The sequence below is a fragment of the Mustelus asterias genome, chromosome 25 (genome assembly GCF_964213995.1).
Source record: "Mustelus asterias chromosome 25, sMusAst1.hap1.1, whole genome shotgun sequence".
Lineage (NCBI taxonomy): Eukaryota > Metazoa > Chordata > Chondrichthyes > Carcharhiniformes > Triakidae > Mustelus > Mustelus asterias.
The window spans coordinates 30,964,832-31,036,920 of record NC_135825.1 but is presented as its reverse complement, the minus strand read 5'-3'; the positions used below and the strand labels follow the sequence as shown (position 1 = coordinate 31,036,920).

At 42.0% G+C, this 72,089-nt stretch overlaps 2 protein-coding genes across 2 annotated transcripts in view; both read left to right on the top strand.

The window, feature by feature from the left end:
- Nucleotides 1-22,326, top strand: part of LOC144511882 (peptidase inhibitor 16-like) — a 28,327-nt gene extending 6,001 nt beyond the window's left edge. The window contains exons 2-7 of the mRNA XM_078242311.1: nucleotides 11,795-12,013; nucleotides 13,914-14,023; nucleotides 14,690-14,778; nucleotides 18,356-18,422; nucleotides 18,675-18,931; nucleotides 20,823-22,326. Of these exons, the coding sequence (XP_078098437.1) occupies nucleotides 11,795-12,013; nucleotides 13,914-14,023; nucleotides 14,690-14,778; nucleotides 18,356-18,422; nucleotides 18,675-18,931; nucleotides 20,823-20,920 (840 nt within the window). The 3' untranslated portion in view covers nucleotides 20,921-22,326. The remainder of the gene's footprint in view (nucleotides 1-11,794; nucleotides 12,014-13,913; nucleotides 14,024-14,689; nucleotides 14,779-18,355; nucleotides 18,423-18,674; nucleotides 18,932-20,822) is intronic.
- A 4,912-nt stretch (nucleotides 22,327-27,238) lies between these two features.
- On the top strand, nucleotides 27,239-70,500 carry LOC144479208 (peptidase inhibitor 16-like). The gene is made up of 5 exons (XM_078197870.1): nucleotides 27,239-27,388; nucleotides 30,240-30,458; nucleotides 36,236-36,345; nucleotides 36,784-36,872; nucleotides 70,415-70,500. Exons 1-5 carry the CDS (start codon nucleotides 27,239-27,241, stop codon nucleotides 70,498-70,500), a joined length of 654 nt encoding a protein of 217 aa, XP_078053996.1.
- The last annotated feature ends 1,589 nt before the right edge of the window (nucleotides 70,501-72,089 follow it).

Genomic DNA, 72,089 nt, shown 5'->3' with positions numbered 1-72,089 from the left:
TTCTTTGTCTGTCTTGGGATTATTGAATTTAAAGACAGTTGGTGTGAGGAACTGGTGCTTTCTTTCAGGTGTTGCATTCAGTTAGTTTAAATAGGGAGTGCCTTGTTAAAATGGCTCTTTCAGAGGTTAAAGATTTCCTGGATGTGGAAGAGGTCACTCAGATTGGTTACAAAGGGTGGTTAAAACAAAGCTTTTGGATTTGGTGAACAAGTTGCAATTGCCTTCGCTCGAAAAGTTGAGGAAGGATGAGATAATGTCAGCGATAGTGCAGCATTTGTATTTGCCAAACACACAGTTTGAATCATTAGAATTGGCTAAAATTCAGTTACAAATGAAAAAGTTGCCATAGGACAAAGAAATGAGATAGCTTGAATCAGAGGCAAAGGCAAGAGAGAGATTGGCAAAGGAAAGAGAGGGAGTGGCAATGGCAGAACAAAAGGAAAGTGAGAGAGAGAGAGTGGCAATGGCAGAGGGAAATAAGAGAGCATTTTAACTTCAGAAACTTGAACTGCAAAGGGAATAGCAACTTATAATGGTGCAGACAGAGGCAAAGCAAAAGTTGAGAAAAGTTACGAGGGAAGTGATGGGGAAGGTGTAACCCCTCTTAGTCAAATGCCGAGTGGGGATATGTTTAAACATATTCAAGCACTGCCAAGGTTTCAGGAACAAAGAACAAAGAACAGTACAGCACAGGAAACAGGCCCTTCGGCCCTCCAAGCCTGTGCCGCTCCTTGGTCCAACTAGACCAATCGTTTGTATCCCTCCATTCCCAGGCTTCTCATGTGACTATCCAGGTAAGTCTTAAACGATGTCAGCGTGCGTGCCTCCACCACCCTACTTGGCAGCGCATTCCAGGCCCCCACCACCCTCTGTGTAAAAAACATCCCTCTAATATCTGAGTTATACTTCGCCCCTCTCACCTTGAGCCCGTGACCCCTCGTGAACGTCACTTCTGATCTGGGAAAAAGCTTCCCACCGTTCACCCTATCTATCCCCTTCATAATCTTGTACACCTCTATTAGATCTCCCCTCATTCTCCGTCTTTCCAGGGAGAACAACCCCAGTCTACCCAATCTCTCCTCATAGCTAAGACCCTCCATACCAGGCAACATCCTGGTAAACCTTCTCTGCACTCTCTCTAACGCCTCCACGTCCTTCTGGTAGTGCGGCGACCAGAACTGGACGCAGTACTCCAAATGTGGCCTAACCAGCGTTCTATACAGCTGCATCATCAGACTCCAGCTTTTATACTCTATACCCCGTCCTATAAAGGCAAGCATACCATATGCCTTCTTCACCACCTTCTCCACCTGTGTTGCCACCTTCAAGGATTTGTGGACTTGCACACCGAGGTCCCTCTGTGTTTCTATACTCCTGATGACTCTGCCATTTATTGTATAACTCCTCCCTACATTATTTCTTCCAAAATGCATCACTTCGCATTTATCCAGATTAAACTCCATCTGCCACCTCTCCGCCCAATTTTCCAGCCTATCTATATCCTGCTGTATTGCCCGACAATGCTCTTCGCTATCCGCAAGTCCAGCCATCTTCGTGTCATCCGCAAACTTGCTGATTACACCAGTTACACCTTCTTCCAAATCATTTATATATATCACAAATAGCAGAAATGAAAAAGGATATAGAAACTTATTTTATAACGAACACCCTGTTCAAATCAGTCATGATGTTTCCCAGTGGAGATAACAGGGATCTCTTCACAGGTGCTTGTAATGATGGACTTTAACATCAATCACACACACACCATAGGTCCTGGTGGCTGGAGTTTGAGAGGTTGGCAGCGAAGCGGTGACTGAGAAGGGCTGCCTTAATGAGATATTTGAGACCTATGATGTTACAGCATTGTTTCCATTGCCTTCGCTATTTGGGGGCCAGGCTGAAGGAGATGGTAGATTGACAATGATGGTCCAACAGTTACTAGTGCCTGTCATGGCATAGGTAATGTGGATATTTCCACAGTCCACTTTGTGAACAATGATGTAATTGAGCAAATACCAGTTGAGAAAATAGCTAAACAATTAAAATGGTCACAGACCATATGGTATTCTTCGTTCAAACAAAGTTGGTAGGTAGAGCGAATGAGGTGTTTGCATTACTATCAGAGGAGGTATCCAGGGATCATGATGAGGTGCGAAAAGCCATTAAGTGCATATGAACTAGTGTCAGAAGCCAGAAACAAAATAACTTTGATAGGTGAATAAGAGCATTGAAAATAGCCCACACCTATGACACCATTAGGGAAATGGTTATTATGGTAGAATTAAAAAATTTACTTCCCACAGTAGTGAGAACTCATGAGGAAGAACAAAGGAAGTGCAAGATTGGCAGATGATTTTGAATTAGTTCATAAATCAAGGTTTGGTTTTCAACTTAAATTTCAATCTGTGAAGGATAGAAACTGGGAAAAAGAGAAATCCATAGCTGGTCAAGAGAAAGGAGGTTTGTTTGGAGATAGTTAAGATAATTTGCCTCAAGTTATAAAGGAAACGTATGAGGTGGGAAGAGAGCTAGACAACATTAAATGTTTTCATTGTAATAAAGTTGGACACACAAAGTCGCAGTGTTGGTGGTTTAAGAAAAGTACTGGGAAGACATAAGTGTTAAAACAGGATAATCCAGTGTTGTTTGTTAAATTGGCAAAGGAAACCATGGTTGAAGCTGAAGAGGTACAGAAGAATGTACAGCTTGTTCAGCATTTGGTTGATAAACAAGTGTCAGATCTTTTTAAAGATTTCAGTTGTGTAGAAAAAGCTTATTCATGTGTACAAGGTGGAGTAGGTAACGAGGTTATCTTAAGGGATAGCGGAGCAAGTCGACCTTTAATGGTGGGAGATGAGGAGATATGTAGAATGGAAGGAGTATTGCCAGAAAAGCTGGTAATATGTGGAATTGTGGTGAAGGGAGTAGTGTTCCGTTACGTGAAGTAAGGTTGGAGATTCTGATGAAAAATAATGAGGCAGTGGTAGGAGCGATAGAAAAATTACTCCACTGACTGAACTTCTGAAAAAGCACAGAAAGTTTCTTTAAATGTCTGAATGTCAGGAGGCAGTTGACAATCTGAAAACTGTGTTAACCACCGCACCAGTTTTGGCAACACCGAATTATTTCAAGTAATTCGAGGTGGCCATTGATGCAAGGGCTCTGGACATTGTTCTATCTTCTTGTAACAGTGCAGCACCAAAGAACAGTACAGCACAGGAACAGGCCCTTCGGCCCACCAAGTCTGTGCCAACACAGATGCCTCTCAAATCTAATATTTTCTTGCCTCCATGTGGTCCATATCTCTCTATTCCCTGCCTATTCATGTATCTATCCAGATGCCTTTTGAATGTTATTATAGAATCTGTTTCCACCATCTCCTCCAGTAGCATGTTCCAGGCATTCACCACCCTCTGTGTGAAAAACATGCCCCCTACATCTCTTTTAAACTTTCCCCCTCTCACTCTCAACCTATGCTCCGGAGTAATTGACCCTATGACTCTGGGAAAAAGGTGGGCAAAAGGATAGAAAAATTGGTTGTTTTTCCAAAAAGCTAAATATTAATCAAAAGAAGTATTTGACCATCGAGAAGGAGACATTGAGTTTGGTATTTGACATCTAGGAGGGGAGGTCATAATCTTGGGATAAGGGATAGTAAATTTAAAAGACAGTTGAGGAGAAATTACTTCTCCCAAAGGGTTGTGGAATTCGCTACCCCATAGTGCGGTGGATGCTGGAACAGTGAGTAAATTTAAGGAGGAGTTAGATAGATTTTTAATTGGTAATGGGTTGAAGGGTTATGGGAGAAGGCAGGAAAATGGGGATGAGGAGCATACCAGCCATGATCAAATGACGGAGTGGACTCGATGGGCCGAATGGCCTAATTCTGCTCCTATATCTTGTGAACTTATTGGCATTGCATCATTTTAACATTTATGTTATCAGCAATACATCAGAGACAATTGTTTACACTAAACATAATCCATTGAAGTTTCTGGGGTAGATTAAAGATGAAAATGCAAGACTGTTTAGATGGAGCTTATTGTTACAACCATTTAATTTGAAGATTATACATGTGGTAGAAAGAGAGGATGTGATTGCAGATACTTCACATAAAAAGTTGGAACGTTCAATGTTGGAAAAGAAAGACTAAACTGGACTACACTACTGTTTACGTTTGCATACCGATATGTAATAAGATTTATACCTTATTGAGTACTAATAATGTGAAAAAACTAGATGCTTTAGAAAAATTAAGACATATTTTTATATTGTTCATTTTTTTTTAAGGGAGAGGTATGATAATAGTAGGTCGTTTGGTTAGATAAATATGTGTTGGGGTTATGTTTCTGTAGAATTTTTCAATTTTCAGCTTTATTCTATAGGCAGTCAGTGTGTCTGGTAAACACTTAGCTCAAGGGTTGTAAAAGCAAGTTAGTACTCATTTTAGTTATGAGTTTGTAACTTTGATAGAGCTAATGGACTTTTATTTGCACAAAAGATTCCCTGGGAAGTTGATTGACAGGGTCATGTGATAATGTGGTTAATGAGCAGAGCCTGGTCTGCAGCAGAGAGAAAGAAGCTTTCGTAGTTAGAGTTGGGGTTTTAGCTGGAAGCTGTTTGAAGACAGGCTTCTGCAAGCTACTCTGAAACACAAAATCTCTCCATAAAAGCTTTCAGACTGTTAGTACAATTTATAACAAATATGCCTGGGTATGCTAACTGTATTTATTTGAAAGTGGTTTTGATCTATGCATGAATGGGGCTTATTTGGAACTGGAAGTCATAAACTAGAAAGTAACATTGCTTCCTTTCATTTTTAAATATTGTTCAACTGTTTATGGTTAAGCTGCTTCATTTGTTAGAGTTAAATTTAAACTGTTATTAAATAAAATTTGTTTCACTACAAAATATCCCTAATTTGGTAATGGAAGCACCCCTGGAAAGAAATATCCTATCCCCACATTTATGTCAAGAAACAAATTGTTGGGGTCTAGCCTGGCTTCCTAATGTAACTTGGGTTCTGGTCCGGGTCCCGAACAAAGTGAAAAACTTTCACAGGCTAGAATCTTCACCACACCTCCTAAGAAAAGCAAAAGTCCTACAGGCAGTCGATGGCAGTGGTGGCAGATAGCAGAGAGCAGTGTCACATAAAAAACAAATGTTGGATAGAAAGAATGTGGGGGATATAACAACTCACAGACACCAAAGACATGCATGGTTTCTAGAGTGTTATCATGACCATCTTTGCCGCAGGCACTTAAGAACCCACTTTACTGAATGTCAAACATGGAGGAGAGCTCATCAAGGACTGGAAGGGAGTCAATGCTTACTGGAGTGAACATTTTGAAGAAGTACTCAACCCAGACTCTGTCAACATCCGCAACTCCATTCCTCAGTACCACATCCAGCTCAGTCCTGGCACTACCCTGATCTTGAGCGAAGTTTAAAAAGTAATTCAACAGCTGAAAAAGAACAAAGCCTCTGGAGATGATGAATCCCTGCTGAAATTCTGAAGATCTATTCCTGCCATGGCTGCACAACCGCATATCCCTTACTTACGAGAGAGTGAATGCCGGGGATCTCTGAAATGCTGTGATCATGACTATATTGGAAAAAGGAGACTAGTCTAATTGCAGTAAGTACAGAGGAGGTTTCCTACTCTCCGTCAAAGGGAAGATCATATGGGTGGCACAGTGATTAGCACTGCTGCCTCACAGCTTCAGGGACCTGGGTTCGATTCCCAGCTTGGGTCACTGCCTGTGTGGAGCTTAAACATTCTCCTCGTGTCTGCATGGATTTCCTCCCACATTCCAAAGATGTATGGGTTAGGTTGATTGGCCATGCTAAATTGCCCCTTAGTGTCCTGGGATGTGTAGGTTAGAGGGATTAGCAGGATAAATGTGTGGGGTTGTGGAGATAGGGCCTGGGGTGGGATTGTTGTCGGTGCAGATTCGATGGGCTGAATGGCCTTCTTCTGCACTATAGGGATTCTATCATTTCTATGATCATCAGAAAGATCTTCTTCAGTCACCTCCTCCTAGTGGTCAACGTGTCACAGTATAGTTTTCACCTACTGAGAGCTATCACAGACACAATCTTCACTGTGTGACAAATTCAAGAAAAGTGCAAGGAGCACCACCAACTACTGTACATGGCCGTTTGAGATCTCACAAAAGCCTTTGACTCTTGTCAGCCACAAAGGCTTATGGAGTATCCTCCTCAGATCAGAAAGGTATGAAGGACAAGACCTTGGAGGGATTTAAAAACAAAGATGAGAACTCTAAAGCTGAGGCATTGCTTATCTGGAAGCCTATGCAGGTCAGCAAGCATAGAGGTGATGGGCGAACTACATTTGATGCAGTTGAGGACATGGGCCTCAGTGTTTTGGAGACTTCAAGGTTATTGTGGGTAGTATGTGGGAGGCTGGATAAAATGTGTTGAACAGTCAAGTTTAGAACTAACAAAGCTATGGATAAGGATTTCAGCAGCAGATGAGCTGTGGGAGGGGGCTGAGTCAGGAAGTGTTGTGGAGGTGGAAATAGGTGATCTTACTGATGACATGGATTTGTGGCTGAAAGCTCATCTCGGCATCAAAAATAACACCAAGTTTGCGCAGTATGGCTCTGCCTCAGACAGTCACCAGAGAGATTAATTAATTAAAACAAACTCCAAGGTCAGAATTTTTAATTTCTAACACGAAGGTTCTCAGTTTTGTTTGAGCAACAAGCTACAAATAATTAGTATTCATGAACCAAATACAATTTATTAAGCAAGGTTTTACATATACTTAATGTCAAGCAGTGAAGACAACAGAAGTTTCTCATGCCTCAAGACCCCAAAAACTCTTGGTGTTGTCAGCACAATGTTCCTCTTCTTTCTCTTTGAAGTAATGTTGAACGGTGTCCAGAAGGGTCATACTCCAGAAGTCATGGTATCACTGTGCCAAGGAGAATTCAGATGTCTCAACTTTTACCTCCCTGTCTCCCACTTCTCCTTCCTTTCCTGGAGATAGTCCAAATTCACTCTTCCTATTGGCTACAGGATGCCAATCACCTCACCTTTGCAACAGGCCCTGCCTCGTCGGTCATAAACTCCAGAAATGTGCCTTCCATCACAAGAAAATGTATATTTCCTTCCAGATACAGAGAAGCCATAATTAAAATCACATTTTCTTGTTCCACATATCTGAGCCCAAGTTCCACACTAAAGCTATTAAAATCAACAGTTAAGATCACTTCTTATAATAATCGGAGAATAAAGGTTTTCTCTCTGGTACAGATTAATTAAAGTAATGCATGGTTTGTTTAAACATAAATGTTGCGGGGGGGGGGGGGGGGATGTTCCTGTCCCGCCCGCCATGAGAATCGTAGCTGGCAGGGGGACCATGCAAAGGTCCGTTGACCTCGGGCGGGATTTTCCGGTTTTGGGGCAAACACGGCTGCAAAATCCCGCCTAGGTGTCATTCTATGTTCACAATGCCTTAAATATTCCTTTAAACTGATTTAAAAACACCTAATCATATTTTGGCCATTAAGACAGCTTCAGCTTAAGATTCAAATGAGCTCCGTCATAAAACAATTTTCCTTCTACACAAACAACTGCTTTTCCCGTTTCCCCAATTACCTTCACTGTTAATTGCCGAACAAAAAGTCAAAACTGATCCATTTAATTTTAAACTGTGGCTACAGAATAAAATCCATAGATGTTACAGATTCAAAAATGAGTAAAATTCTCAAAATCTTACAAACAATCAAAAGGAGCATGAGGAGAGGGAGGAGAGAAACTAGTCTTCAGTGTGAGATCAGAACTAGGATTGGGGGAATTTTTAGAGGAAGTTGGTGGGCTCGGGCAAGCAAGGGAAGTGGCAGAGGCTGATGTTCGGATTGTCTTGATCTTTGTGACAGTGAAGTCCTTGAGCTCCTCGGGCTTGTATGTGAGAGTGGAGAGGATAAAGGGAAGGAGTTTTAGAAGACAGTTTGTAGTGGAGAAAATAATCCAATGGTTATGTATGCATCACAGAATAATCCTAGAATAATGAGTAGTGGTGGCAGACCAGGGCAAGGTTTTATATTGTTTTACATGGTTGAGTCAGATCCAGCAGTGTATAGCTAAACCATGGGTGGAATTTTCCAGCTACGCTCATCTCAAAACCGGAAAATCCTGCTCAAGGTCAACAGACCTTTGCATGGTACCGCCCTCCCCCCACCTGCTAGGATTCCCGTGGCAGGTGGGACGGGAAAAATCTCCCCCCGCCCTCCCCAATGGTGTCTGCAATAATCTGTCCAACTCCACATCTCTTGGATATGGTCAGAAAAATAATTAGAAAAATTGTAAAAAAGGTTTCTGCCAAAACTAATTTTTCTTTGTGATGATGTGATATCTGACATTATGCATCATGTATCAGCCCAAGATTAGTGCCAATACTCTTTCCATTTTGTCAGAAGAGGTTGTGAAGATCATTCCAGGGACTTGACTGCATAACGTAGACTGCTTTCGGTACTGGGCTGTCTGAGGCATTGTCTTTCTGATGAGATATGAAACCAAGACCCTTTCTGCCCTCTCTGGAAGGTGTTAAAAAATAGGGAGGGTACTATTTGAAAACAAATAGTGCAGTTTCCCTTGTGTTCTGCCTCATACATTAAAAAACCAATTATCTGATCATTTATTGTTTGCAAGACATTGTTGTTTGCAAATTTGTTGCCAGCTTTCTACACTTCAAAAGTACTTCCTTGGCTGTTGGTTCTGTCTCTCTATGTCACTCTCATCCATGAGTCATTTTATGAGCTTGTAACTTTATTTTAGAACTCTTATTTGTGTGCTGGAGTCCCAGACAACAGCACGAGTGGGAATTGTATCCATCTTTTACTTCAGATCAGAGGAAATAGGAGCAGGAGTAGGCCAATCGGTCCCTCAAACATGCTCCATCATTCAACTACATTATGGTTGATCTTCTACCTCAATGCCACCTTCACACACTATCCCTTGATATCTTTAATATCTAGAAATAATCTCTGTCTTGAATATGCTCAATAATTGAGCCTTCATAGCCCTCTGCAATAAAGAATTCCAAACATTGATCACCCTGTGAGTGAAGAAATTCTTCCTCATCTTAGTACTACTTCTTATGGCGAGACTTTGTATTGTACCCTGGTTCTAGATCAACTCCCCTGCCCCAGCTACCCCAGTCAGGAGAACATCCTTCCTGCATCTACACATTCGGGCTTTGTAAGAATTTTGTTTGCTTTAATTAGATCACCTCTAATTCTTCTAAACTATAGAGAATACAAGCCCAGTCTCCTCAATCTCTGCTCAGAGGACAATCCCGTCATCCCAGGGATCTGTCTGACGAACTGTTATTGCAATCCCTCTATGGCAAGTGTATCCCTCCTCAGCTTAAGAAACTAAAACTGTGCACAATACGACAGGTGTGATTCTTGCCAGCCACTTTTTTTTCTTTATTCTATTATGGGATTTGGGTGTTGTTGGCAAGACGAGCATTTATTGCTCATCTTGACTTGCCCTTGTGATTTCCGTTGCCATTTCAGAGGACATTTAAGAGTCAACCACATTGCTGAGAGTCTGGAATTACATGTAAGCCAGACCAGGCAAGGATGGAAGATTTCCTTCCCTAAGGGACATCAGTGAACCATATGGGTTTTATGATAATCAATGATAATTTTGTGGTCACCATTACTGAGACTAGAATCCCTACAATGCAGAAGAAGATCATTCAGCCCATTGAGCCTACACCACAATAATCCCACCCAGGCCCTATCCCCGTAACCCCACATATTTACCCTGCTAATTCCCCAATACTAAGGGTCAATTTAGCATGGCCAATCAACCTAACCCACATATCTTTGAAGTGTGGGAGGATACCGGAGCACCGGGGGGAAATCTACGGGAAGAATGTGCAAACTCCACAAAGACAATTACCCAAGGCCAGAATTGAACCCGGGTCCCTGGTGCTAACCACTATGTTTCTTTTTTTAAAAAATTTGTTCATCATATGTGGGCATCATCATTTCTTGCCCATCCCTAATTGTTGAGGTGTTTTCTTGGTCATTTCAGAGGGCAGTTAAAAGTCACATGTAGACCAAACCAAGAAAGAATGACAGATCTCCCTTCTCTAAAGGACATTAGTGAACCAAATGGGTTTTCAACACTTTTTTTATTGAGTTCAAATTTCAACATCTATCATATTGGGATTCGAACCCAGGTCCCCAGAGCATTACCCTGGGTGGCTGGATTACTAGGCCAGTAACAATATCACTATGCCATTGCCTTCCCAGATTTATGAGCTGAATTTAAAGTCCATTAGCAGTCCATAATTTTCTGCCATTCTTGGAGGCTTTTTTGTGTCTTCTGTGAAGACAGACACAATCTTGTTTAGTTTCTTGGCCAATTCCATATTCTCTCCATTATAAATTCTGTTTCTGTCTCTACTTTGTCTTTGCTAATTGTTTCCTTTGTAGTCAACGATAGAAACTTTTACAGTCCATTTTTATGTTTCTTGCTGGTTTGCTTTCACATTCTATTTTCTCTTTATCAGTTTCTTGACCCTCCTAATGTGTATACTCAACGGAATTGTCAGTAAGCAGAAGCAGCCTTTTGTTTCACAAAATATACAAAATGTTCGGTTCTCCGGAATGCTGTTTCATGTACCATGATGTGGAGATGCCGGCATTGGACTGGGGTAAACACAGTGAGGAGTCTCACAACACCTTACCACGGGCGGCACGGTAGCACAGTGGTTAGCACTGCTGCTCCACAGCTCCAGGGACCTGGGTTCAATTCCCGGCTTGGGTCACTGTCTGTGTGGAGTTTGCACATTCTCCTCGTGTCTGCGTGGGTTTCCTCCAGGTGCTCCGGTTTCCTCCCACAGTCCAAAGATGTGCGGGTTAGGTTGATTGGCTATGCTAAAAAAAAATTGCCCTTAGTGTTCTGAGATGTGTAGGTTAGAGGAATTAGTGGGTAAATATGTAGGGATATGGGGGTAGGGCCTGGGTGGGATTGTGGTCGGTGCAGACTCGATGGGCCGAATGGCCTCTTTCTGTACTGTAGGGTTTCTATGAACACCAGGTTAAAGTCCAACAGGTTTATTTGGTAGCAAACGCCACTAGCTTTCGGAACGCTGCTCCTTCGTCAGGTGAGTGGAAGATCTGCTCATAAACAGCAAACAGGGCATATAAAGACACAAACTCATAATTTATTCAGTATTCTGTAAATTGAGTTTGTGTCTTTATATGCCCTGTTTGCTGTTTATGAGCAGATCTTCCACTCACCTGACGAAGGAGCAGCGCTCCGAAAGCTAGTGGCGTTTGCTACCAAATGTTGGACTTTAACCTGGTGTTGTTAGACTCCTTACTGTGTTTCATGTACCATACAGGGACCAGAAGTAACGTGCACTTTCTACCCATGACCCAATGACAAATTAGAAATGTCTTAGTTGACACCAGGTGTTGCCAAAAATACATGGATTACCACATTATCCAACATTATAATTTACAACTGATTATGCCGCGTATCTATTGAATGAACATTGTTCCACATGGGTCCTGTATTATCTATTCCTTGCTCTGATTTCGCAAGTTTTGATGACAAATTTGTGCCAATGCATTTATCTCCTCCCAATGAGGGAGCCATCACTGGGACTTTTCCATTCCGATGGGGCAAATCTGAATTTTATTTAACTCTGAACTTGAGTGGACAATTTACAACCAATTGAGTCAATATTTTGTGGGAACTCATTGATACATGCTTGTTCATCAATAAATTCATTCATTTTTAGAATTGGGACAAAGACCTGGCAAAAATGGCTGCTGCATTTGCACAGGAATGTGTCTGGGAACACAATAATGAGAGAGGAAATACTGGAGAAAATTTATACATGATTACTAGTCCAATCGATCTGAAACAAGCAGTGGAGAAATGGTACTTAGAATTTACAGATTATACATATGAGACTATGGATTGTACGCCAAAAATGATGTGTGGTCACTACACGCAGGTAAGACTTTTAATTCAATTATCTGTATTAATAGATCTCCTTTACGGATTTGGTTACAGGGTATATTTAATGCTTTCCATTGTAACAAAGGTGCTTCTTAAGATTGCTCGAACCAAATTTAGGTATAATGTGAACAGCAATATGTGAATAATAAGAAACTGCAAAATTAGGAACATGGAATTTTAAACCTTTGGATATGTCATAGGTCTCAAAAATGAATCATTTCAAAATTAATCTTTTTCTATTCCCTTTAGTTTATATAGTTACTTCTCACTATTTTATTTAGTTTCTCTCTGTCTATGTTGCTCCTTAATGTAATCTCCCTAGAACCCCTGATAATATACAGGATAAATTGACTAGTTGGTTGGTCACTGACCAAAATGGGTAAACATAAATTCAGTAAGAAGTTTAACAACACCAGGTTAAAGTCCAACAGGTTTATTTGGTAGCAAAAGCCACACAAGCTTTCGGAGCTCCAAGCCCCTTCTTCAGGTGAGTGGGAACTCACCTGAAGAAGGGGCTTGGAGCTCCGAAAGCTTGTGTGGCTTTTGCTACCAAATAAACCTGTTGGACTTTAACCTGGTGTTGTGAAACTTCTTACTGTGTTTACCCCAGTCCAACGCCGGCATCTCCACAAACATAAATTCACACATGAAATCCAAGTAAATTGACTGAGAGCTCAGTACCAGAAAAAAATCTCATTTACTAATCACCAACTCACTGTATAACGAGTAAAGACACTGCCTGGTCAGCCACTGAGCCAATCGGTGGGACTGTGCTAAATTATATTTTTTGGTGTTATACCTGCTATTATCAACCTGGCTGAGGAAAGGTCTATTTCTGATTGATATCCAACAATTCCAATTTGAATATCAGTCGATGATTATTGAATGTGATCCCCCTACATGGCGAGTAATCTGCTGATACTCTGTGCATGGAGTACATATGAGGAATGGCCACATTGGAACAGTATCAGTTTACTTTGGGTGACACAGTGGTTGGCACTGCTGTCTCACAGCACCAGGGACTCGTGTTCAATTTTGACTTTGGGCGACTGTCAGTGTGAGTTTGCACTTCTTCCCCCGTGTCTGCGTGGGTTTCCTCCAGGTGCTCCGGTTTCCTCCCAACATCCAAAGATGTGCAGATTGGGTGAATTGGCTATGCTAAATTGCCCCTTACACATTACCTAACCCATGATGTGTAGGTTAGAGGCATTAGCCATGGTAAACGCACAGGTTTACACGGACAGGATGGGGTGGTGTGGTGAGATGCTCGCTTCAAGGGTCAGTGCAGACTCAATGGGACGAATGGTCTCCTTCTGCACTGTAGGAATTCTATGATTCTATTCTGCAGGTGTCCATGGAACCATACCCATATAACTCAGCACCCTTAAGAGAGGAGAGGAATCCGGTAGAAAAGTGTAAAGAAAATGTAATAAAGATATATAAATATTTACCAGCATACAAGAATGAAGGCTTGGTAAAGACCAGCTATCATGGTTTGATGGCCTGATTTCCCTCATTGCGAATCTTACCAATTGCCCTTTCGCAACCAGTCGTCAGAAAGGCAAAAAAAAAAGATCCTTTGGCCAATTTACAAAACATCTCATAAACATCTCTTGACTGTGCCCCCCAAAGATGACCATATGTTCATTATGACAAGGTATGTCATAGTGCGACTCGGTAGTGATGGGAACTGTTATCAAATCTGGGGCAATATACCACGAGTGATCAGCAAATTATTGTGGCTGTACCCACATTGGGGGAGGAAAACATCTTAATTTTGATCACTTAATTTTACAATTTCAAGTTTATTGTTAATAATTGCATTTGATGTTTGATGCCTTATAACTTTTCAAACTCACATTTATTTTAAACCTGTGATTATACGATGCTTGCAGCTCATCTGGGCAAATACTGACAAAGTGGGCTGTGGTACTCACCTTTGTGAAGAAGTGAAGGGCCTGATTTATAAAAACTTGTCTCTTCTAGTCTGCAACTATTTACCTCCGTAAGTACAAATTTTATTGAAATCTCTATAGATGGCTGTTCCCAGTCCTTCCAAGTTAAAATCTGACATATGAATGTTATTTTCGCATGGTTACAGTTATATTCTGCAAGGTAAACTCATTCTATGATACTGCAGTTTTTTTTTACATATTGTGTTAACACTGTAACTGGAAGTAGAATCCATAGAATTACTACAGTGCAGAAGTGGCCATTCAGCCCATCGGGTCTGCACCAACTCTCTGACAGAGTATCTTACCCAGGCCCTCTCCCCAGCCCCATCCCAGTAACCCCTCACATTTACCATGGCTAATCCATCTAACCTACACATCTTGGGACACTAAGGGGCAATTTAGCACCAATCCACTTAACCTGCACACCTTTGGACTATGGGAGGAAACCGGAGCACCTGGAGGAAACCCACATGGACACAGGGCGAATGTTCAAACTCACACGGTCACCCAAGGCTGGAATTGAACTTGGGTGCCTGGAGCTGTGAGACAGGAGTGCTAACCACTCTGCCACCATGCTGCCCTCTACTTCAGTACTTCTGTAAGGTGACTGTATCTGGTGTCTCACAACCCTGAAGTGGTAAAAGTCAGGTTTCTTTTTGCGTAGCATGTTTACCCAGGAATTTATGAGCCCACTCAAACATTATTTCTATTTCTAGAGGTAACGTATTGGGACAACATCCATATAAGAAAGGAACTCCCTGCAGTGAATGCCCAGATGGAACCAAGTGCATTGATAGTCTTTGTAGTGAGTATCCACATGTATAATTCAGTGTTTAAGTTAGTTAGATCCAAGGCTAAATTCTATAAAACCACTTGTCTGACAGAAAACCTTACCCACCATGATCGTGTTTCAGGAAAACAGGGATACGTACGTCCCACGATTTTCCATCTATTTCAGTTTTATTGGAATTATTTCTGGGTCTTTATCAGAATCTTGGACCAGCACTGAAGATACAACAAAAATGAAGGTCCACCGATTTACAGTCTGACCTTGAGCTAGAACCAGAAGCCAAGTTATTTTCTACAGTCTGGCCTTGTTTCTGAGACAGTAAATCCTGCTACCACTTTGCTCTCATGACATTCTCGGTTGTTTCCCTGGGTGTTATTCTTTACTGCCTCACTGAAGAATATTATGAATTATATCCCCTATTCATCCTGCAATTTCAGGAGCAGTCAAGGGAGTGTTCCTGGAAATTTTACATTCACTGACTTTAAACTCAGCCAGGTTTTCCTCTGCTGACTGACAGGGACTTAACATCATCGGCGCAGCAACAGCATTTTTAACTTTGGCATTCAGGAGTCCTGCAAGGGGCCAAGTCTAACATCTGTCCCATATAAGAACTCTATTTTACTTGGAAGTGATGCAGCTGTGTTCCCCTGGATACTTGAGCTTCCGCAACTCGAGCCCTGCCTCTATCCCCCGCTAATATAGTCAGCATCTGCTTGGCAACCCCTCCATTTATATCTATTTCATGCTGGAACATGGGTCCTGTCAGTGTCTGGCTCATATTCCAGGTTTCGGCCCTGTCTACGACCCTGGTGTCATTCCTGTTGGTACTGGGCACGAAACAGATATAAAAATGAGATCTGTCTATTGAAATTGGCCAGACATTGCTTCCTTCATGATGGCTTCTGGATGCATCACATCCCTGAGGCCCCCCACATATTGATCCTGCCATGGGTTAAAATTGATTCCTCTGTTCCCACTTATAATAGTTCCAATTTCCTCAACAATCAACAAAATACACATGAGGTGAATTCATCAACCTGACTACATCAAAGATCTTACCTCGATTGTAAGGTCAGAAGTTGGGACTTTCACTGATCATTGTAGTGTTCTGTAATAACTTGAGGTGATTCAATGTGGCAAATAACTAAAATGATGGCAAGTCCACATTTATTAACAAGAAGAACCATACACACAAAGTCAACAGCACAACCAATATAGGTCTACTCCTAACAATGTCTTAACTCTAAGTGAACCTCTCCAGCCTCAAGACTGCTAGGCCTGACTCCTGATAGGCCCAGGTTCATGCACTTGTGCTCCATTGGTTTTGCTTGGTCACATGGCCTGCAAAGGATCACCTCTTAAAGGGGCCATGCCACCACATGTTCTATTTGCAATTCCTCAGATAATGAAGCAGCCTGTGTCCGCATGCAGCAAAGTCTGGATGACATTCAAGCTTGGCCTTGGATGTGCGAAGTAACATTTGTACTCAAATTCCTGACAATGTTCACCCCCAAAAAAAGAGATTCCAACCATCTCCCTTTGGTATTTAATGGTATTACCATTGCTGAATCCCCACCATCAACTTCCTGAGGATCACCATTGACCACTAACTTCACTGAATCAGTCAATTAGACACTATAACAGCAAAAGCAGGTCAGTGATTCGGCTTTCTATGGCAAATGACTTACCTCCTGATTCCCCAAAGCCTTTCCAGCATAATAAACAGAAGTCAGGGGTGTGATGGAATACTCCCTCCAGTTTCCTGGATGAGGGAAGATTCAAAAACATTCAACCTCAACACCATCCAGGACAAAGCAACTCACTTGACTGATGCCACATCCACCACCTTAAACCTTCACTCTTTCCACCACTGACATACCATGGCTGCTGTATCATCAAAACAATGCTCTATAGTAACTTCCTAAGAATGACCAGGGCAACAGGCACATGAAAACACCATTAACTCTAGGTTTCCCTCCAAGTCACGCACCATCCAGACTTGGAAATATATCATCATTATTCATCATTACTGGGTCAAAATTCTGGAGCTCCACACTGATTAGGACTGAGAGTACCATCACCACACATACCTTCATCACATGGGCTGCAGTGGTTTAAGAAGGCAACGCCTCACTATCTCCTCAAGGACAATCAGGTATGGGATTAAAAGAAATATTAAAGACTTTCTGCCAGCTTCAAAATTCAATAGATTTCTTTATTTGTACATGATTGGATGATGATGGCAAATCCATATTTACTGAGAAGAAGAAAGATGGAAGTGGGCCTTCTCTTTGAACTCCTGGAGATGATGTTGTTTCCATGTCATTACTGCCCTTGTCATTCTTGGTGTCTGTAGGGGAGAGAGAGTGCAGTGTTTCCTGCAGATAAAACATACTGCACTTACAGTACAGTGGTGGATTAGGTGGGTATTGAGTGCAATGGCAGAGATAACAATCAAATGAGCTGCTACATTTTTGGATGATGTCCTATTTCTTGATACCATTGCATCTATTCACTCCTTGCCTAAGCCTCACAGATGCAAGATAGGATTTGAGGAGTCTGGAGATGATTGGAATACCCAGACTCTGTTCTGCTGTTGTTGCCACATTGTTAAATATAACTGATGCAGTTATAATTGGTTAATTTTATAGAATCCCTAATGTGCAGGAGGAGGCCATTTGACCCATCTAGTCTGCACTGACAACAATCCCACCCAGGCCCTATCCCCGTAATCCCACATATTTACTCCGCTAATCCCTCTAACCTATGCATCCCAGGACACCAAGGGGAAATTTAGCATGGCCTAACTCGCACATCTTTGGGCTGTGGGAGGAAACTGGAGCACCCAGAGGAAACCCACGCAGACACGGGGAGAACGTGCAAACTCCACACAGATATTGACCCAAGCCGGGAATCAAACCCAAGTCCCTGGCGCTGTGAGGCAGCACTGTGAGGCTAACCACTGCTCACTGTTAATGATGACCCCAAGATGCTGAAGAAAGGGGACTAGATGAAGGTGATTTAGTTGAAATTCTGGAGACAATGGCTGGTCTTTCTATAGTTCGAAATGGTGAATACTTGGCTCTTGTTCATCAAAACCTAGATGTCACTCAAGTTCTGTGTAGGTTGGCATACGTTGTTTCATGATTGGAGGAGTTGCAAATGAAGTGGAACATTGTGGATCATCAGGGAGCAACTCCAGTCCTGATTCTATTTGACAAGGTCGTTGATGAAGCATATGAAGTTTGGCTGAGGTAGTTTTTCTGAGGAACTCTTTCACTAATGATGTGGAACAATGATTACTTGCCACTGAAAACCAACACCAACTTCCTTTTTGGCAAGCATGGCTCCCAGTCACTGGATTAATTGGTCATTGACCACCACTGATTTCAAGTTTGCGAGCAATCCTCTATATAATGCACAGTCAAATGTTGTCTTGATGGGAATTGCAGGAACACACACCTACCGTGACATTCAGTTCTTTGCAGGGACAAAAACTTTACAAGTAAAAGCTCTAATAAGTGCATGAAAAGACACACAAGATAATGGTTTAACATCAACTTATACATAGCTCTTTTAATTTATTTTATAGCTTCTGAGCTCGAGCCTGAGGAAGAGCCAAAACTAGAGCCAACCGCAGAGCCAGAGACCAAACAGGAACCAATAGAGCCAGAGACCAAACAGGAGCCAATCGCAGAGCCAGAGACAAAACTGGAACCAATAGAGCCAGAGACCAAACAGGAACCAATCGCAGAGCCAGAGACAAAACTGGAACCAATAGAGCCAGAGACAAAACTGGAACCAATAGAGCCAGAGACCAAACAGGAGCCAATCGCAGAGCCAGAGACAAAACTGGAACCAATAGAGCCAGAGACAAAACTGGAACCAATAGAGCCAGAGACCAAACAGGAGCCAATCGCAGAGCCAGAGACAAAACTGGAGCCAATAGAGCCAGAGACTAAACTGGAACCGATGACAGAGCCAGAGACAAAACTGGAGCCAACCACAGAGCCAGAAACAGAACAAGAGGCATACATAGAGCTGAAAACAAAACCTGAACCAAAAATGGAACCAGAGACAACGTCAAAACCAACGCCAAAATTGGATCCTCAGATGAAGTCAAAACTGACTCAGGGAACAGACCACAAGCTGGAATCAGAGATAGAAAGTAAGAAATTGTCCTTTATCTAATGAAGATGCCAATTTCTTTAATTGTACCATGCTTCTCCTCACTCATTTGACTTCTCCCAGATTGCTAGTGTGTCCTGCCAATTGCCTGCTTTTATTCACCTGAATAAATGTCGAGTCTCCCCCTCACTTGCCAGCTGCTCAAAATAAGCAAAGCAAAATTAAATGTTTATTTAATAATTCACTTTTTCATCTTCAAATTCCTTGGCCCCAGCAATACCCCATCTTGGGAAATTTCGAATAAAAATAAAACAGTAAATCGTTTTTAAAGCAAATTTCAATTTTATTTGGACAGAGAAAGAAACAATGTGAATACAGACTGAGTAATCAGTATCAGAACTCAAATACCTGTGTTTTATCAATATGTTCAAAGATGAGAGTTTCTTAACATAGCAAGAAATTTCTTAAGGCATTCATTTCCTTGCCTGTATTTTATAATTATTCTAAGCTTGTTTGTTTAAGCATTATTTTTTGTTTCTTTTTTATTCCTCTTCTGCCTACAAAAGGTCTTCTTTCTAATCTCTTTCCCTTCTCCCTCACATACACACTGCCTTAGTTTCTCACTCTCGAATTCCCACAAGCTCTTAAACATTTGTGGAAATATCAATCAATTATCTAATTGCACTAAACCACACTGACCACAATCATGTAATCTTATCTCAGCCTTTATAAAATAAGGAACTTACCATTCTCACCCTAATTTTCACCAGTTACTCAAAGAAGCACTGTCTAAGGTGGGAATTCAGCACAGGGACGGCACGGTGGCACAGTGGTTAGCACTGCTGCCTCACAGCGCCAGGGACCTGGATTCGATTCCTGGCTTGGGTCACTGTCTGTGTGGAGTTTGCATGTTCTCCCTGTGTCTGCGTGGGTTTCCTCCAGGTGCTCCGGTTTCCTCCCACAGTCCAAAGGTGTGCGGGTTCGGTGGATTGGCTATGCTAAATGGAACTAGCTAGGGGAAATAGGGCCTGGGTGGGATTGTGGTCGGTGCAGACTCAATGAGTCAAATGGCCTCCTTCTGTGCTGTAGGGATCCTATGATTCTGTAATTGCTAGATACTGTGTTGCAGTCATTAATCATATTCACAGTTCTGTATTCTGTGTAAAGTAAGTGACAATGAGTGGAACTTGCAACTCTTGTGGTCAGTAGAAAGGGCAATAGCAGATCAGCCGCCCATCATACTTCCCACCTAATTTTCCACTGGCTTTTTAAAATTTCACTTTTGATCTCTGGAGTCTCTCTGTGTGTCTGCAATTCTGTTCCTGGTTGGCTCTTCTACCCCTAACACTCTGCTTCTAAGCACCAGCAAAATTAACGGAACATTGTGTAAAAATAAACAGTGCAGAAAACGTTTGCCTATCAAACCTAAATTGAGTTGGTCACTATGTGGACCTTGTTACTTGGCAACCCCACAATTTAGTGATTATTTTTCAAACACCAAACGTGCAATTCTTTGATGGTTTTATGAATCTTGCACTCTGGACTTTGCTGTTGATACTGGCAGTGCAGACACGATGGGCCAAATGGCCTCCACCTGCACTGTAACCATTCTGTCATTCTATATATACTGCCTGCTATGAGCTTTACAAAGTCCAGGAAAACTTACTTAAAATGACAAAATAAATGAAAGTTGCAAAGGGAGACCAAAATAGACCAGCTTAACACAAGATAATACAGGCCAGGCACTTTGTGATTATCAGGCAGAGAGCTTCCTGCATTGATGAGTTAGGGAGTGACAGTTTATCCAACAGTGTTGTACATTTGTGGCAAAAGAAAACTATACTAGTTCAGCTTGGATTGTAAGAAATCATTTTACTATTTCTAAGCTTAAAACTTCAGGAACTTACAACTTTCATTTTATTTTTCAACAGGTGATGAAGCAGCTAAGGCTAATGGAAGTTTAGGACTCCCCTCCAGTACTGTTCTGACATTCATCATGTTATTGGTTTTGTATTCTGCATCAAGTTAGAGATCATGATGATTCTCTCAATAAGATTCCCTTCGGCTTCCTCGATGTAATATCTTCAACCTATCAGTGTAAGCACATTGATTGTAAATAGACCAGTTATAAAAACTTCCAAATCGAATTTTGAAAAAAAAGGAAGGCGGCTGATTTCCAGAACGTTTTATTTACCTTGAATATTGTTGGATCGTTAAAAATTTGCCTGAAAATTCTCAGATTATAATTTAATGTTCATGCTACCATTGCTGCTCAGAAAACAAATTTGTTGATTTGTGGTAAGAAACTGAGGGAAATTTGTCTTCCTCTCATTTGTTTAATTGCAACAGCTGAGGTGAGTGTCAAATCTGATGGAAGGTCATGAGATAAAGTGAAGCCACCATTTTGTTTCCCAGGCTGTTTCTTCACCCAAAACACTAATCATAGAATCATCATTGAATCCCTATAATGCAGAAGGAGGCCATCCAGCCTATTGAGCCTGCACCAACAACAATCCCACCTAGGTCCTCTCCCCATAACCCCACACATTTACCTTGCTAATCCCTCTAACCGACCATCCCAGGACACGAAGGGGCAATTTAGCATAGCCAATGCACCTAACCCGCACATCTTTGGACTGTGGGAGGAAACCAGAGCAGGCGGAGGAAACCTATGCAGACACGGGGAGAACGTGCAAACTCCACACAGACAGTGACCCAAGCCAGGAATTGAATCCAGGTCCCTGGTGCTGGGAGGCAACAGTGCTAACCATTGTGCCATCCAAAGGGAGTGAACTTTTTAAACATAGATTTATTTCTCATTAAAGCCTCTGAAGGCCTTATTAATTTACTTACAGAGAAGGATCAAACAGCATGTTACAAATGGATGCTTAATGACGAGGTAGCAAATAGCTAATCCATTGAAGGGTGAACCTAATGATAGAGCAGCTAAACTCTTTGGTGGATTACGTCTTCAACCTGAAAGTTGCTATTATTATTACATGAATTGGTTCAGTGTTACAGGCAACATTGGCGATGAAGCGTCCATTCCATCATTTACCATTGGGTAATTTACTTTTGTGCTTATGAGGACCGACACTTTGGTCAGCTGAGCAATGCTCAGCCCCAGAAGACTTTAACCAGCTGGGCAGCAAATGACTGAAAATATCCATGTGCTCCTCTGCTCTATATTTCATTCTTTCTTAGGCAAAACGGGTTGCTTAAATAAATTATTACAACAGCAACTGGTATTTATCTGGTGCCTTTAACATACTAACATGTCCCAAGGTGCCTCACAGGAGCATTATGGAACAAATTTTGACACCAAGACACAAAAGGCAATATGAAACCAATGGCCAAAAACTTAGTCGAAGAGACACCTTTGTTGAAGTGTTTTACTGGAGGAAAGAGATGTCGCAAGGCAGAGAATTTTAGAGAAGGAATTCCAGAACTTGGGGCCCAGGTTGTTGTTTCTCTTCCCACGCCTCGTGGTGTACAAGGCAGACTTTGATCTGTTCCCATAGTGAACTTTTGTTCCTAGAAAAGGTTGCTCGCCTGTTGCCAGAGGCTTATAGTTTGAGTGCCGCCACTCCGCATCAAACATGGCTGACCAGGATTATCTCCCATTCTTACCAGCTGTCATTGGCAAGTTGATACACTAACTATTGGCTGTATTATCAACGCACTTTCCTTGGTCATCAAGTCCTAGGGTGGGACTCAAACCTGAAGCTTCTGGCTCAGAGACAGGGATGTTACCCACTGCACCAATGACTAAAATCAAGGTTTAAGGAGTTGGTTAGCTCAGTTGGCTGGTTTGTGATGCAGAGCGACACCACAGCGCCGGTTCAATTCCTGCACCAGCTGAAGTTTTTCATGAAAGCCCTGCCTACTCAACCTTATCTTCACCTGAGGTGTGGTGATCCTCAGGTTAAATCACCACCAGTCAGCTCTCCCTCAAAGGGGAGAGCAGCCTATGGTCATTTGGGACTATGACGACTTTATCTTTACTCAAGAGGCTAGAGTTAGATGAACACAGATATGTCAGAGGAATGGAGGAGATTACAGCAATACAGAGGATGAGGCCATTGAGGTACTTGAAAACATGGAGGAGAATTTTAAAATTGAGGTTTGCTTGACCAGCAACCTCAGTAGGTCAGAGAGATTGGGTGCACAGGGCCAGAGATATTGAAACGTTTCTATGATAATTTGAATGAGTGGCCAATTAAGGGAAGTCAGTACATAGGAGGGAAAACAATAGGTCTGTGTGAAGACTGATAATAGTTTTGAAATGTTTTTCTAAAGGCTTTATTGGAGAGGGAAATTAAAGAAATTGGCAGGTCAGAAGCAAGGGAAGCGAAATGCAATGTTGAGGCATGAAACAGATGGAGAATTGGTGTAATAATGTAGAATCCTGGCCCTGTCTGAAAACTGCTGAAGTGGATGTGCTGCTTCAAAAGGTGGTGGGTATAAGGGGAGATTGCTTTGTTTAGTATGTAATCACCTTTTTTACAAGGTAGCAGTGGTACCATGTTTGGCAGGACATTGAGCCGGCTTAAATACTGTGTACAGGATCTGTAGGACCCAAGAACAAATGTGGCCAAATATGGCGCATCTTACAAACAGGTGGCAAGGTACCACTACCCAATAGGCCAAGCATCCATGCCATAAAATCTTGCCTTTCATTTATTCTACAGTTTTTGCTCCCTCATACCAAGTCTTTGCACAGTCTTACATCACTTTCAGTGCATTGCATATGTGCTTGAATATTTATTGCTGGGCACACATTCAAATTGCAACTTACAAAAGAAGGACTTGCCACATCCACATTCTCCAAGATTTCACTCATGAACATACTGTGCTACGCTGTTCTAGCTGACAATGTGCTCTAGATATAACAGCTGAGGGCAGAGCCATCTGAAATTGTGGCATGGTGTAGGTATCCTTGCTGCATGTGGAAAAGCTGTGCCACTGACTGCCTAACAACCCTGTCAAAGCCAATCTTTGTCATTGACGGGTGGCTATGTAAAGGTCTGCAGATTTACTCTGTGGCTTGCATTCATTCCTCATTTCATCTCAGACTACTTCAGCAACAAAATACTGTACTTTGGAAGACTGAACTCATATTAATAGCTTAAAATGGATTCGCCCTACATTTTGTTTTCAAGATAAAAAAAAAACAATTCACCAGGCTGGAAAAATGCCCAATAAGAGGAATATTGCAAAGTACCATAGATATCGCCACAATAAAACATTAAGACACTATTCTTATTCAAGAGTTCAAGTTTTCTTTGCAGTGAGAATGTACAAATGCCAGAAATAGTTATTTAAATATTGATGCATCAAATGGGAACTCAGAGTGAGACAAAGACATGAAAGCAGCTGAACCTGCCCAGCACATAGAATACGCAGGATTGCAAGCCAGTAAGAAATGAATGAACAGCTTCCTTTTCCAATTTTGTGATTCCTATGCCCTGCAAACACAACACATCTTCTTTTGTCTCTCCAAGACAGAGATAGATAGGTTCTTAATTGATAAGGGGATCAAAAGTTACAGGGAAAAGGCAGGAGAATGGGGTTGAGAAACATATTAGCCATAATTGAATGCTGGAGCAGACTCAATGGGCTGTGTGGCCTAATTCTGCTCCTATATCTTATGGTCTTGTTATACAACCAACTCTTCGACTAAACAGAATGGCAAGGTTATTGCCCCCTTTTGCAACAGTTTAAAGCATCCCAGAATGTCACAAGTGAAAAACAAATACATTTTCCAGTGATAACTACAGGCAGAAAAATAGGAACTTTATCATTGCTGAGAAAAGTGACATTTTGTTGAAGCTTTTCATCTTGCACTCATCGCAAGCATACCAGTATCAGGGGGTAACAACAATACTCAATGGGCAATACTCAAGTTCTGTACTACCAAACGGCTATTAGCAATTTTAACACTGGGAAATATGCTCATGAGCACAAACAGAAATTGGTATGATTTTTTTTAACCACCATGCACTTGGGCCAGGCAGCCTATTAGTTTGATAATTAAACCATGCAACCTGTGTGTGTGTGCACACGTATGTGTGTATGTATGTATGTATATGTATGTGTGTGTGTGTGTATGTATGTATGTATCCCAACAGGTATTTTAAACTGACAAAAATGATACATTTACATTTCAAAGGCATCCAAGAAGATTGCAAAATTCCAGACATTTGTATGTGTCTTAAATGGGTTTAGTGTTACTCATGTAATCTTATCATGTATTTTAAATTAACTTTTGCTATAATGAAATTATTGTAGACTTTTATGATAAAATCCTTGTACTTTGTGCATTATTCTGAAAATGTGGGAAATCCATCAAATAAAATTTTTGTTTGTATAAATTATAAATTTGCAAATAGAAGTTTCTAACTTGCTTCCAATTGGCTATACCACCAGGAAAACATCAGATCTGAGAACTGCGCCCACAAATAGTGCTCTAAATGTTCAATTCAGAGCCCTAGCTTCCTCGGATTACCAGAGTGCCATTCTGTACCACTTACCTGAGCCAATGTCTTCCATGCCTGTCTCACTCGACCTTCCCGACTCCGGCTGGGTGAAATCCAGGCAGCTCAGTGCTCACCAAGGCCCAACGTTGTATTCTAACCAGAGGAGGGAGGGTGGATTAGACATCTAGGGAGTCGGACAGCGGGGGATGGGGGGGAGGTCAGACATCTGGATGGAGATGGAAGGGTCTGTGGGTTGGAGTCAGGTGATGGGGTTGGGGTTGGATATGGGGTTGGGAGGGTGAGTGTGGGGAGGTGGACATCCAAAGGTTTAGTAATGACGGGTGAGTCAGATCAGGTAGGGTGGGAACAGTTGGGTCGGGGGGGGCAGGGAGCGGAGATTCCAGGTGGGTCGATGGGTTACATCAGGAATGAGAGTCAGGCCTGTAGATTAGGAGGGGGAGACCCATGTTTGTGGGTGGCCCATGGGGGATTCTTATAGGGGTGGGGGATGGGTGTAGCATAACTGGGGGGGCGGGGGGGGGTAGGTGTTCAGAGTATTGGATTCCTAGGATCCAAGGAATATGGGTGGAGTCCCATAGGGGGATCAGTCTGGGCGTTTAAGATAGTTTTGCAGAAATTAGAAGAGGTTTTATTTCTTCTTAACTTTTCTGAGTAACTAACTGTCAGTGTAACCTTGGAGGAACCATCTGAGGTTAATGACCCATAACTTCCTCAGGATGGCAATCAGCAGCAACAGATTGCCACTCTGTGCCGACTTACTGTGTTTAAATTATAAAGTGCCTGTCTGGCCCGACCTTCCTGACTCATGTTGGGTGAGACTCAGGCAGTGGAGTGCAACTCCATCGCCAAAGTGTAAAAGGAACGGACTGAAGGAGGTCACTACCCTTTTATACAGCAATAGCTGCCATTAAACAGGTGGGTTTAAAGGTAGAATTGAAAGGGAGAAGATAAATTTCTAAGATTAGTGAATAGGATTGGGTTGGGAGGTGTGGGGAGGGTTGGATATTAATGGGGAGGGATCTGAACATGGGGGGTAATCTGGACGGGGATGGAAGGTCTGGACATCAGGGGGGGTGATGGGATCTGGACATCAGGATGAGGGTCCAAACATTGGGGGGGGGGGGTGAGTCTGGACTTTAGGGGGCTGGTGGAGATCCAGACATCGGGGGGAGGGGGTAGTCTTGACATTAGGGAGGTGCTGGGGGTCCAGAGATTGGGGGGGGGGGGGGTGTTCTGGACATTGGGGAGGTGCTGGGGGTCAGGGGATTACAGGGGTTATTTGAGTCAGGGGGCTGAGTTGGGCTGGGGACAGGGGGCTCAGGTTGGGGGAGTGAGAAATGGGGAATACTGTGAGGATTGGGCTGTTGGGAAGGGTCCTGGCGGGGTTTGGTCTGGGTGTCTAAAATAGTTACGCTAGAAATGTCACCCCCACCCCCCCCAATCTTCTTCTGAGGAACTATGATTGTAAAACTGGCAGAACCATTTACAGTTAGCGACTTAAGTGGCTTTGTGGGCTATTTCCCAGCGCTGTTGGTGTCTCTGGGCAATTGTGGCGCAAATGCTCAGCTGGGAATTTCGCAGCATCTTTAGGGTATTCCCCCCAGCCCCCAGGAAATGAAATGAAGTCCCTGCAGCCAGCTTGCTTTCTCTGCAAGGGTCCCTTTTCACCCTCCAACAGTTACTTCTCCTGAGCGTTAATATGAAAGGGCTAAATCAGCGGGCCGGTGTCATAAAGTGGTCGCGTCATTGTTTCGCGGTCACAATCATGGGGCTTTGCGCTTCTGAGCGGGGACTCCGTGTCCAGAAAGGCCAGAACGAGCTCCTCACTGCATCCGCCAGGAAAAGGGATGGCAGCCGGATTTCTCAGCCTGCTCCTCATGTCTCTCACATTCCCCCAGCTCAGCCACTCTCTAACCAAATCCCAGAAGAATGATCTGGTCGATGCACACAATAAGTTCCGCTCTTCGATCTTCGATGCATCCAACATGTTGAGTATGGTGAGTAGGTGGTAACTCCAGGGAACAGTGTGAGTGAGTGGTTAATTCCAAGGAACAGTGGAGGAAATCTGAGAGAAAAAAAGTGAAGTTTATTTATTAGTCGCAAGTAGTCTTACATTAATACTGCAATGAAGTTACTGTGAAAATCCTCCAGTCACTATACTCCAGCACCTGTTTGGCTAATTTGGCATGGCTAATTCACCTAGCCTGCACATCTTTGGACTGTGGGAGGAAATCGGAGCACCTGGAGGAAACCCATGCAAGCATGGGGAGAATGTGCAAACTCAACACTAAGCAGTGACCCAAAAGCCAGGAATTGAACCCAGGTCCCTGGTGCTGTGAGGCAGCAGTGCTAACCACTGTGCCACTCTTCACTCTAGAACTGTTGATTATATCCCACTGATCCTTTTAATCTGTTCTGGGGGGAAAAAAGCATGGTTGGATAGGTTTGGTTTGAAACACACAAGTACACCAGTCCCACTTGCCAGACCAAATCAATAATTCCTGGGATCATAATTCCTGAACTAAACAACACCTGAAATAATAAACTCATCCACGGAGTTGGGTTAGATTAATGTTAACTGAGGGAAATAATTCTAAGTGGAGCAAAAGCATTGGAAGAAAGTAAGATTTAGTTATGCTACCCTCAAGACTCCTATGGATGGAGTGAATGGGCATTCAGTTTATAAAAACCAAAAGGCAGGTCTATAATAAAATAAAAGCACAATACCGTGGATGCTGGAATCTGAAACAAAAACAGAAAATGCTGAAAATTTCAGCAGGTCTGACAGCCTCTGTGGAGAGAGAACAGAGCTATATGTTTTGAGTCTGGATGACCCTTCATCAAAAGGCATGTAGCTAGCTGACATAGGAAAAGATAAAAAGCATGTGGAATGGAGTTCAGTGCATGTAAAAAGGTGCAATGGGTAGGTGGATACAGTAAATTAAGTGATCACAGAATCCCTAGAAGAGGCCATTCAGCCCATCAAGTCTGCACTGACTCTCTGACAGAGTATTTTACCCAGGCCCTCTTCCCCCACCCTATCCCTGTAACCCCACACATTCACCATAGCTAATCCATCTAACCAACACATCTTGGGACAACTGAGCACAGCCAATCCATCTAACCTGCACATCTTTGGACTGTGGGAGAAAACTAGAGCACCCAGAGGAAACCCATGCAGACATGGGAGAATGTGCATGCGCCACAGAGACTGTCACCCAAGATTGGAATTGAACCCGAGTCCTGGAGTTATGAGGCAGCAGTGCTAACCACTGTGCCACCAGGTTTTGTAGCTACCTAGTTGGAATCTGTCAAATCCTTATCATTCAAATTTCCCCTGAAGGCTTACTAAGTTTGAGACTAATGGAGGAGTATGTATCTAGTTTTCTTGATAATATTTTATTGGTTAATTGGATTAATGTTTATAAGGTAACTGCAGGAGCTGGTTTTGTTTTATTTCCTCTTACATTTTCACTGCCAATGGGGAGCCCAGGTTAAATCACATTTCTTATAAAGTTTAATACAATTAACAGAGTACTTAACCACTTTTCAGTCTTGATTGAAGATCTGATGCACTCACTTAGCTCAGTTTCCAGCTGTTACCTCCACGTCAGAACATTGTAGATTATATCGCCGTTCCTTCACAGTCGCTGGGTCAAAATCCTGAAATTCCCTCCCTAACGGCATTGTGGGCCAACCCACAGAACATGGACTGCAGCGATTCAAGAAGGCAGCTCACCACCACCTTCTCAAGGTCTACGAGGGATGGACAATAAACACTGGCCAAGTGACACCCATGTCCCTCAAATGAATAAATTCAAGACCCAATCTAGTACATAATCTAAATTGTTGTTCCTGTGTAATAATGAGGGATTCTTATAATGATCTTTTCATTGAGAAATTAAACAGGGATGCAGGCTGGACGTTATGAGAAATTCTATGATGCTATTTGAAAAAAAAGGACATTCTCTCATTATCCTAGTCAATTTTCATTCCTCAACCAAGACTACCAAAACAGATGATCTGGCCATTTATCTCATTTTCTGTTTGTGTTGCATTTGACTATGAAAGAACAATATTCTGTTAGTTTTGGTACTTTGGAAAGTTTCATGCACTGTACAAATACTTCTTAATCCAAAGAAATGTGTTATTCAGGAACTGGAATATTATATTCTGTACATGAATTTGGGTGTTCATAGATTTTTTTCTTTTCACTGTTTCATAAATGCAAGCTGACCATGTAACAATGACACAATTGTCTGTCTGTGTCCTATTTCTAGTGGTACAGGGAGAAGCTGATGACTTTCTTTTGCCCCTGAGGGATTCTGAGGAGGGGCACATATGTGCTGTTTTAGGCTCTGGCAAAGGTCTCTGTCAATACAGAATGAGTATTGGGGTTCATAATTCCTGAACTGAAGAATATCTGAATGATAAACTCATCCACAGTACTGGGTTGAGTTCGGCTTAATATTGACTTAATTTGTATCATATAGCAACTATGAACTCACTGAACTGAGCAAATCTTCTTTTTCATTTACTTTGTTGAAATTCTCTAATTCCAATAGATCCTCAATTGTGGGTTGGATCATAAATTTTGAATACTGCAATATTGGATTGATTGCTTCGCAATGCCAATAAACAGCTATTTTGCATAATAATATTAATTGACCATTTAAATTTTTGGTCACGGACAACATTTCATATCACTGCACTTCCTTCCTAGCAACGTAACTGAGCTTTCATGAAATTCCAATTCAAATGGATTCAGTCCTCATTTTAAGTATTCTGTACATTGATCAATTCTGTACTGCTTTTGTGTATATTAACTAGGAATCCGTTTGCTTTTAGAAATGGGACACACACTTGGAAAAGGTTGCTAAGAAATACTCCAATAAATGCCTGTGGAAACACAATCCAAACAGAGGGAAAGTGGGAGAAAATTTGTTTGCGACAAACGGTCCATTGGACCCCCCGACCGGAGTTGAGGATTGGTACTTAGAAGTCTTTGATTACACATATGCGAATATGAGCTGTGCTCCAGGGAAAATGTGTGGACACTATACGCAGGTATGAACTTGAGAGCTGGCAGATTTCTGTCTTTTTTTGATTACTGAGAACGTCTAAGGTGTTTTTGTTATACTTGAGGAGCTTCCTGACAGTGGAAATCGATTTTATTTGTGCTTTGCACTGCAATTAAAATGTTCCAATGCATCTCAAAAGTATAATGCGCTGGGTTTTGTGTTTGAAATAACAGTGAAGGTGGCTGTGCTCACCAGTATTTATGTACCAATTGGATAACAGCCTGTGGCAACTGCACAAACACAGTTAAATGTGTAAATCAGGAAGTTGCTGTCCAAAAGTTGCAGTATAATTGATACATGAGGAAATTGTCACTTAAGTACATGAAGAAGTGTGATGTTGCTGTGCCGACCTATTATATACAAACTAAATTGCCCACAAACAGTGCTTGTCTATCTTAATGTAAATATACTTTTAATTGTATGATTGTTTTTACTTATTGCTAAACAGCCTCCCTGGCACTGATAATGAACTTCAGATATTAATTGTTTAATAAGTAAGAATGGTTAACTTTATTTTTTTCTTTCAGTTTCTTTTGTATACCTCTAATGTTCTTTCCCTCTTTTTATTTTACGTAAATTTGACATGTATTCAATATTCTAACTGATCATTTCTGAATCAGACGCCGTGCTTACCATGAATAATTCTTTCTTTAAAGTTTTGAGGTTTATTTATTAGTGTCACACATAGGCTTACATTAATACTGCAATGAAATTACTGTGAAAATCCCCTAGTCGCCACATTCCGGCACCTGTTTGGGTACACTGAGGGGGAATTTAGCATGACCGATGCATCTAACCAGCACATCTTTTGGACTGTGGGAGGAAATCGGAGCACCCGGAGGAAACCCACACAGACACGGGGAGAATGTGCACACGCCGCACAGACAGTGACCCAAACCAGAAATTGAACCCAGGTCCCTGGCACTGTGAAGCAGCAGTGCTATCCATTGTGCCATCATATGGTCTTCAACAATACACAGTTGCTTTGCCCATTCACACAATTACCAGAAGCTCTGTAAAGGACACGGAACATTTTGGATTGTTATCTAACAGCAACATCCAATGCAAAAGCTGAAAAACACATTAATGATTTATTCAGGCTATTTGCAAAGCCTGCACTGCGTTCTAAATTATGTCTTCACATATGATTCAAAATGGCTGACTTTTTACCATCAGCTTTCTCATTTTTCTATAAATGAATTATGCTGCATGCATATGCTACAATGAGCTATCCTGACTAACTTAAATATTTTCCAACTGAACACTCAATTTACTGAACCAATTTCTTAGCCCTTACGTCACCATCTGAAAATTCCCTTCAAGTCACTCACCATCCTAACTTTGAAATAAGTCACCACCCTTTCACTATCAAAATCCTAGAACACCCTCCCTAACAGTATGTGGGAATATCTACACAACATGGGCTGCAGCAGTTCAAGAAGGCAGCTTACCACCGCCACCTTCTCAAAGGAAAATGAGATGGGCCTAGCCAGCGATCCACACCCCATGAATGAATAAGAAAAAAGGTCTCACCATCAGTTAGTTAATCAGCATTCATGCAGAATGTATGACAGTGGAAATCGATTTTATTTGTGCTTTGCACTGCAATTAAAACGTTCCAATGCATCTCAAAACTATAACGTGCTGGGTTTTGTGTTTGAAATAACAGTGAAGCTGCCTGTGCTCACCAGTATTTATGTACCAATTGGATAACAGCCTGTGGCAACTGCACAAACACAGTTAAATGTGTAGATCAGGAAGTTGCTGTCCAAAAGTTGCAGTATAATTGATACATGAGGAAATTGTCACTTAAGTACATGAAGAAGTGTGATGTTGCTGTGCCGACCTATTATATACAAACTAAATTGCCCACAAACAGTGCTTGTCTATCTTAATGTAAATATACTTTTAATTGTATGATTGTTTTTACTTATTGCTAAACAGCCTTCCTGGCACTGATAATGAACTTCAGATATTAATTGTTTAATAAGTAAGAATAGTTAACTTTATTTTTTTCTTTCAGTTTCTTTTGTATACCTCTAATGTTCTTTCCCTCTTTTTATTTTACGTAAATTTGACATTGTATTCCATATTCTAACTGATCATTTCTGGATCAGATGCCGTGCTTACCATGAATGATTCTTTCTTTAAAGTTTCGAGGTTTATTTATTAGTGTCACACATAGGCTTACATTAATACTGCAATGAAATTACTGTGAAAATCCCCTAGTCGCCACATTCCGGCACCTGTTTGGGTACACTGAGGGGGAATTTAGCATGACCAATGCATCTAACCAGCACATCTTTTGGGCTGTGGGAGGAAATCAGAGCACCTGGAGAAAACCCACGTAGACACGGGGAGAATATGCAGACTCTGTACAGATGGTGACTCAAGCTGGGAATCGAACGCAAGTCCCTGGCACTGTGAGGCAGCAGTGCTCACCACTGTGCCACTATCAACTTACATTTAGTCTGGACAGCTATGAAGTTCTTCAGAAAAGAAGGACTAATTGTGACATACATTCTGCATGAACGCTGATTAACTAACTGATGGTGAGACCTTTTTTCTTATTCATTCATGGGATGTGGATCGCTGGCTAGGCCCATCTCATTTTCCTTTGAGAAGGTGGCGGTGGTAAGTTGCCTTCTTGAACTGCTGCAGCCGATGTTGTGTAGATATTCCCACATGCTGTTAGGGAGGGTGTTCTAGGATTTTGATAGTGAAGGAGTGGTGACTTATTTCAAAGTTAGGATGGTGAGTGACTTGAAGGGAATTTTCAGATGATGATGTTCCCATGTGTTTGTTGCCCTTGTCCTTCTAGATGGTAGGTGGTTTTCGAAGGTGCTGCCTAAGGAGCCTTGGTGAGTTTTTGTAGTGCATCTTGTAGATGGCACACACAGCTGCCACTGTGTATCGGTGGTGGAGAAATGAATGTTTGTGGATGCGGTGCTGATCAAGTGGTCTGCTTTGTCCTGGATGTTGTTGAGCTTCTCGAGTGTTGTTGGAGCTGCACCCATCCTGGCAAGTGGAGGGTATTCCACCACACTCCTGACTTATGCCTTGTAGATAATGGTCAGGCTTTGGTGAGTCAGGAGGTGACTTACTTGCCATAGGATTCCTAGCCCCTGAAGTGCTCTCATAGCCACAGTATTTACACTAATTCAGTTTAGTTTCAGGGCAATGGTAGCCCTCATGATATTGATAGTGGGGTAATCAATGATGGTATTCCATTGAATGTCAAGGGATGATGGTTAGATTCTCTATTGTTGGAGATGGTCATTGTCTGACACTTGAGTGGTGTGAATGTTAGTTGCCACTTGTCAGCTGAAGCTTGGATATTGTCCAAGTCTTGCTGCAATTGGACATGGACTGCCTCAATATCTGAGGAGTCGCAAATGGTGCTGAACATCTCCATTTCTGACCTTATGATGCAAGTAAATCATTGATGAAGCAGCTGAAAAATGTTGGACCCAGGCCACCGTTTTGAGGAATTCATAGAATCCTTACAGTACAGAAAGAGGCCATTTGGCCCATTGAGTCTGCACTGACCACAATCCCACCTAGGCTCTATTCCTGTAACCCCACATATTTACCCTGCTCATCCCCTGATATGAGGGTCAATTTAGCATGGCCAATCAACTCAACCCGCACATCTTTGGACTGTGGGAGGAAACCCACACAGACATGGGGAGAATATGCAAACTCCAGACAGACAGTGACCTGAGGCCGGAATTGAACTGAGGTCCCTGGTGCTGTGAGGCAGCAGTGCTAACCACTGTGTCACCGTGCTGCCCCTGCCATGGAATCATGATTGAGTTGGTATGAAACATATTGGATCATTGAAAATCACCAGACAACAATATCAGTAGATTGTTGACCTCTGTAGCCAAAGAATACAAGTTAGGCGAAGCTGTGATCAAATTGATTAGCGCTCTTGATATGACACACCTTGAATACAATGTCCTGCACTGACCACCAAGATAAAAGGCATTCAGGGATTGTATATAATGCAGAGAAGAGGTATGTGCTCATCGAGTTTTGAGGAGAACCCATGCTTTTCAGCCTTGAATGGAGGCATATAAAGGGATCATATAGAAGTATATGAGATAATTAACTAGAATATGATCCAGTGGGATAGGGGATGCAAATTCAAACTAGTAAAAGTAAAATGTTGGAGTGATATCAGAAAATTCTGAGAGAGTAATGAACCCAAGGAATGGACTCCTGGATACAGTAGTGAAACCCTGGAATAAATTTAAGAACCATTTTTGATTTTATTTATTATTGTCACATGTATTAGTATCAAGTGAAAATTATTGTTTCTTGCACGCTATACAGACAAAGCATACCGCACATAGAGAAGGAAACAAGAGAGTGCAGAATGTAGTGTTGCAGTCATAGCTAGAGTGTAGAGAAAGATCAAATTAATACAAGGTGGGTCCTTTCAAAAGTCTGATGGCAACAGAGAAGAAGCTGTTCTTGAGTTGGTTGGTACGTGTCCTCAGACTTTTGTATCTTTTTCCTGACAGAATAAGGTGGATCTACTGGCTGCCTTTTCGAGGCAGCGGGAAATGTAGACAAAGTCAATGGATGTGAGGCTGGTTTGCGTGGTGGACTGGGCTTCAATTGCGACCCTTTGTAGTTTCTTGTGGTCTTAGACAGAGTAGGAGCCATACCAAGCTGTGATACAACCAGAAAGAGTGCTTTCTGTGGTGCATCTGTAAAATTTGTGAGAGTCATAGCAGACATGCCAAATTTCCTTAGACTTCTGAGAAGTTAGAGGCATTGGTGGACTTTCTTAACTATAGTGTCGGCATGGGGGACCAGGACAGGTTGTTGGTGTTCTGGACACCCAGAAACTTGAAGCTCTTGACCATTTCCACTTCATTCCCATTGATGTAGACAGGGGCATGTTCTCCTCTATGCTTCTCGAAGTCGATGACTATCTCCTTTGTTTTATTGACATTGAGGGAGAGATTATTGTTGTCGCACCAGTTCACCAGATTTTCTATCTCTTTCCTGTGCTCCGTCTCATCATTGTTTGAGATTCGACCCACTACAGTGGTGTCATCAGCAAACTTGAAAATCGAGTTGGAGAGGAATTTGGCCACACAGTCATAGGAGTGTAGTGAGGGGCTGAGGAAACAACCTTGTGGGGCACTGGTGTTGAGGATGATCTTGGAGGAGGTGCTGTTGCCTATCCTTACTGACTGCATGTGGTCTGTGGGTTAGGAAGTCTAGGATCCAGTCACAGAGGGAGGAGCTGAGCCCCCAGGCCAGAGTTTGGAGTTAATTTTTGTCGCATTTTGCATTTTAAATGCTGCAATGAGAGGACTGCAGGATTTTTTCAAACAGATAAACTAAATTGGCATCCCTGAGCCACAATTTCCTTTCCATCTTCTGACACAAAAGAACAGCCAAAGGGAGAGGCATGATAGGGCGGCTGACAGTTGTATTATCATGCCCTGATGTTACTGATTCAGGAAGGAAAGGGAAATCAAATGCCAAAGTCACTATTTTTCTTTGTATTTGGGTTGAGGTTAATGAAGGAAGTTATGCCAACGATGGCCAGCAACATATTGTTGTACCCTGACTTCACTGAAGATACATATGCAGCAGAATTGGTCTTGAGAAAAATAAAATAATCTTGACTTTATCTTTAATTAATTTTAAAGCATAGTCACAGCCTTCTTTCTGAACTAATAATTGCGATTTTACCAAGAAAAGCTTTCAAATCTACATTTAGGATTATTCATTTTACAGGTTGTATGGGCAGATACTGACAAGGTGGGCTGCGCTTCTCACTTTTGTGATAAACTACAAGGCCTGGATAATAAAAACCTCTCTATTCTGGTATGCAACTATGCACCTCCGTAAGTATAAATATTACTGAAATCTCCGCAGACAGGCACCTTTCTGCGTTGAAATATTATGTCATATTTTTGTATTTCTGATTTACACTATTAGTTTCGTGAAATTCTGCAAAATAAGATAATGAACCAACACAATGGCCGGAATATTACCGTCCCACCCGCCACGGGAATCGGAGCGGGTGAGGGGCGGACCATGGAAAGGTCCGTTGACCTCGGGCGGGATTTTACGGTTTCGGGGCGAGCGAGGCCGGAATGTCCCGCCCAATGTTTCACTAACTCCGTAACGGCAAATACTTTTGGATTGTTGCTGGTGCTTTATGGCATTAAATTCAAAGGCTGTAAAGCAGTGAAATGACAAGAGCAGGATTTGTCTCTGTAAAATGTTTGACAGAACACTTGCCAATCCAATCAAAGCTTTGCCTGTCCTTCTATTTCCAGGGGTAACATAGTTGGATTGCTGCCATATAAAAAAGGAACTCCCTGCAGTGCATGTCCAACTGGATTTCAGTGTGCTAATAAACTTTGCAGTAAGTATTCCTTTATCCAATAATTGAAAGTATTGCTTCAACAAAGGTGTTTCTTCTGTTATTTAGTACATCTGATCATTAGCTTCCTGTGGCCTTCACAGAAAGTAAGTTGTGTATAGGCTGCCAACTCTGACTGGATGTTCAATCATGTGACATTCGATCATGTGACAGTTGTAGTGCTGCCCTCCACCCCCACCCTCACCTCACCTCAGTAGAACAGCATAGTCATAAGCAGAAGTCATTGGTGCATTGGAATTCACAGCTGACCTTGCTTGTGATGGTGGAAAGGGTCTGAAGAATTGTGCTTGCAATCAATCTTTTCTTATCAAGTTTATCAGTTCAGGATACAAGTTTCCTTTTACTGCTTGTCTTGAACCTAGATAAGGTTTGAATACTAACTAACATGGGCTGTATACTGAATCACGAGTTCTATTCTGTGACTGGTAATCACCTCTCATAGGATATTTTCATTGTTCCTGATTTGATTTTGTTATTATCTGCTAAGTTTTTACTTAAAAATTTCTATATGTTAGTTGCCCTTTGCTAAAATTCTAATGATGTGCCTTCTGGAGAGTGGCCTGTGGTTTCCCTCCCTCCTTAATACACTGAAGACCAGGACATATAGCGAGGAATTTTCTGGTCATGTCTACCCATACACAGAAAATTCCTAACCAAAGTCAACGGACCTTTAAATAATCTGCCAAATTTTCTGTCATTCCTGTGACGATTCCCATGGCGAGCGGGGCTGGAAAATTTACCCCATATTGTTTATTATTTGCTTTCCCTCACCTTGCTCTTATTGATACAAATATCAGTACTGATCATGATCACAGATCTGGAAGTCCAGTTATTTGTAGGGAACAGAGTTGAAATTAATTCTGAGTTCAAAGCAGGCAGAGAATGCCCTGGTGGCTGGTCCCACTGCACTCCAGAAGTCGGGGGAGGGGGAGGGGGAGGGGGGGGCGGTGGAGGTGGGGGGGGAGGGGGGAGGGGGGGGCGGTGGAGGGGGAGGGGGGGGCGGTGGAGGGGGAGGGGGGGCGGTGGAGGGGGAGGGGGGGCGGTGGAGGTGGAGGGGTGTCACAGCAAGGGCAGAGGTTGCTGAGGTGAGCGAGCACAATGTTTCAGACCACAAAGTAAACTAGCGGCTCAGTGTGGGAGAACAAACCATAATTGCAGGAGACTCTTGGATATACTGAGAGGGTTGGCAATCATCGTAGGGAAACAGCAACATGAAGACAAAATGACACCAGAAACACACGTAGAATCTGCCCGGCACTACCAAATACAACAGAATTCACTCAGTGTTCGTCAGCCACCATTTTCGCAGCACAACACTTGGAGTGCAAGGAAAAATCTAAACGAAAGTTATCCTTCTCCTTAGAACATTGAGATCCAGGCACCAAACATTATGTTAAAAATCAACTGCTATACTAAACTTTAAACACAAGAAAAACAAAATCAAATCTGAGTGCAAAACCAATCTTCAGATGTTGAAAATGAGGCAAAAATTAACATTTATAGCTTTGATTCTAGAATTACCCTTTTCATTTATAATGGCCACCCATGACTCTATCAAACAGCAGGTGCACATGAATGATAAAAGAAATTGGGGGGAAAAGCAGAACATTTTAAAAGTGGTTTCTATATCATATTTGTATTATATCTAGAGACATAAAATCAAATATAGAAAATATATACAAGAAATAATACAAAACGTATCAAACAGCAACAAGGGGGCAGAGACACTGGAGTGATTTTAACTTGATGTGGAGATGCTGGCGTTGGACTGGGGTAAGCACAATAAGAAGTCTCACAACACCAGGTTAAAGTCCAACAGGTTTATTTGGAATCACGAGCTTTCGGAGTGCTGCTCCTTCATCAGGTGAGTGATTTTAACTTGACTAACCTAGTAAGTAACTGATGGCATTGAGTTAACTTTGTTATTCCCTACCAGGTTTTATTCTCCATTGGAGTAGATTGAGATTTGAAATGAGTATGGTCTGAAACAGGCACCTAACCTAGTTACTTTAAATTTGGCCCCAAAAAATCTAAATCTGCAGCAGCTAACAAAAGCTGTAAAAGGAGCAGAAAGCAAAATGGAAAAAAAAGTTAGACTGCACTGGAATAAATGTATTCCATATACTAGTTGATTGTGAGGTCGTACTGTGGTTGTACTCAGAAGTTTTGCAAAAGTTAATACCTGGCACTATCACTAACCTCTTTCAGGTTTGAAGGCTGTTGGCCTTTAAATGTTTTTCAAAAAGTCTCTGAGGTTTTTTTATTGTTCTCTTCACAGCACCGAAATCAGACGCAGAAGGTAAGAAATAATGCTTTGTTACAGATGTTTGCCTGGTAATGTAATTGATTTGAAAACAACCTGGAAGTAAGATGGATAGACTGATTCGGCATTGCCTCATGGAGTAGCACTATCCTGAAATCACATAATCCAACTGGCTGATGTGACGCCAAGATTCCTAATTTGAACTGTTACTGGTCCTCACAATGAATGTACACATTACTGCACAAGTGTCAGGCATGAAGATGCAAGATAGGCCTGTTCTATTTTTCCTTAAAGGTTCCTTAAAGAACCCATATTGTTCTGAACTTCTGCTATTACCAGGATGCACGAAGCAGTGTCTTTTTAAGGTGCTGTGTCCTGTTCATGGATTTGCCAGAAACTGTTGTTCAATCCTGAAAGGGAGGGCAGAGGATTTGGTAAGCTAGCAACACAAAGGCTGCAATGGGTATATGGGCAGCAATGGCAGTGCCTCTGGGACTGCAGCGCAGCGGAGGAGATGGAGCCAAGGTTGTGAAGAATTGGGAAGCTCTGTACCATGCTCTCTGTCAACTTGGAATCTGACTCTTCCATGCTCCTTGATGATGACAGGAGGCAGTGTGGCAGGCCTGCAAATGCACCCACCATCTCGGTGTGCCTTCCCACCAGCACTCTACTGGATGCCGTCTCATTGAAGTCCCCAACTAAGCCCTCTGCAGCAGAGCACATCTGAAACCTCATTCTCCGGGGGAGGGGAGGGGAGGGGGGGCTGACAAAATGAACCATCCTTTACCTCTGTGCCTGCCTGACGCATCAAGTGTGGATCCCAACTCTACAAAGTGCATGCAGATCCAACATCTCAGCTGGTGCCTGTGTCCAATGAAATCAAGGGTCATCTTTGCCATTACTGAACTGTTGCTCTCCCTCTTCATTCTCGGGTTTTTGGCTGCACATGCAGCAGTCCTTGGCAGGAAATTGGAAGGGGGAGGCTGGAGCGAGTGAAGAGTAATTGGGTGAGAAGCAAGAGTTCCATGGTCACACCATCAGCAGCTTGCTTATCATGCCAGATAAAAGGGTGAGGGTGTACTGGGAGTTGAGGAGGAGCATAAGGCAAGAACCTTCCATCATCCTCAATGTTCTCAACAATGCCAGATGACATGGGCTCTGCCACTGCTAGCCTCATGATGCTGAGAGCCATCTCCTCTGTGGGAATCAGGAGATGTTCTTCTTCCTTCTCATGCAAAAACAGAAAATGCTGGAAAATCTCAGCAAGTCTGACAGCATCTGTGGAGAGAGAATAGAGCCACTGTTTCAAGTCAGAATGACTCTTTGTCAAAGCCGTTGTGTACCACCTTATACTGCATAGGACAGAGCAGAATGCCAGTGGTTGTGTTACATTGTGATTTGGTAATCTTCCTGCCACAGCTAGTCCAAGGAGGAGAGAAACTGTGAGGTTGGCAATGTTGGTTGGTGTGTGAGGATGAGATGGAATACTGGAATGTTCGGAATGAGTCCTGAGTGCCAGGGAATGTTGCTGTGTGAATAAGAATGGTGCTACCAGTAGCTGTAAAAATAACTGCGCCCCTGAATGCCATTGTGTTGGGATCCTTCCCTGGATGAGCTGACATCTGCTACATACCCCAGTCCACTGCCCATAGTGGCTCCCTACATGACAACAGTGACTAAGCTTCCTTGGTGCTAATTAAGCTGAAATGTCTGGTGGATGTGAAAAGCACTATATCAATGTAAGTCTTTTTTCTGGTGCCAGATTTATATGTTGAAATGTATGACAGCTGCAAATGTTATTACTCACTGAATGTGAAATTGATGTGCCACCATGCTCAACACATCATACAGGTGAATACCCACCCTCCTGGCAGCATTCCTAATGCTTTCATCCTCTGCCAGTCCATAGTTCGCTAAATATTTGAGCCACCACATCAAACCAGAGAAAGGCTGCCATGCAACAATTTAACACATGGCCAATGGCTCCAATCTGCACCCACCCAATTGTGGCCAACATACACACAATAATACCTGTGCTGTCATAGGAATCATTATAGAGCAGACCACTTGGGCACTAAGCAATAATTTCATTGCCTGGATGGCCAGCTCTGAAGCGCGTCAGAATGTGTGTCCCAATTCATGGTGGTCAGGCATATTCTCCATAATCTGGTCATTAAAAGGGCACTGATCTTACCACCATGGATAGTGGAAGCGGCTCTGGAGGAAGTGAAGCAGTAGGAGGAGGAGGAGGATCACAAGGAAAGGAGGAGGTAACCAAACACCCTCATTCCAGCGGGCTGTTTATGGTCACCTTGTTCCAGTACACACAATCCAAAATCCCCATTGTACATCAGCCTCACACATTACATCGCTCTATCATTCACCATCCTCTTGCCATTGTTCTGAAATAAAAGCCCCCATGGAACAAATACTCCAAATTAACTTCATCCAACGAACCCAATATTCTACACAAAATTCAGTAATCACACTTGTGCATTCCCCTCGCGCCCGTCTTATGGGTGCCTTGGTCAGTCCTAGTTTTCCTGTGCTGTACTACCCCAATGGCTGCAGCATGGTTGGTAGATGACTGCTGATTTTATGGGGATACTCCAGAAGATCCTGCAGGATACCCTTGAGAGGCATTGGGACAAGAGGGCCCAAGTATGGACTGCACCACCTTAGCGTGGGTGGCAGCAGCCTGAGCTGGCTGCCTGATGGGCAACAGCCAAGGCACTGACAAGAGTGGCAGTGGTGGGAGCACAAATAGTGTTATTCAGAGAGGGTGGCACGTTTATGCTCCATGGAGCCACTGCCCCTTCCCTGAGGCTGGGCCTCTGCATTCCTAGTAGTTTGCTGGGCTGCCATGAAACCTTGAAAACCCTTTTGAGCCACTGGTGACCACAGCCATGATGGCAGCAGCCTGAGACTGTGTGGTACCAAGCTGCCGTTGGAAGGCAATACACCAGGATTGACCTAGACTGTAACCTTGGTGGCATTGTTGTGGCAAAAGATTGAAACCACTCAAGTCTGTAAGTTTTTTATTCACCAACATGCTTGGGAGACACAACCACCTCCTACAGCATGCTTGCCTGATAGAATGGCTGCATAACATATTTAGAAATATTGGTTATCACCCTTACACTATAGAATCCTAATAAGCAGTATTATACAGGCTGCAGCTGTCCCCTTTATCCAACTGAAGGTTGAAGTCTGCTTCTGACCACACTTTGTCTGACCCATTCTCTGAAGGTCATTAAGTTTGTGATTGTTAATTTCCTACATAATCGTGCTGAGAAAAGGCTCTAAAATTATTCTTTGAAAGCTGCTAATGCTTATAACTATGTTTGCCTGCGTTCAAAGCCAATAATGTCTTGTGTTGAATTATTTCAATTACCCCACTTCAGCATATTTGACCGCGAGATGGGATTCTGACCACAAATCCATCATGCTGTCACCAAAGCTGCCTACTTCCACCTCTGTTACATTGCTTGACTTTACAGCTCCTCAGCTCATTTGCTGCTGAAATCCTCAATCATGCCTTTGTTCTCTTTAAACATGACTATTCCAATGCATTGTTGGCAACTTAAAATGTTCTAACCTCTGTAAACCTGAGTGATATCCAAAACTCTGCTGCCGTGTCTTAACCTGGACGATCTTGTTCCTGTGCTTGCTGACCTGCATTGGCTGCCGGTTAAGCGATACGTTGATGTTAAAATTGCCATCCCTGTTTGTAAGTGCCTCGATGGCCTGACCCCCTCTCCATCCTAGTAATTTCCTCCAGTCTCACGACCTTCAGAGGTTTCTGTGTTCCACAAGTTCTGACCATGAACATTCCCAATTTTCATTATTCTACCAATGGTGGACTCAATGCTGAGGAATTCCCTGTTTGATTCTCTCCAATTTGCTGGCTGAGTGTTGCTGCAAGAACCCTCAAGAAGCTCAATACTATTCCAGACAAAGCAGTTGGCCTGATTAGTACCCTATTCACTATATTCAACATTCATTTCCCTTACCATTATTGCCCAATGATTGCCAACCACAAGCTACATTGCAGCACCAATCTCAATCATAGAATCCCTACAGTGCAGAAGGAGGCCATTTGGCCCATCAAGTCTGCACTGACCACAATGCTACCCAGGCCCTATCCCCACAACCCCATGCATTTACCCTAGCTAGTCCCCTTGACACTAAGGGGTAATTTAGAGCATGGCCAATCCATCTAACCGCACATCTTTGGATTATGGGAGGAAACCCATGCAGACACAGGAAGAATGTGCAACCTCCACACAGACAGTGACCCAAGGGCAGAATTGAACCCGGGTCCCTGGAGTTGTGAGGCAGCAAGGATAACCACTGAGCCATCGTGCCACCACCACCCCCCACCTCCTCCCGCCCCCCCCCCCCCGCTCCCCCCCCCCCCCTTTTATGACTCGTGAATGTTTTCTTTCCCTGACCTTCATGTATGTTTATCTCTTGTAAGGAGATTTTAAGAAAGATTTGCTGTTTTTATTGGCATAATAGAGGGTGTGGAACTCTTCATGTCTTTATTGTAATATCCCTTATCAGCATGACTCCACATTGAGGTTGTGCAGTCCACAGAGGAAACTGTTTCTAAATTTGACAATCTCTTGGAAACATAGAAACAAAGGAACATGAAGGAGACAATTCCACCCTTTTCCAATGTTCATTGAAATCAATGCTGATCTGGGGCACAATTCCATTTACCCATCTTTGTTCCTCACCTACAAAGTACATCAATCTCAATATTTCAATTGATGGAGCAGATTTGATTTGATTTATTATTGTCACATTTATTGGTATACAGTGAAAAGTATTATCACTGCAACAGTTAGGAGTAAATTAAAATTTGCTTTATGTAGATTGGTTACAGGAAAAATTATATTGAGGGTTGAGATCTGGAGAGTGAGGCATGTTTAATATTCATATCTCTTCTAGAGCCATATCCAGAGGACATTTCCTTCTCACTTGTGAGGTGAAGAACTAGATTTTTGAACTATTTGTGGTTTCCCTATGCCACACTGGAATGTTGGAGAGGACTGTTGGGTAATTTTCCTGTGTTTGTCCATTTGACAGCTGACCTGGGAATACCTTCTCATGAATCTAATTATAAAAGGTGGAAAGAATTCCATTTTTGATAAAGGCATCTTCACATTCTTAAGGATAAAACTACCTGTTAGTAGTTTTCACTCCATCATTCTGTTCTTCAGAAAACTGAGTTTGTTGACTCACTGAATGTCTCAGTCTGTCCATCTTGTTTTCTGAGACAGTGCACACTGTCCTGTATATAATCTTACGGACACGTCAAAATCCTTATCATAATTGTGATGGGGCTAATTTAGCTAGCGGGCAAAGTGAAGGTTATAGCTAGAATTCCCTCCAGGACCGTGGAAGTGAGTGAACATTTGTTCAGGTATGTGCTCTTCAGTATCCTGTCTGCTGCTGCACCCTCCATTATTGCACTTTGCACAGGCTCAGTGACAGATTATGTGCTCACCCATGTGTGCATGTGTTGAAATTTAATGCAAAGCATCTATTGACAAATGGCCCTCTATTCTTGTCATAATGATACTGAAGTGATTGATGTCAGTTAGGCTTAGGAAGCCAATGTTACATTTGTGTAGGAGGGAGTTTGGGAATTTTGGTGGCTTATTGGTGATTAAGATCGATATACCGTGCAACTTAACAGATAAGCAGAATTTTAATAATAATTCTGCTTTGGTAAGCATCTCACAGGCTGCCTAAGGCATCCTTAAGGCCCCAAGACCGGCCGCAACAAAACCTGCTCCCATTATTCAAGAGTCGCCCAGACTGGCAGACAGCCTGGGGCAGAGGTCCCAAGAGATGGGGGGCACGGTGATACAGTAGTTAGCACTGCTACCTCACAGCACCAGGGGCCAAGGTTCAATTCCGGCCTTGGGTGGCTTTGTGGAAGTGCACATTCTCCCCATATCTGTGTTGGTTTCCTCCAGGTGCTCCGATTTCCTCCCACAGTCAAAAGATGTGGTTAGGTGGATTGGCCATACTAAATTGCCCCTTAGTGTCCAAAGATGTGTAAATTAGGGGGATTAATGGGGTTACGGAGATAGGGCAGAGGGGATGGCCAAGGTGGGATGCTCTTTCAGAGAGTTGGTGCCAACCCAATTGGCTGAATGGCCTCTTTCTGCACTGTAGGGATTTTATGGTTCTTTGGTCCTAGTTATAGGAATATGGAAGATCCAACACTGTGTTGAAGGAAATGCCAAGAACAAATGAGTGCAGGCCATCTGGGAGTCAAGCTAACACATGCAGATGGGAGAGTAACTTGAAGAATGGGAGTTCGGTTAAGGGTCTCCGCATTCTATAAACTATAACTGTGTTCAAAATTCTTGATATTGAATTGGGTGGGCCATTACTTTCTTGGGCTGCGCATTCCTACTGCTATGAGGTGTTGTGCTCAGTTGAGCTTTTCCCTCCATGTTCTTACTTATGTTTCTTTCTTCTACTGGTGTGGCAAAAAACTTGCATTTCCTTCAGTGTCCATTCTTAATTTGGAACTGTGCCACGAGGACAATGTGACAGCGAAGGAGCTCTGCGCATCTTCAATTCCCTGTTAATGTGCGCATGGATTGTTCAGAAATCCTGAGATATTTATTCCTGAATAGAAAAAGGTGTGGTATTATTCACACGTTTTTGTAAATCACTTACCAATCTGACCCCGCATTAATACTGTGGGTTCAATAGAGGAACTATGTGCGTAACAGAAAAAGATTTAAAGTCAAATTCTCTCATAGATTTTCAATTTTTGTTCAGATTGACTATGAAGGGTTGAACATTCTAACCTTCTGGGTCCAATTGATAACAGTTTGCCTTTGTAGAGCACATTTAATGGAGAAAAATGCCTCAAGATGCTTCAGTAATGAAGTAAGCAAATGTTGGATAACTCGTTCAACGAGCTGGTATGGACAAGGTGTGCGGAATTGCTTCTTGTTCCATATGATTCTGTGGTTCTATATTATTAGACAGCTAGCCCTAAAGGTTGCTTGAATGTTGCGCAGACTTCTCTCCCCTCCTTCATTGTAATCTTTCCTGCCGCTGATTGGTACAGAAGAAGTTTTCATGCTTTATCAGTTCCCTTTAAGAAGTAAAAAAACACGAAACCTGAACACTAAAAACAAATGTTTTGCTGGACATACGTTGTGGGGGCAGGTCAATGATTTTGCTGGGCTGGGGGAAACAGATGATTAATCCTTTATAACTTCTGCATCAAAGTGAACTTCATCCTATTTTTCAACAGGTGCCATAACACCTCAAGCCACCATTGTTGCGGGTGAGAACCCAGTACTGTGTTACCTTTTATTCTGATACCTGTAAGGTCAACAGTTTTGCATTGCAGTTAAAGTAAGAGGCACACTGCTTGTATCAGAAATTAATGTGTGATTGATGTGTTTTTATTTGTTTAGTTATCTTAAGTTTGCCTCAAGCACAGAAATTATCACAGAATTATAGAATTGTTACGGTGCAGAAGGAAGCCATTCAGCCATCTGCACCAGCTCTCCAAATGAGTATTATGATTTGTTGTGGAAATGCCAGCGTTGGACTGGGGTAAACACAGTGAGGACTTTAACCTGGTGTTGTTAGACTCCTCACTGTATTATGATTTGTGCCATTTTCCTGCCTTTCCCCTGTACCACTGCACTTTGTTTCTATTCAAACAATCATCTGATGCCCTCTTTAATGCTTCGATTGAACCTGCCTCCACTACACTTCCAGGCAGTGCATTCCAGACCCAAACCACTCGCTGTGTGAAGAATTTATTTTCCGCATCACATTTGCTTCTTTTGCAAATCACTTTAAATCTGTGCCCTCTCGTTCTTGATCCTTTTACAAGTGGGAACGGTTTTTCCCCTATCTAATTTGTCCAATCCCATCATGATTTTGAACACCTCTATCAATGAGTAATAAATCATAAAAAGAAACTCAAACCCTTACAACTCAACAGGGTGAGAAATGGAAAGAGTATTCAACTCCCAGATGTGTTCGCCGTATCAATTTTATTTGTGCATCATTGCTTGGCGTTTCTTAACAAATATATTTCACTGCTTCTCCAAATAGTATACCACTCAACTAATCATTTTCCAATTTAGCCCTTGGTGCTGAATTGTGCATTGAGTATTTTTTTAAAAAAGTAATGTTTATTTTCAGTGAATGGAGGCTCCAAATGAGCAGCAAGGTGGCACAGTGGTTAGCACTGCTACCTCACAGTGCCAGGGACCTGGGTTTGATTCCCGGCTTGGGTCACTATCTGTTCAGAGTCTGCATGTCCGCCCCTTGTCTGTGTGGGTTTCCTCCCACAGTCTGAAAGACGTGTTGGATATGTTGGCCGTGCTAAGTTCTCCCTCAGTGTACCCGAATAGGTGCCGGAGTGTGGCGACTATGGGATTTTCTCAGTAATTTCATTGCAGCGTTAATGTAAGCTTACTTGTGACACTAATAAATAAACTCAAACTTAACAAAGTTGTTGACGTGGTGAGTGGGCAACATTATTGGTGTTAATGTGCCCTAAGAGATGACTCTCGTTCTCCTTTCTAGTTTGTAACTTGCATTTGAATAAAAGTCCCCACTTTCTCCCAGCTCCAAGAAACTGACAGAAATGAGTTTCAATCAGGTTATGAATGAGCATTTCCTCAGCCTAAATGGAGTGACTCATTTGGAAGACTACAATTGCAGGAAATAGTAGAGTGGGGAGTGGCTTTCCAGAACTAGAGCTTTTAAAAAAAATCTTTACTCCATCCTTAAAGCCCATGAAGCCAAAGCTCAGAATGGACCGGGCAGACCCAAATTCACTTCCCATTCGCTCCAAACCCAAAATCCAATTGAATCCAATTCATGGTCCCCACAAGTGAGACAAACAACATCCAAGCCAACCCCGTTCCAACCCCCAACCCTCCACCCCACCACGTCCTGGGCCTGATCTGACACCTGATCCCAGCCAAAAAGCAGTGGCGTAGTGGTATTTTTGCTGGACTAGTAATGCAGAGACCCAGGGTGATGCTCTGGGGACCTAGATTCGAATCTCACCAGAGATTGGGGCGGCACGGTAGCACAGTGGTTAGCACTGCTGCTTCACAGCTCCAGGGTCCTGAGTTCGATTCCCGGCTCGGGTCACTGTCTGTGTGGAGTTTGCACATTCTCCTCGTGTCTGCGTGGGTTTCCTCCGGGTGCTCCAGTTTCCTCCCACAGTCCAAAGATGTGCGGGTTAGGTTGATTGGCCAGGTTAAAATTGCCCCTGAGATGCGTAGGTTAGAGGGATTAGCGGGTAAATATGTGAGGGTAGGGCCTGGGTGGGATTGTGGTTGGTGCAGACTCGATGGGCCGAATGGCCTCCTTCTGCACTGTAGAAATCATAGAATCATAGAAACCCTACAGTGCAGAAGTAGGCCATTCGGCCCATCGAGTCTGCACCGACCACAATCCCACCCAGGCCCTACCCCTATATATTTTACCCGCTAATCCCTCTAACCTATGCATCTCAGGACTCTAAGGGGCAATTTTTTTTTAACCTGGCCAATCAACCTAACCTGCACATCTTTGGACTGTGGGAGGAAACCGGAGCACCCGGAGGAAACCCACGCAGACACGAGGAGAATGTGCAAACTCCACACAGACAGTAGGAGGGTTTCTATCTATCTAGAAGATGGTGAAATTTGATTTCAATGAAAAGGAAATTTTGAATTGAAAGTCTAATGATGACCATGAAACCATTGTCGATTGTCCTGGAACTGGCATTAAGGACACAGAAATGAAATTCCTTTTTAATGAGAATCCATTGCATAATTGTTTGGCTATTTGTCCGCTATAACATTCTCTTTATAAGTCTACTCTTCACTCTCTATCTGTCCTAAATTCTCTCAGAAATATCCATTCACTTATATCGGTTTGTTAGCTTTCCCCTCAGTAAAGCCCTGTATGGAAGCTGGGTACCAGTCTAGATGCGGACCCGTGGCCCGGGAGCTGTTCCAGCACGTGTTTTGAAGAGAGTTGGGAAGAGTGTTTGGTCATGCCCTCAGGACACACTGTTGCCGTTAATGTTGCCCACTCACTATACAGCGCTGAAGCTGAGCAACTGTTGGGAAACCATCTTCTCTCTGCATTCTGCTGATTTTAATCCTCGTGTGGTAAAATGCTTACATTTTCCATATGTTAGCTCTTAATTAAACCATGAGAAACATTTTCATCAATTTCAATGATCTATAAATGTTTCCTTCCTTCGCCTGCTTGTATGTCTATCTTGGATCTGAATTTTAATAAAGGCTCACATTTTTTTCTTGCCAATAGACCAATAAAGAGTGTGAAGCTCTTAATTTTTTTAACATCACTTCAACATGACTTCAGATTAAAATTTGCAACTGACAACAGAAACACTTCCTGAATTTTAGTCAGAAACATAGGGCAGAATTTTCCATTCAGAGTACAGGGTGGGGTGAGAAAACCAGCATCCAGCTCTCCAGCTGCATAACCAAGTTTTCTCCCAGATTGTCTGGCACTCTGTCAGGCCCCAGCATCGCACTGGCAGGGCAGGGCCTGATAGAGCGGGCAACGTGGGCTCCACTGAGATCAGGGTGCCATCTGCATTAAAACAAAACTCCCTCGCAACAGCCCCATGAACATGGGAGATTCCCTATCACAAGCATGGGGCAACCCCCCCACCCCCCCCCAACACATAAGCATTGAGGCAACTCTGCCCCCCCCCTCCCCCCAACCTCGCAAGCACTGAGGCAAATCCCCCACACACAAGTGGGAGAAATGGGAGGGCAATCATCCACACATACACGGGCATATGCACATACATGCACCAGGACAACAACCGCCACCCCTCTCCCCACCCCGCCACCAGCACTGGGGTAACTCGCCAACCCTTGCCTACACACATAAGAAGAACCCCCCAAATGGAGCTTGGCAGAGGGCACTATCCTGGAACTGCCAATTGGCACTACCAGGTTGGTACTGCCAGGGTAACCGGGCATGTCCCTCTCCCCCACCACCCCCTGGGGAGGGGGGGGGGGAGGGTCGGGGGGCTTATTATTCTTACCTTTGCACCTCTAGTGGGTTCCCATCAACTGCTTCTCACATTTCATTACTTATTGTAAACTTCACTTTCAAGGGGGTAATTCCTTACCTGAGGGAGACATATGGAGAGGGAGCCCTTTAACTAGGTTTAAGTTGATTTAAATAAGAATGGTGGGAACCTCATTACATCACTGGCGAGGGACGGGGAAAATCTGAAAACAAGATCTTGCCGGCGACCATAATGAGGTTCCTGAATGCAATATTCTATGTGAGGTCTGAGCAAGGCTCTCTGCAACTGAAGCGTCACTTGTTCACTTTTACATTTCTATCTTCTGTCAGTTAAAAGCTCTTTGGCTTCTGTAAGCAGACATCCCTTCCTGGACTGCTACTGAACCAAAGTCTTTGTGAGTGTTCATTCATTCCAGATACAACTAGTATTTCTTACTTTACACGGGACAACAAAAGGTTATCATTTTGAATTTCTGAATGAAATCAGAGCGCAGTGTTAATTTCACTTCTTCAGCTGTGGTTTCTTTTGATGTCTGTTACAATATAGAAAGTGGCTGGCTGAGCTACACGCACCACACATTCCTCGGGTGAAGATTGGAAAATTGCAAGCAGTCTTCATTCATTGTCAAGTTTTCACATGCACCTGTGATTGTGACTTCAGGTTGCCAGCATCCAGTTCTCCAGAAGGTCAATTACTGTGAGATTTGAGCAGCAGTTTGGTGAAAAAACTCTGCCTGGAAATAGAAATGATTCTCATAGAATCCCAACAGTGCAGAAGGAGGCCATTCAGCCCATCGAGCCTGCACCAATAAAAATCCCACCCAAGCCATATCCCCGTAACCCCACGTATTTACTCTACTAATTCCCCTAAGGGGTAATTTACTATGGCCAATCAACCTAGCTTAGGAGTGTGGGAGGAAACCGGAGCACCCAGAGGAAGCCCATGCAGGCACGAGGAGAATGTGCAAACTCCACACAGATAATCACCCAAGGCTGGAATTGAACCTTGGCACTGTGAGGCAGCAGTGGGGATTTGTCTGCGAGAAATATGCACCTAACATGTTTTGCTATTTTTAAGGAATGGTGGCCATCGGCCAACTGCATTCAAGCATAAGATATTCATTGTTAAGGGAAATGGGCGCTGCCATGAGTTAATACACAAAATTTGCTCTCTTACTTAACATGTGAGCTCCAAGGACCCACCCTAGTTCCTGGTGAAAACAGATATTTGGCACAAATCTGATTTTCTCAGTCATGGACAGGATGTCAATGTTTGATGATTAATTCACTGCTATTGAAAAGGTTTAATGTAAAAATATATTGAAATGTCTCTATTATTGGCACCAATCTCCCAGACAACATCACCATATGAATCATTTCTACTTCCATTTCCTGAGGTCTTTTTTTCAGAGGTTTATTTTTAAATTAGCAATGAACACTACAATGGTAATAGCTGGTATTAGATCCAATCTTTGGGGCTGGCAGACATTTTATTAATGTGTTTCATTACAGCTATAAAATAAGCTGTAATACTGAAGTAAAGAGTTAAAATGCAAAGGATATATTTATCGCAGTGTAAAGTAAGAGGGATACAATCTGTTAGTATCTACAAAGTTTTGAGTTGATTGACCTCAAATGGTCTTGTGGTTAATACAAGGATGTCCAGTCTTGCATCAAGAATATTCTAAGATTCCATCTTTATATTCTGCCTCATCAACGTTAAATCACATTATATTCTAGGAATCTCAACTTACTATTGTTCCTATACGTCAATAGATTTCAATGCTTCTCCAAGCCAAGCAGCCTTCTAATTACCTTTGTATAGTACAAAATACTCTGAAACTGTCAACTATGGTTCCCATGTTATATAGAGGGATATAAGCGGTTATAAGCGGGGAAATGTGAAATGATTCATTTTGGTAGGAAGAACATTGGGAAACAATATAAAGTATGGGGTACAACTCTGAAGGAAATGCAGGAGTAGAGGGACCTGGGTGTATCTGAGCATAAGTCATTAAAGGTAGTGGCAGGACAGGTTGAGAGAGCAATTAAAAAAGCATATAGTATCCTGGGCTTTATTAATAGGGGCCTAGAATACCAGGGCAAGGAGGTAATGTTGAGCTTGTTAAAGTCACTAGTTTGGCCTCAGCTGGAGTATTGCATCCAATATGGGCATCACACTTCAGGAAGGGTTTGAAGGCATGGGAGAGAGTGCAGAAAAGATTAGCAAAAATGATTTGGGGCGGCACGGTGGCACAGTACTTAGCACTGCTGCCTCACAGAACCAGGGACCTTGGTTCAATTCCCGGCTTGGGCCACTGTCTGTGTGGAGTTTGCACATTTTCCCCGTGTCTGGGTGGGTTTCCTCCAGATGCTCTGGTTTCCTCCCACAGTCCAAAGATGTGCAGGTTAGGTGCATTGGCCATGCTCTCCCTCAGTGTTTCCAAACAGGCACTGGAGTTTCGTGACTGGGGGATTTTCACAGTAACTTCATTGCAGTCTGAATGTAAGCCTACTTGTGACTAATAAATAAACTTTTTACTTTTTCCTGTGATAAGAACTTCAGTTATGAAGCTAGATTGGAAAGGTTAGGACTGTTAGAGAAAAGAAGGCTGAGAAGAGCTTTGATGGAGGTATTGAAAATAATGAAGGGTCTGGATAGAGTAGATAGAAAGAAACTGTGTTCACTCATGAAAGGATTAAGGGTGAGAGGGCAGAAATTTAAAGTAATTAGTAAAGTTAAAAGACTGCCTTAGGGTATGGTGAAGGCAGGTTCAATTAACGCATTCGAAGGGAATTAGACTTTTATTTGTAAAGAGAGAATTTGCAGGACTACAGGGAGAAGACAGGAGAATGGGACTGGGTGAGTTGCTCATTCAGAGAGCCAGTATAGATATCATGGGCCAAAGAGCCTCCTCCTGCACTGTTAGAGTGGTTTTCCAATGAGGTGGCAAAAATACTCAGGAAACCAATGTCATAGTATAATAGTAAAACTTTATTAAAAACCAATGATCAATGGGAGAGATTATTGGTGATAATCTCCGATACAGAATATCAGGACCCCCTCGAATAAGTTCTAATGTTATCAATAAAAAACAATAGTTATTTTTTAAAAATCTGATTTTCTGCCTTACATTAGTATAAAAGTAATTTCATTTAATGTTAATACATCAATATAAATCTCTGTCAGCCAATTGCTCGGTACTTTCCAGCATAATAGTTTATTTATCCGTTACTAACCAGAAGTTATTCCCACTCTAGTTTGATTAATTCCCTGTTGCCTGGATATGGCAGCCATTACTATAATGGCCAATGTGGAGGTTTCTCTCCGGCTCGTTGCCAAGATTGATTAGACATTTGTCCTCGCATCCGAGGTTATGTCCAATCTGTGTCTGGGCTGTGAACCAACTATTCATTAAAGTTTTGAAATGTGTTCCCTTTCAGTAATCTCCAAGATGTAGCCATACTAGCTGGGGTTCCCAGGACTATGGTCAAACTATTCAATTTTCCCATTATGTTCTTTGGTACCTTGCATTGACTGAAAAATGTTCAATCACAGTAAAATACTTAAAATGCACTTTAAAATATCAACTTAAATGTCTTAAAATCATCGTTACTTGCTTTAAATTTCTTATTGCATTAATATGTGGGTAAGTCATCATTCCTCAACCTGCTGTTACCATTATCGGTGTTTGTATTCTGTCTGAACTAAGAGAAACATAAAATAATTGCTTTCTTGCACCATAACAATTCTATGATTCTGTGATTTTGAATTGTGGACTGATTGTGAGTTAAATCAAAACAACAGTCACTGCCTGGTCCAGCACTAAACCATTCAGACTAGAAGGTTGGGCAGATTATAAATGGGGAACTAGATTTAACTTTACTTTCTCTGGGCTAATGATGGGGTGGAAATCAACTACCTCATGCTAAAAAGTCAACTACCCCTTTGAATAGCCTGCCACTGAGCGCGTACGGGAAAATCATGATGAGGCAGTGGAGAGCTGTCAATTCCTACAGAATAATCCAGCATGAATAAATCCTTTTTCATCATTCATGGGATTTGGGTGCCACTGACTGGGCCAGCATTTGTTGTCCATTGTTGAACTGAGTGGCTTCCTAGGCCATTTCAGAGGGCATTTAAGCATCAACCACATTGCTGTGGGTCTGGAGTCACATGTAGGCCAGAGCAGGTAAGGATGGCAGATTTCCTTCCCTAAAGTACGTTAATGAAGCAGATGGGTTTTTTTTAATGACAGTTAACAATGATTTCATGGTCATCATTAGACTTTTAACGCCAGAATTTTTAAATTGACTCCAAATGTCACCATCCGCCGTGGTGGAATTTGAACCTGGGTCCCCAGAGCATTACCCTGGATCTCTGGATTACTAGTTCAGGGACAATACCACTACGCCACCTCCTCGCCTCAGGGAAATCACCTCCGGGAAGAAGAAAAGAAACTTCCACCATTTTAAAACTGTCAAAATTATTAAAGTCTAAATTCTCCAGTCATCAAGCACAGAAAATATCCTCTTGTTGATTGTGAATGAGGAACATTTGGTCAAAGTCCTTGCAAGGTAATTCCTTATGATTTCCACAAAATATTAAACAGTTGTTGGAAAAAAAATCAAGCATGACCATCAAATTCTACAATTTTTTTTATTGTAATGCGCTGTTTTAGGATTAATAATGGGTGAAATGTGAGGAACTTACCGTCTCCATTTTGTTATTCAACAGGTGCTCCCGGGGCAGAAAATACCAAGCCTAATGAGATCGCAGCATTGTGTTATAATGTTGTTCTGACACTCGTGATGTTAGCAGTTTCATATTCTGTATAAAGTTGAAGAGCAGTATATGTTACAAATAATATACGCTCAATATGATTTTGTTCAGATTTCCTGATGAAAGTGTTTTCTTGGAAACATTTAGCTGGATACTCTCTGATCAGTGAGAATAGACACCTGATCAAAATTAGTCTCAAGTTTTAAACTGTATGTTTAAAAAAAAACAAAAGAATGTTGCCTTTCAAACTAGTTGTGTTATTGGTTGGAGAGTCTGCATTCTTCCAACATTTTTCCTTCCCTTATGAACAACACTGACCCAGATTTTGTAGTCTGTGTTGAAGGAATGGCATCAGCCTTTTATTACATTTATATTTGTCAGCAGAATTTTGTGTTGTTGTGATTGGAAATCCATTTCAGCACAGTGTTCTCCATCTTCTTGATCTGTACGTTGAACTATTTGCCACAAATTGCTTTCTGGTTTATTCCTCAATAACACTGAACATTGTTAGTGTCAACATTTGCTGTGAAATCCAGAACACTGAGCTTTGCTGGGATAGTCCGTGAGGTACCAGCAACCCCTGTTCCTTGGAACTAGAGATACAGGAGGCATATATAAAACTGTAAAAGCACGGGAAGAAAATCCATGACCAAACTAAAGAAACTTACACACAGTATTTTGTCATTTTTCTTGTACAATTCACTTAGCAAGTTATATTAATAATATATGCTATTTTGCACTTCATAGGTTGAAGGAATATTAAACACAAGCCTAAAGATATAAATTTTACATTGCAACGTTTCCTAAAGATTAAAGAATAGGGAGGATAGTGTGATTATCAAGGTATATTCACACTGTAAAATAAAATCTCAGCATACTATATGTACAGGGGACCAGTGACTCAATACATTGAAAGCAAGGGACAAAGGGATTTAAGGATTATTTATTTTTCTTTACTCTTTTTAATAGGAGGGTTCATATTTAACAACCTGAAGAAGTAGAAAGTGATCCAGATTTCTCTTAATTTGTTTTATCTACCATTTGGACAGAAACTAATTCTTTTAGTGATTGTGATTCCTATCATTCCAAATTTGTCCTATTTAGTTTTACATTCAGAAAGTCTTTTGAATGCACCAAATAAACTACAAAAGGAAACTAATGTGCGCACATAGGAACATTAGCTTAGCTATTGTTAGTGTCACAAGTGGGCTTCCATTAATACTGCAATGAAGTTACTGTGAAAATCCCCTAGTCACCACACTCTTGTTCAGATACACTAAGGGAGAATTTACCGTGGCCAATGCATCTAACCAGCAAGTCTTTCTAAGTGTGGGAGGAAGCCAGAGCACCTGGAGGAAACCCATGCAGACACTGGGAGAATGTGCAGATTCCACACAGACAGTGACCCAAGCTGGGAATCAAACCCAGGTCCCTGACGCTGTGAGGCAGCAGTGCTAACCACTGTGTTACCGTGCCGCTCATTTGGAGCCTCCATTCACTGAAAATAAACATTACTTTTTTTTTAACTCAATGCACAACTCAGCACCAAGGGCTAAATTGGAAAATGATTGGTGGAGAAGCAGCGAAATGTATTTGTTAAGAAACGCCAAGCAATGATGCACAAATAAAACTGATACGGCGAACACATCTGGGAGTTGAATACTCTTTCCATTTCTCACCCTGTTGAGTTGTAAGGGTTTGAGTTTCTTTTTATGATTTATTACTCATTGATAGAGGTGTTCAAAATCATGAGGGGATTGGACAGATTAGATAGGGAAAAACCATTCCCACTTGTAAAAGGATCAAGAACGAGAGGGCACAGATTTAAAGTGATTTGCAAAAGAAGCAAATGTGATGCGAGAAAAAACTGCTTCACACAGCGAGTGGTTCGGGTCTGGAATGCACTGGAAGTGTGGTGGAGTCAGGTTCAATCAAAACATTCAAGAGGGCATCAGATGATTGTTTGAATAGAAACAAAGTACATGGGTAGAGGAGAAAGGCTGGAGAATGGCACCAAGTCATAATGCTCATTTGGAGAGCTGGTGCAGACATGTGGGGCTGAATGGCTTCCCTCTGCACTGTAATAATTCTATAATTCTGTGATAAGTTTGCCTCACGCATAAACATCCAAGAATAATTGCTCATTGATGAAGCCAAATAAAATTATATCAAGCACCCGGAGGAAACCCACACAGACATGGGGAGAACATGCAGATTCTGCACAGACAGTGACCCAAGCCGGGAACTGAACCCGGGTCTCTGGCGCTGTGAGGCAGCAGTGCTAACCGCTGTGAATCTCTCAGCCCATAGACCTTTTCACCAACCCAACATTTTGCAGCAACAGCCCAAAGCCAGGAATAAAACAGCAAGTCCAGTAGAACCTCAGAGTGTGTCCCTGCCTTCACTAAACAAATCAGAATTGGAAGGGGCCATCACCATTCTATGAACACTTTGTGACAAACTCTGCAACACCTTAGTGAGGCTAAACATAGAATTCACATCATTAATAATAAAGCTGTATCCTTAATAAATTGAATATACAGGCAAATGCACATGTCTCTAAGCCTGGTTAATATTATTTAACAAAGTTCCCCTGAACCACTGTCTTTTCTAAACTGTAAAATGTAATAATCTCTGAGATTTATTCATGGTTAATGCTCTGTCCCCTTGTTATTTCTCCTGTTGTTCTCCCCATACTCTGTCCAATACATATATTCTTTAGCTATTTTGAGGAGACGTAACCTGAACCCAATGCTCTAAGCAACTAAATATTGTAAAGTCTGGACCTTTGCATTCTACTGTTCTGACTATGATATAGGAGTATTATATTAATTCTAAAAACATGCTTCACTTTATTTGGATGTTGAAAATAATACAAAATGGGAAGAGTTAGTAAAAGACCAGTACATATAATTAGAACAGTAGAAGGCAAATTCCAGAGCTTTTACAGAGCGCTTACTAGATCATAAATCCGACATCTTCTCTTAAAGGTGATCTGAAATTCCATACGGGTTTTCTCAATGTTTCTGCAATCAGTGCTGTCAGCTGTTGTCAGTTAGATAAATGGTGAATGGAGGTCCAAAAGCATATTGAGCAAGAAATCCACCAGGGGTAGGGTGTGAACCATTAGTAGCCTCATGATGCATTTTCATTGCTCGATAATGTTTGAAGGTATTATGATCATCTGACTAAATGCTATGGTACCGACAAGAACCAGTCCAGTCACGCACAGAGGGAGCCCAAACTTCTCACAATCGGAGCATAAAATAATGCTCACTGTGGTAGAGAAAGGAGGAAGGTATTCATTTTCATAGTACTCTACTGTTTGAATAGAAAGATGTAGTTTAATTACTAGGTAACTATGTTATTTATAGCTTGTATTGTAAAATATTGTACTGCTATGTTTTGATATTTGTGATTGGGGACACAATGTTGTATGAATAATTGTGACTCCAAGTTTTTAAAATTATAATTAACTAATATATTTCATATGAATAGAACTTGTTAAGTGAATCAGGGTAAAGAAATAGGAGTGTCTAAATAAAGAGGATGGATTCTTTGTGATCCGCGGAACAAAGTAAATTGTATATTCATTTATGCTAATGTGTTATTGTGAAATGTGTAATATTGCATGGCAGAACTCATTCTATAATTTTACTGTTATGTTGATGAAAGTCAGGAGGTAAAGGGTGGAAATACAGCCATCTTTACACACTTTTATAAACATTTATTTACAGAGATATACATTATAAACATGTATGTCCTTGCATGACAACCACTTTTTATACTCTTCTGAGAGCCAGTGGGAAATATAGAAATCAACAATGGTGCCCAATATGGGGTTCAAACCCTTGAGCCCAGGGTAAAAGTCTCATGTTCTAGTGACTGAGCTGGCCCAGTATACAGTAATAATATTGATTGTTTGCACAAAGGTAATAAAGCTTCATTCCCTGACCAGGAAATGAACCCAGGCCATAGCATTGAGAGCAACAAATTTTAGCCACTTGACCATCAAGGAAGCCACTATTCCTTTAAGTAGAGGCACGATGGCACAGTGGTTAACACTGCTGCCTCACAGCACCAGGAACCCGGGTTTAATTCCAGCTTTGGGTGACTGTCTGTGTGGAGTTTGCACGTTCTCCCTGTGTCTGTGTGGGTTTCCTCCGGGTGCTCCGGTTTCCTTCCATAGCTCAAAGATGTGTGGGTTAGGTTGATTGGCCGTGCTAAATTGCCCCTTAGTGTCCCAAAATGTGTAGGTTAAGGGGTTACGGGGATAGGGGCTGGGTGGGATTGTTGTTGGTGCAGGTTTGATAGGCCGAATGGTCTTCTGCACTGTAGGGATTCTAGTGCTTCCCACTGGCGTACAATTCAACACAATATATAACAGTTGCTATTGACAGTACAGAGCATTGAGTTTATTTTCAAATGAGTTACAATCTGGAGCTATCTCCTTCTTGCAGTCTTTAAGAACAAAAGAGTTTTTAAATTTCTTGTGAAATCTTTGCAGTAAAATCCATTTGTAGCCAAAATTAATGGTTGCAAAATGAATTCAATCCAATATCCAATTTATGATATCTTTAACAATGTTCTTCACAAGAGGCAAAATGAAATATGGACACTGAGCTAAAGGAGGACAGACTAGGAAGAATGACCAAAAGCTTGATCAATGCAGTGGATTTTACAAAGGGTTTTATAGGAGGAGAGTTAGCTGGCGAGTTGGTTGGGTTTAGGAAGGGAATCCTAGGAGGTGGGGCCTTGGTGGCTAAAGGAGCATCCATCAGTGATGGGGCAAAGGTAGAAGGAAATGCACCAGAACAAGAGTTTGTGGAGGCGATGGATGGGGCTGGGGAGGGGGGGTGGTGGTTAAAGATGGCTCATGATATAAGGAAGGGTGTGGCCTGGGGAAATTCAAATTTGACACACTGGGGGACAGGAAGTTAATGTAGGAACATTGGGAGTGATGGATGAGCAGGACTTGATGCAGGAGAGGATACAGGCAGCTTTGATTTGGGCAAACGTAGCTTTGTGAAGGAAGATGGGAGGTTCGGGGCCTGAGCAGAGAGAATTGAAGTAATCAGGACAGCTGTAGATGGACTGAAGGGATAACATTATAGAGTTGGAAGAAGGTGGGCTTTGTAATGGTGAGTACATGGAATTGGAAACTCACCTCAGGGTCACACAGTAGTTAGACCTGAGATAGTAACCAGGGAGAAGGAGAGGTTTGCCGCCTCACCAGTTCTTTGTAAAGCACCTATTCGTTTCTAAATTCTGGATTTATAAAATAAGTTTGGGTCAAATTTCTTAACATATATTCTTATACAACTTGTGTGCAACTTATATAACATGCAGCATACAACAGTATATAACTTATATTCATAGTCATAATTTTATTAAATGTTAATCAAATAGGATTATGCAATGAAGGATATGAGTGGTCCACCCAACTGACATACACAATATAGTTACCATTGCAAAATGTATAGTTGAAATATGTATTGGACTCAGCTATTGCACATGCATTGGACATGTATTGCACGTTCTGTTGTATTAGGATGTCACCATTAGAGGCTGCCCTTGAGCTGTGTGAAATATTACAGCTCCTCCAGTGACAGATTATTGGAGTGTAGTAATACTGAATTACAGTTAACTTCCTTTTACACACAAATAAGAGCATAAGAAATAGGAGGAATAGACCATATGGCTCATTGCGCCTGCACCGTCGTTCAATATGATCATGGCTGATTATGCGTTTCAATGCCATTTTCCCTCTCATTCTCCACATCCCTTCATTTCCAGCGAGACCAAAAATCAGTCCATCTCCATCTTAAATGTATTCAACAATGGATCATCCACAACCCTCTGGGTAGAGAATTCTAAAGATTCACAACCCTATGAGCATCTCAGTTCTAAATGACCGGCTCCTTATCCTGAGACTTAAGCTGAATTTCCTATCTCGCCTGCCATGGGAATCATAGCGGGCGGGACACGGACCATGCAAAGATTCGTTATCCTGAGGTGGGATTTTCCGGTTTCAGGGCGAGCGCATTTGGAAAATCCTGCCCTGTGTCCCCAGGTTTTAGATTCACCAAACAAAGGAAGCATTCCCTCAGTGTCCACCCTATCAAGCCCCTTCAGAATTTTGTACGTTTCAATCCGATTGCCTTTCATTTTGCTAAACTGCAGAGGCTATCTACTCATGTTTGCTCAGTATGTCATCATAGGACTTCCCCCTCATCCCAGGCACCAATTTGGTGAAATTTTGCTGTACAGTCTCTAGGGGGAGTATATCTCTTTTTAAATGTGGAGACCAAAACTGTACACAATACTCTAGATATGGTCTCACCAAAACCCCGTACAATTGTAGCAAGACTTCTTTATTCTTGTACTCCAATCTCCTTTCAATAAAGACCAACATGCCGTGTGCCTTCCTAATTGACTGCTGCATCTGCGTGTAGGTCTTACAGTGTGTTAAATAGGTCTTATGCATAGAAACTTGCAAAAAAAAGATTAAATAAGATTAGTAATTGTTCAGACAAAACAGGATGCATTTTTCCAATTTGAAGGAAGTTCAATGGTTTACTAACTGCGAAGGGTCAGTGGTTTTGATATAAATTAAACTAATTACGATTCCAATTAAAATTACCAATAGTTAATTCGAATTGCGATTTATCTGCCAATTCAGTTAACTGTCTTTTGGTTACTTTCTGTAAACCAGTCAGAGTTACATCTTCCATCTTTAGGAAAGTCCTAGCAATTTCCAACACCATTTTAGATTCTAAACCGTACAACAGGCCTCCAATTCGTATGTCTAATACCTCAATACCTCCACTCACTCTTAACAGATTCCACCTTATTACAATAAATCCCAAATCAAGTTTTACCATTCAGCATCCGGTAACTTGCTTCCCACATTTCAAAACATCCCAATGAATTATTACTAATCAGCATCCAAAAGCCCTTTCTCTATATTTTGAATCCCACAAGAGCCCCCACTTTTGTCACCATCCCAGTTGATGTTAATGTTGGATGGGAAGATCCCAGAATGGAATCCTGGCTCAAAAGACCGTAACTTATACTTTTGTTAAGAAAATGAGGATGAACAGAGTCACAAGACTGCCAATTAGCTTTTAACAACAACAAAAATTATTGGGTAGTTCTACAAGTGGCTTTGTAAGGCCATGTGAAATACCATAGGGCTATTGTGAAACCCCTGTGGTAGCCGGGTCCAGGTATACTGTTGCTGCTGGACCTAATTTTCTTAGCCTCCTGAGAAAGTAAAGGCATTGATGGGCTTAACTATGGCATCAGCATGGAGGGACCAGGACAGATTGTTGGTGTTCTGGAAAACTATAAACTTGAAGCTCTTGACCATTTCCACTTCATCTTCATTCTTGTGGACAGGGGCATGTCCTCCACTACACTTCCTGAAGTTGATGACTATCTCTTTCGTTTTACTGACACTGAGGGAGAAATTATTGTTGTTGCGCCATTTCACCAGATTCTCTCTTTTTCCTATATTCTGTCTCATCATCTTTGAAAAAGGAAGGAAGGCGGGGGGGGGGGGGGGGGGGGGAGGAGGAGGGGGGTCTAAGCCCAGGACAAGGGCATGGCTTTCAACACCACCCTTCCCAATCATGGATTCCTTGAAATGGGGACACATAGGCCACAGCGGTGGAACACCTGCACAGTGAGCAGCCGGCTGACAGAGGGACAGTGCTGTGTGGGGAACATGCTGTGGGTGCGGAGGTGCTCTGAGCCAGTGACAGCTCAACCCAGCCCAACCTCCTGGACAAAGCTCCTGGTATCGCCCGAGACTGAAGGAAGCCACATGTGATTAAAGTTTCCACTTTAATTACCTCTTCCTAATGCCGGGTTCCTCAATCACACCCAGAGTGCAGTTGTCTGCTTTTGGGTTTACAGAATCCTGATAAACCAATGGTAGTAAAACAACCTCAATGGCTTACTTAGAGCTGCTTTTGTGAGTTCCATTTTCCATAAAGAAGAATATGTCAAAGTGTTATTGTACCTGAGCCAGCCAGAGGCCAGGTGAAAGTTCAAGGGAAGGGGAGGGACTAAGAAGTAATGGAACCATTATCCACTGACCCTTTTGGATGAAGAGGCACTACGCAATTCACATGTTTTGGTTCCCAGAAAAATTATACAGAATAATTTTCCATTAAAATAATGGTGAAGCAATACTTGCACTATATGTCCGAATGCTATAATAATTTTATGATAAGAAAAATGTGGGATTAAATGCAGAAATTCAAAGGTTGCTGACTCATTTGCCATTAGCTTCCTGAAAATAGCCTATCACTGACTACCGAATGCTGTGTGCTGTATTTCTATAGTGGATATTAATTAAACTCACCACTGAAATTTAAGTCAATTAATTCCAAGGTTAAATATCATCTTAACAAAGTGAAAAGTATTATTTACTGTCAGTCAACCTCTCTGGTACTGAAAATCTACTATTTCAAGTAGAAAGCCATGTTCCTTCAGGTTTTAATTGTTGATTCCTGTTTTTAGTTCTCTATTAATCCAGTCTACCTTTCCCCTCTTTATTTATCTCTCTGTCCTTGATTCGATATTGAATTCATCCACTCTAACTCACACTTTGTTCTCAGTCCTTGCGCTGTTAATTGCACAACCTGTAACTCTTATTAATTAATGTGATATACAATTGCTTGCCCTGATTATTCAGATCCCAGGTGCCCAGTTTCCTTCGCTGCAATATTATCAGTTCACACTTTCAGGTTTATGTTTTATTTATTAGTGTCACATTAACACTTACATTAACACTTCAATGAACGGGGAGAATGTGCAGACTCTGCACAGACAGTGACCCAAGCCAGCAATCAAATCCGGGTCCCTGGCACTGTGATGTAGCAGTGCCACTGTGCCACCATGCTGCCCACTGGCAATTGCCATGCAAAAAATGTAAAAATGTAAATGTGCAAAGACAACTCTAAATAGGAACAGATGCCATCGGATTTGCTACAGCAACTTATGGGCCATTACCTTAATTTTTATTAACAATGTAACATGGAGTGCGAACACATGAAAACAGAAGGTCTTGCCTTTGGATAAACATATTCCCTGACATCCTACATAGGCTGATTGAAGCCTAATATGTTAATTTATCTCCAGCCTGTCAATGGTTAATCTTACTGTATATAAAAAAAAACAAATGCATGTCTTTTTCAGAAATCCATTATCCCACAAATACACTTCTTTTTTTCTGAAGTTCAATCAAATTGTAAGCTTATTCACGGTTGAACACCTGTTCATTATATATAGATTACAGTTTACATATCTTTCAAGAGTGCTTTTACCAAGCATGCTTTGTATGCAGTGAAGCTCAAAGCACTTATAAATATAGATCAACCAACCACTGGGAATGAATGTACTAGAAGCTATAGTTTTATTAGTGCCAAATAATTAAATCAGCTCCATTAACATTTTACTAGAGGGCACATATTAGTGAAAGTATTTGCAGAGTCAGTCTGAAGCAGCAACTGCTAGGCTACATACAGATCCCCGAAGATTCAATGCAGAAAGAAAATAAAGGATACTGCAACACTCTCAGAACCTGGAATCTTGCCATATTCCATCTTTCCTGCTGGCTTCATGTTCACAAGCTCTTCCTGAATCAACAGCCCGAAGAGTGAACAACAGAAATAGCTAAGAACACAGCTATCAGGGTTCCTTGTTGCGTTTGGAATTGAGTCCCCATGTTGCTGAATCCTTACCCTCGGTGAACAGAGATCATCCCTTAGTAATAACGTGAAGGATTTAATGTTGTAATATGCTTTTAAGGGATGCCATTGTTTTAAGGCTTTTGGAGCTTCGGGGGTCGTTGAATCAGGAGAACTTCTCATGGAAACAAAACAAATCAGAGGCACGGATTCTATTTCATAACATTCAAGAAAGAGGAACTAGTTCAAAAGAAAGGGGGATGTTGTAATAAGTCTTAAAGTGATGGCATGCTGCAAAACCTTAAAGGGCATATTGCAATATTTTTAGAACTTTCTAGCATCTAAAACAATGGCCTCAGTATATTGATTTCCTTGAATACTTTACAACATAGTTTTGCTATTCCACAGTTTGATTTGATTTGATTTGATTTGAGTTATTATTGTCACATGTATTAACATACAGTGAAAAGTATTGTTTCTTGCACACTATATAGACAAAGCATATCGTTCATAGAGATGGAAATGAGAGAGTTCAGAATGGTAGGACTAATTTAAATGTGGATTACAGGGTCAAAGGTAGGGTTCTGAAGACTGTGGAGGAACAGAGAGATCTTGGGGTCCATATCCACAGATCTCTAAAGGTTGCCACTCAAGTGGATAGAGCTGTGAAGAAGGCCTATAGTGTGTTAGCTTTTATTAACAGGGGGTTGGAATTTAAGAGCCGTGGGGTTATGCTGCAACTGTACAGGACCTTGGTGAGACCACATTTGGAATATTGTGTGCAGTTCTGGCCACCTCACTATAAGAAGGATGTGGAAGCGCTGGAAAGAGTGCAGAGGAGATTTATCAGGATGCTGCCTGGTTTGGAGGGTAGGTCTTATGAGGAAAGGTTGAGGGAGCTAGGGCTGTTCTCTCTGGAGCGGAGGAGGTTGAGGGGAGACTTAATAGAGGTTTATAAAATGATGAAGGGGATAGATAGAGTGAACGTTCAAAGACTATTTCCTCGGGTGGATGGAGCTATTACAAGGGGGCATAACTATAGGGTTCATGGTGGGAGATATAGGAAGGATATCAGAGGTAGGTTCTTTACGCAGAGAGTGGTTGGGGTGTGGAATGGACTGCCTGCAGTGATAGTGGAGTCAGACAATTTAGGAACATTTAAGCGGTTATTGGATAGGCCCATGGAGCACACCAGGATGATAGGGAGTGGGATAGCTTGATCTTGGTTTCAGATAAAGCTCGGCACAACATCGTGGGCCGAAGGGCCTGTTCTGTGCTGTACTGTTCTATCTATGTCTATAGTGTTACAGTCATAGCTAGGGTCAGTGCAAGGTAAGTCCATTCAAAAGTCTGACAGCAGCAGGGAAGAAGCTGTTCTTGGGTCGGTTGGTACGTGACCTCAGACTTTTGTATCTTTTTCCCGAAGGAAGAACGTGGAAGAGAAAACGTGGAAGAGAAAATGCCTACTCCTGCTCCTGGTTCTTATGTTCTTATGTTCTAACCCGCTGATTACTGTTATTAATCAAGTAAACCTCCTCTAAGCTGCTTCCAACAAATTTACATCCAGGAGACCAAAACTGCACACAGTATTTGAGATGTGGTTTCACCAATGTCTTGTTTAACTGAAGCGTACATCCGCACTTTCATGTTCAATTCCTCTTGTAATAAAGAATAGCATTCCATCAGTCTCCTTATTTACTTGTTGTACCTGTATACTAACATTTTGTGACTCATGCAATAAAACGCCTCAGAATTCTGTAGTCGTTCTCTGTTTAAATAATAATCTGCTTTGTTATTGTTCCTGCCAAAGTGAACAACTTCACCTTCTCCCACATTAGACTCCATCAGCCAGAATTTTGTCCACTGATTCAGCCTATCTATATCCATCTGCAACCTCATAATATCCTCTTCATGACATATTTTCCAACGTTTCTTTGTGTCGTCTGCAAATTCAGGCTCATCTGAGTCATTTATATGAATTGTAAATGTTGAGGCCCCAGCATAGACCCCTGATGGACTCCACTTGTTACATCTGCCAATCAGGAAAGCAGAATTTCAGTGCTTATTGCCTAGACAATTGAAGGCATGGCTGTCATTGGTGGAGGAATTAAAATCAAGGATGTGCCAGGGGCCAGAACTGAAGGAACCCAAAGATCTTGGAGGGTTAGATGTTGCAGAGATAGGAAGGAGTGAAGCCATGTGGGAATTTGAAAACAAAAATGAGAATTTTTAAATTGATGTATTGTCGTACTGGGATCTATGACAAGAAACAGCAACAAGCCATTCTTCATTGGGACAATATTGCCTGTTCAACATCCAATATTGGAGCATAAATTTCCACAACTAAATATTGGGAAGTTCTCAGCACAAACTCTGTTCCGTAGGGACTGAATGCATTCCTCTCCCTGCCTGAAGCTGAACCAAATAAAATGCAGTCTTAGTGCCATATTTAACCCTGAGGTGAGTTTCCAATCACCCACAGTGCTATCATCAAGACTGTTTACTTCTACCTCTCCATTATTACCTGACCTTAGCTTATCTTCTACTGAAACCATCATCCATGCCTTTGTTGCTTCTTGACTTGAGCTTGGCGAAACCACCACAAAGATTATCCTTGTAAAAAGAGAAATGTGACGGGGAGGCGTATAGGAGGATGTATACATAACATGTAAAGATAAAATCTTGGTGGGAGATGGGATTACTGGAGTAGGGTAAAGGGTTAACCCGAACACTATAACAATAGCTACTGAGCATATGCACAAGGAACTATGTAATAATGATGTCTCACACACACAGAAGAGAATGAGGAGAATCTGAGAGATGAGCAGTTCCTCTGTCCTGGTGCTTGGTAAACCTGCACGTAGTTATGTAAGCAAAGGTTACTTGGTGGCACAGTGGTTATCACTGCTGCCTCACAGCACCAGGGATCCGGGTTTGGTTCCCAGCTTGGGTCACTGTCTGTGCAGAGTCTGCCCATTCTCCCCGTGTCTTCGTGGGTTTCCTCCGGGTGCTCCAGTTTCCTCCCACAGCCATAAGATGTGCTGGTTAGATGCATTGGCCATGTTAAATTCTCCCTCAGTGTACCCAAACAGGCGACGAGGGGATTTTCACAATAACTTCATTGCAGTGTTAATGTAAGTCTACTTATGACACTAATAAATAAATGTAAATAAAACTTACTTTAAAAAAGGATCTTTGCCTTAAGCCAGATTTATTGTTAAGAATAAGACAGTCAACATCTTCCAAGGCAACCCAACAGTACCAAACATGACAAATATTGCCAAAGCCTACATGGACAAGTTGCAATTAAAGCAAATATTTCTGGTTTCAGCTGGATGTGGCAAAATAGCAAACTGTCTCCCACCTTGAGGCACATTAACAATGAAAACCATCAACCAAAGCAACTGCCCTCGCCACCATTCCAGGACTAATTAGTCCCCAGGACCTAAGCCGAGGCATAGTCTTTCAACCCTCTGAGCTGCACAGACATAGTAAGAAGTCTCACAACACCAGGTTAAAGTCCAAGGTTTATTTGGCAGCGCAAGCTTTCGGAGTCTCACTCCTTCATCAGGTGAGTGAGGACTTGTGTTCACAAACAGGGCATATACAGACACAAACTCAATTTACAAGATAACGGTTGGAATGCGAGTCTTTACAGTTAATCAAGTTTTAAAGGTACAGACAATGTGAGTGGAGAGAGTGAGTGGAGTGAACAGACAAGACTCGCATTCCAACCATTATCTTGTAAATTGAGTTTGCGTCTGTGTGTGCCCTGTTTGTAAACACAAGTCCTCACTCACCTGATGAAGGAGTGAGACTCTGAAAGCTTGTGCTGCCAAATAAACCTGTTGGACCTTAACCTGGTGTGGTGAGGCTTCTTACTGTGCTTACCCCAGTCCAACGCGAGCATCTCCACATTCTGCATAGACATGCCATGAAACCTACATATATCTCCTCAAACCAGTGCAGTTGAAACAGTGGTGGGCAACCTGTGGCCTGGGGGCCACATCTGGATTCTGAGTGCGGCCTACAAAACATTTGTTGACCATTGTCCACAGGCAGGGTTGTCACATTATTCTGATTTCCATCCTCGTAGTCTTTTTCTTACCGGTATGACTGAAGTGATACATAGAATCATAGAATTTCTACAGTGCAGAAGGAGGCCAATCAGCCCATCTATCCTGCATCGACAACAATCCCACCCAGATCCTATCCGCGTAACCCCATATATTTACCCTGCTAATCCCCCTGACACTAATGGACAATTTATCATGACCAATCCATCTAACTCACACATCTTTGGACTGTGGGAGGAAACCGGAGCACCCGGAGGAAACCCACGCAGACACGGGGAGAATGTGCAAACTCCACACAGACAGTAACCCAAGCCGGGAATTGAACCCAGATCCCTAGCGCTGCGAGGCAGCAGTGCTAACCACTGTGCCACTGTGCCACACGTAAAGCAAGGGCAAATGAAGTGAGGTGCATGCTGATTACATACAACATTGTGGGAGCCGTGCACTCTCTCTACCCTCAAAGTGTAAATATTGATTTTGGTTTTATCATTTAATAATAATTCTCCTAATATAGGAATGATTAAACACTTTCTCTAACTCGTTCTGAAATCATCAGCATTTATTCAATCTTATTCATTGGGCCATGGTTAGTCAACAGGCCCAATTTCAATCTTGCGGCCCCACTGAGATGAAAGCCAAGGTTGCCTATCACTGAATCAGAAATGTACAGTAGCTTCAACAAATGTATCTCCTCTCTATCAGTCTCAGATCTATGATCTACTACTTCTTTCCATCATTCTTTACATATTAGGCATGGACAGACCGAATGCACATTCTGGTATGTGCATTTTTTTATTTACTCATGAAATATTTTGTGAGCTTTTATTTCACTTTAAAGTTACATTTCAACTTTTGAACTCTGTCTAAGGAATTATACTATATTCTGTGTACTGCACATTTTCCTTGCTGTGTAGTAACGTTGCAAAAATGGTCTGAGCATGGGATTTTTCTTGTTATTTTGATTGGTAAAGCATTGGAATCAACTCAGAGATGCTCTGGGTCACTGAATCGTATAAAGGGAGATTCACCATCAGGAGATTCACCTCTTTACAAATGGAAGAATTAAGATTAACACAAATGTCTTCTTGTTTGTTTGCTTGATTGTCTCTTTTTAAAAAAAATCAGTTTGGACGGAACATGATGATGGTATCACTTGGGGAACAGTTTGAGGTTGACTCCATCATTGCTGCTCTTAACTCATGTTGCTGGGTTCAGGAAAATCTCGCAGCAAGAGTCCAGACAGTAATATTCAGCAAAAATATTTTCAAGAATTGACATTGATAAATAAAATGTAAAAGGCATGGTAAGTGCACATTCAGATACATTCTTTAAATAGTCTTAATCATTATACTCTAATGTGCACAGAAATAAATTCCATATTTGATGTATATGAGATAAGAACATTTCTTCAACTGATTTATTCACCACACGTGACATGAATTATCATTTCTTCCAATTCACATTCGTATTTAATGTGTTTATTTCCTATTTCTTCTCTATGTCCCTGGACGATATCATCCAGCATTAGCTTTTAAATGTACACATTTGACATCCAGTTGTACCTCTCCACCACTCTCCTCGACTTCTCCATTGTTGCAAAAATACCAGGTTTTTTTTTCTCTACTTAGTATTAGATGAGCAGCTATTTCTCCAACTAAACATTGGGATGATTGAAGCTACTGTCTTTGGACAAGCTCCATTCATTAGTGATTGACTCCGTTCCCTCTCCCTGGCAAATGGTCTGAGCTTGAAACAGACAGTTTGTAAACTTGGTGTCATATTTGATCCCAGGATGAGCTGTTGACAAAATTTCCTCCGATTACTAAGAACACCCACTTCCAGCTCCATAACATTGCCCCTTAGTGTCCAAAGATATGTAGGTTAGGTGGATTAGCCATGGTAAATGTGTGGGGTTACGGGGATAGGGTGGGGGAGAGGGCCTGGTTAAGATACTCTGTCAGAGAGTCAGTGCAGACTCGTTGGGCCTGTAGGGATTCTATGACCCCATGAAGTACAAAGAATCAGGATGCCAATTTTAGAAGAGTAATGGGTGCAGCTCAAGCTCCATACAGTGTCAGCCTGAGTCCAGCCAAACAGGATCCCAAATGCCAGCCTCTTTTTGTTTCTGTGGAATCAGAAGAGGTAGAGGTGCTTCTCCAGGCTCCAGAAAACCAGCCAGATTGCCACCCACACCCAAGATAGGAACCCCCCCCCTACCCACCCACTCAAACTCCCAAACTCTTTGGGCCCCAATTGTAGTCCCAGAGTATTTGATTTCCATCTGGAGGCCACTGGGCTGATGCTGAAGTGGGCTGGTTATCAAACCGGTCTGGGCTTCATTTGACAGTGGACATCACTCCTTGGCAGTCCAATAGTTAAAACTTATCCAAAGATATTTGGCAGTATTTGAATACCCTGTATCATGAATTTAGAAGCACATGCCACTGTTTACTGTTGTTGCTTTATCGGAAAGACATAGCGTGATAGAATTGTAACCTACGCTCCCCCCACCCCAGATTCTCCGAGAATGAGAGCAATTTTAAGTTCACTTGTGTTTACATTTTCCATATATGGTGCAGTCAGGCAGTGGAACAGACATCTTCGCCAGCTGTTTCTGGGAAACAATGTTAAACAGCGCAAGATGGTCCTAACAACATTTCAGAACTTACACAACATAATCTGTTCCTTCCTACAGCCTTCATAAACTCATTGATTTCCAATCTTCATAAAATTATAGCTTGTAATAACAGGTCACAAGCACATTAAACTTTGACTCCTTTACCAAAACTTTCCTTGTTCAGGCTAAAAGGAATCTGACTAACATGTCCAAGGCAACATCATAACACTGGCATTTCTTATATAAACAGGCACATTAACCTTTGGAGAATATTAGCTTGCTTTTGTTTTAAATGCCACGTAGTGACACTTGTTTCTAAGCTAACCCTCATAAGCAACGTTGCAGTTTATTTCCTCTTTTAATAACCACCAGGACTAGGGCTTTGCAGGATTTTCGGCATTGTGAGCTGGCTGCAAGATGCGGCTATCCTTTAACATCACACATCTTATTTTGAACTTCGCCCAGGAGGAGGAGATGAACTGATCCACTTTTTAACAGGTGCTAAGAGACTCTACTTAGCCAGACTCAATATAGCGGGCACTGTTTTGAAAAGCCTGTTCTTGAGGCTCAGTGTTCCACACCACACACTAACTTCTGCGGTCAGAATTGCAACCTGACCTATTTCTGAGGCAGGAGTTTTATCCTTTATTCTTGAATCAATGGTGCTGTTTAACTTTCAACTGTAC

Bases quoted from the DNA above. Each gene is read 5' to 3' on its own strand.
- LOC144479208 (XM_078197870.1), top strand. From the start codon at position 27,239: ATGGCAGCCGGATTTCTCAGCCTGCTCCTCATGTCTCTCACATTCCCC. The intron at 30,459-36,235 runs GTATGAACTTGA...TTCATTTTACAG, and splicing joins TGTGTGGACACTATACGCAG to GTTGTATGGGCAGATACTGA. The intron at 36,346-36,783 runs GTAAGTATAAAT...TTCTATTTCCAG, and splicing joins GTATGCAACTATGCACCTCC to GGGTAACATAGTTGGATTGC.